Here is a 65,736-nt window from a genome sequence, read left to right as displayed (position 1 = left end):
CTTAAAATAGAGAAGTCGGATGTAAATGAAATAGCAAACCCCCAATTTGTGTGTGTCATGTATACAAGAGAGAATTTTCACATTTCATATGAGGTTATCACTGATATATTTCTTGTGACGTCATGTAGTTGTCAGTGGATGAACCAATCAATAATACAAACATTAGATCATCGTGATTTATAAGCTTTCTCGTAGGTGAAACAAGATTGTTTCATACCCATAGTTTTTATGGCGAGATTACGACTCTCTTGTGTTCTTATTGCTTCAGGTGCAGCTGAGATTATATTGGACACCTTTCTTTTTAAGGAATAGTTCCAACTAGTGTGTGTTTGGGTATATAGTGCAACTCGTCTTCTTAGTGTTGATACAGAATTCGTTATAAGTTGACTAAGGAATTCATCATTAGAGTCTGATTGGGTGAAGAAGGTTGTCAAAAATCAATAAACCTGCCCCCATATGTACATGTATACGAGGTTGCGCCCTCTGTCGGCAGCTACAAAAACAAAAGTAGAGCTCATAGGGGCGCAACTAACAGACTATTTTAAACCCCGGTCAATAATATGCGTAATGTATATGTATACACTGGTTTGAGATTACCCATGGATCTGGTGTACGGTATTTTTTTTTTTTATAAATGTAGATTCAAATTCAATGTGTGCCAATTCGTCCTTGATTTGGCCGCGTCTCATTCTTGCCTTGAACAAACCACATCCAAGGGTAACCTGAAATCATTGTAGTACTCAATGTATATATATGACAATAATCATTGATGTTGACAAGGCAAAATATAGTTACACAAGTATTTATTAATTTGGACACAAGTTATCACTGTTAACCAAGTATAAAATATTTTTGGGGAGAAAAACTCTGAAAATGTTAATGTTAAGGCACCATTACTGAAAAAAAAACAGAATTTCCTAATAATCCGTAACAACCACAAGTGCCCATAACTCTGACAACGTGTGATTTTGTCATCATATGTAACCAGAACGAAATTCCCGAGATATACCTTTGTACCATTGTAACCAGCGGTAAAGGTATTCGCGCGGTACTTTTTTTGTTGGTACCCACATTGCCTATTAAACATCTATCAAACTTCAATCTAATTAAAATCTAATGTATTGCACAGCGTGAATTTAATTTAATTTTATATATTTTATTTGTACTATGCATTTTGATTATTTTGTAATTGTTTATTATTAGTGCGTACATCTTATTATGCTTTCGTTGTTAGCAAAAATAAATAAAATATTCTTTTCTAATAATGAGAAACAAATTAAGCCCAAACCAGGATGTTATTTTAATCAAATTGAAGATAAAGGGTTAATTTGAAAATACTGTAATAATTATTCGCCCCGACGTGCAGTCTATATTTAGAATCCTAAGAACCAAGCTCGATATTTTCGACGTCTTCAAATGTTCTTAGGTATCGAATTGACTTTATATCCTCAAAATCAACGTCACCGAAAACGGGCGAGGACGCTCGTTTACTAAAATCTCTTCTGCCAGGCTTGTGAATGTTCTGTGCGTATATTGGGGGCAAAACTATTGGTGATCCAAACACCTGGACCTTGGCCGCTTCTTTAAATCCGACTCTGGAGCTATGTGGCATGGGAACGATGCTTTTTCTTCTTGACGACGCCGTATGGCGCATGTGCATGGGAACTTGACCGTTATATTGTTCAATCACTGTTCCAGATAGACTTGTGGCACCCATTGAGTTGGACCGTCGTCGAGAACATGTCGTATCTTCACAGTCAGTGCTAAATTCTTGCGACTGACCGCTGAAAGAACGTTGAAGACTTTGACCAAATATTGTTCTCTCCAATGCTATCATACTAATATCACCGAACGACGCACGTTGCGTTGTAGCAGTTGCTTGTTGTTGGTCAACGTGTTCTGTTGATAGACTACGATCGACATCTTTCTTCTTATCGGGGAAGCAAACTCCTTCCAAAGAACGCGACCGGAGTCTCTGGCGAAATAATTTTGGTGCGTTTTTTCTAACTTCTGCATCGTTAAAATAGTGTCCACGATCCTGCAAGGGACTTGTTCCACTCGATGCTGACGGTGATGGAACAAATGCCACAGGAGTGGCTGCTGGCACTGAATTCATTCTCGTTATTCCTGGAGATTTGGACCGACGACGACGGTGACCACACTCGGCTACGTCACTAACGGCACGTGGTCGACGTATTAGTGATGGCGATCTATGCGACAAGGCGTCGGCCGGAGGTTTGGCCACAATCGGTGTAGGAGAAGAAGGTGACCTCGATTGTGGATGTTGTCGCGTCTTTTCGCCTGGGACAGACAAATGATTTTCTGAAGTCGGATTTTCGGACAATCGGGTCTTCATATCTAAACTCGCATTTAAGGATATCATTTTACGAATATCTTTACGAGCGAGGCGTGGGGATGAAGGGGGCATGGTAATGTCGACTTCTTTGTCCAGGGATGCATCTTCGAATGACCTTCTAATCTGATCGATATAATCATTACATGGATCAAAACATGTTGCATCAGTCCCATCCTGCCCTTTTCCATCACTAGGCGTGTGCGGGCGACCATCTGATAGGCTAATCCCAGGTACAGTGCGATCTTTACCCCCCTCGGCTATTTCTCCGTTGCTTACCATCATTGAATCTTGACGATTTATCGTTTGATATCCCATCGTCGATGCCGCTCGACTATGAGTGTTTCTTGGTATTTGTATCGATGACGAAACAACTTTCAAGTTCTGGTTCACGTCTCCACCACCTTGTTTTTTCAAGTTTGGCGATCCAGTTATTTCTATCAATTTCTTAGCCGATCCATGTCGTATTGGCGAGTTTTCCATAATTATGATATTTCACACCAACGTCTCTTCCCCCTCACTACTACGCGAGCTGTTAAGTCGATTTCTATTCCACGCTAAAATGAAACCTACGTCGGTAGGCAGGAGACAATGTTCTAGTAATGTTCGCTTCAATGATGTTGATGGTCGGCGGTCTAAACTAAATTATGTTTGTTTGTCACGTCTACAAACTATATAACACGTCGTTTAGTCAACAAACATTATTTGCATATGTTCTACGATTTATTGCCTGTAATCGCCAATTGGAAAGTACAAGACCACCGATTATGTAAATATGGTTCAATGACACGGACATCTCAGGAGTGAACCATTACTTCGAGGGGGCAAAATAACCAATTGATGAAGCTAACACTTGTTATCATAATTAACGTAGCGTTACGCACCCATGCTTGTCCGAAGTGCGAGCCGGAATTTACTTTTCGATCGATCCGATTCGCAAGACCACGCGATATCATCCTAGAACGGCCCGGGGGAGGGGGTTACGGGTATTCTTCTTTCATTTATGGCTTATCATTTACTATACGCGTGTTTCCAGATAGGCTTGTAACCCCTATTCAGTTAGACCGTCCGGCGAGGTCGCTACGAATATTAAAGTTAACGACAACAACTATGTGCGTCCGAGTAAAAACACAATTACGTCATATCGGACGTGGCGTTGGATCATGTATTTTGACAAATGAAATAAAATTGTTTTCAACAACCACGTGTCATATAATTGTAATACTAGTATCAAGGAGCGTCCCATTGTCGAACGCATGAATATTCCCAAGGACACTGTGTGTCCAACCTACGGTATACTTGACGTTGTTTATGATGATGCAAATTAAACTGAATATAATTTTTTTTATCTAATCTAATTTAAATTGCATTAAAATCGTAATCGCCTGATCGAACATTGATTGACATCATATGTTATGGCTCTGGGGTAAATCGACGCAATCCGAAATGCGATGGATCGGTCGCTGGTGACATCGCCGCTAATCGTCGGAATTCTAAACGAACAAATTGCGTTTTATTCTGCTGTGCAGTTATGTAGAAACTCGATAAGTCAAACGTACGAACATGTACACGAGAAAAAACAGTGTGTTTACCACACTGGGATATACCATGTAACAGACTGAGTGTAGTGGTATTCTGAATCATTCTATCGGCGACTTGACTGTGTTATTGTGTCGTTTGTTTTGTTTTCAATCAGTGCAATAAATAGTTAACGTGGCCCTATAAACTACATATCCAAGTACACACCGGCAGACCCAATGACATTAGTATTCACATACTACTATCCTTGCTATTTAATATTACGATAAACATCACTGTTAAGTAAGGTTACCGGGAGTACAGGCCTATATTTCATCTCTAGTCAGGGTCACTGCATGGCTGGTCGTGATTTAATGTACCTACTATCAACGGTGTGATACATAGATCAATGTCAAATCGATAAATAATGAAGCTGTGTTCAAGCCATGGATCCGTGTTTTATTTTCTAGCTTAAAACTGTGTTTCATGTTCAATTCCCCGTATGTGTTTCCGTAAATACGTCTGAACGCTATGAACCCAATTGTTTTAAAAAGATTTACACCATTTAGAGATTTTACAAGAATCACTTTAAACACTTTATTTTTTTCAAAATGGAACTATTTTGTCCATGTTTATTTCATTTATGCACGAAATGTGTGATAATGTAGTATTGTTATGATAATACAGCAGGAAAACGTGTTATCATGGGATATGCCTTCTGAAGTCAAAAACAAGACGCCACCTACGGCGAAATTTGGAGAATGGCGTGAAAAGACAAGCGGAGGGCTTCACGAACAGTATTTTTTCACCGTTTTTTTATCAAACAATATTCATGGGAATGACTGGGTCAGAGAGAGATAACACTATTTGCCAGTGAGTCATCAGTGACTATCTGTCTGTTTTATAGTTATTAAAATTTTTACCATCAAAAATACGTATTGAAACGTACTTATTATCATAACACGTTTACACGTGCTTTTACTAGACATACTTTTTATAAAGCGTTTCATCCGAGCATGTTTTTAATGTAGTGTTTACTATCACTTACTAAAACTTTTAAAAGTGCTGTCACTGGTCAGTCACACCACAGTTTATAAAGTGTTTCAAACGAGGATGTTTTTAATGTAGTGTTTACTATCACAACACTTTTAAAAGTGCTGTCACTAGACACACCACAATTTAAAAAGTGTTCATGATCGCGACACGTGGAATGGTGTATCAACCAGCGGAACGTTTTAAGCGTTTTCTATCACAATACCTATTGAAAAGTGTTTCTGTCAGAAACAAATATTAAACAATGTCTATTGTCACAGCACTATTTAAATCTTGAAAGTATTTGTTTCAGAGACACATTTTAAAAAGTGTTAACATATTAATTACAAACATCATTATCAATACACGTAAATAACTGCATCCGAAATACATTTTGGAAAGTGTATGAGCAAATATAATCATATGACACGCTTTGCAATATGCACAGTAATCATCATAACATACGATAAACAGATCACATGGTCAAGTATTTATTACTAAATATAAACATTAATAAGCCAAGATTGTGCATAACGTATCAAAAAACAAGGCATATATTATACATATAGTGTTTATGGAAAATTATGACAATCGCATGAAGGATTGATTTTTGAAAAGAAATAAGTCCCCAACTTATTTATATCAGAATTAGTGTTTTTACTGAAATTCAAACTTCCGTGAAACTGTAACACCGTGCACTATTTAAATATTGAAAAGTGTTTGTTTCAGAGACACATTTCAAAAAGTGTTAACATGATTACAAACATCATTATCAATACACGTAAATAACTGCATCCGAAAAACATTTTGGAAAGTGTATGAGCAAATATTATCATATGATGCGTTTTGTGATCAAGCACTTTGCAATATGCACAGTAATCATAGCGTACAATGGACAAATCACACAATCTAGTCAATATTCTAAATATAAACATTAATAAGCCGAGTTTGTGCACGTATACAAAAGGCAAGACATAGTGTGTATAGTGTTCATGGAAAATGATGACAATCGCATGAAGGAGTGTTTTTTGAAAAGAATAAAGTCCCCAACTTATTTACATCTGATTGTGTGTTTTTACTGAAATTCAAACTTCCGTGAAACTGTAAAACCGTGAAATATAGACACATCAAAACAGATGATGAGTAAACTGAAACAAATAATAGCATTGACGTGTTTGATGTTTGCATTTGACCCGTGCTCTTGTACAATGGGATGACGTAGCAACCTTGGAATTGTTGACGTATCTAAGGTATTTATTATCCCATTGTGTAACGGTTAATTTGGCCGAGTAAAAGACATGACATGCCCACATGTTGGTAGATTAAAAAGAGAGATTTTGGCAGGTTTTGAACATTGAGAGCTGTTCTCTTGTCGACGTTGTGTGATATCTTCAATAATAAAGATGTAGAAGTAGACCCTAAACGATACCCCGACACCTTTGTAGGCGAGAATACTATCACGGGGTAAATTCTTCTCCTCTGGGGTTCTCCACACGTATCGGGGGGGGGGGTCTCGTCTCGTCTCTCTATCGCGTCCCCTTGAGGTACGGGATCGGGAAAGTCACTTAAACCTCAGACTAGTTGTATTACTAGTCTGAGCTTAAACTTTACAGTCAAATAAGACACACACAACGAAATACGTTTCAACTCTGTCTTAGTCGGTCAGTCGAGCACTCTGTAAGACACAGCGCCCTGGGGAAAAGTCCCCAAGACTATCGCAAGGCTGACCCAAATCTCGCCCAAGACTGCGTCAAGACTCGCCCCACGACTCTCCAGGACTGCGTCTGTTCTGGTGTACACGCCAAGACCAACTAAAACTCTCTTTATTCATTTTCAAAACCTTAACCAATTACAAAACAGTAAAAAGACTCTAGGGCGTAACCTTCAATCATACAGCCAATCACACTAAGTACTGAACACGTCATATCTTTTGATTAATCGTTCACTATATTAATAACTGCGAATACCAACTGTCAGAAATAGAGGTCCGGATGGCAACGGTATATCGTAATTAGTTCCAAATCACTATCATATTGTCAACGTCAGTTTATATTTATGGGTACTAATGGTCTTGCAATAACATTCCACAGTTGACATCAATATACATCATTCGTCCTGGACTACGACCAAAGCACCGCATAAGCTTGAAATCGCAAACTCATGAGAATGTGTTGTCTGGTCTCGACTAGTTCCGTCTTCTTGCCTCACCATTTAACCTTTATCAGTAGATGTCATGGTAACCACTATTAAGCCGACTGGCCTCATCATTTAACCTTTATCAGTAGATGCCATGGCAACCACTATTAAGCCGAAATATAAATCATGATAATACCCACAAGATTCCCCGGAAACCAAGGAATTTAAATTCTTTAATTTCATACCATTATCAAGGGGAAAATTCTTCTCTCGGGGTTCTCCACACTTGCCAGGGGGGAATCTCGTCTCGTCTCTCTATCGCGTCCCCTTGAGGTATGGGATCGGGGAAGTCACTTATACTTTTACAGTCAAATAAGACACACACAACGAAATACGTTTCAACTCTCGTCTTAGTCGATCAGTCGAGCACCCTATAAGACACAGCGCCCTGGGGAAAAATCCCCAAGACTATCGCAAGGCTGACCCAAGACTCTCTTAGACTGCGTCAACACTCGCCCCAAGGCTCTCCAGGACTGGACTCAGACTCTCCAGGACTGGTCTCTCGACTGCGTCTGTCTGCTGTACTCCCCAAGACCAACTAAAACAACTTTATTCATTTTCAAAACTCTAACCAATTACAAAACAGTAAAAAGACTCTAGGGCGTAACCTTCAATCATAAAGCCAATCACACTAAGTACTGAATACGTCATATCTTTTGATTAATCGTTCACTACATTAATAACTATGAATACCAACTGTCAGAATTAATAGTCAGAATAGCGACGGTTATCTCGTAATTAGTTCCAAATCACTGAGTCGAGTTCCGTCCAAAACTTCAAATAGGCCTAAACGATGACAGGCATAACACAGCAATTCGCTAATAATCAGCTAATTAAGTCGGTTAACAGATACGCAAAAACAAATTCATGACATCATCTTCAAACTCTTCATTCTGTGATATGAATGAACATGTCCAATTTGTTGTGATACTGGTTTCTGGAATACGGTGAAACAAATGAAAATTCATTAATTTCACAGAATCATTCTCAATAGAATTCAAACCCATGCTTACCAAATTCACGCTTCTGCATCTATGTATTAAATCAATTCCATTCCATTTCATTCATCTTTCAATCCCTAAAACGAAGCAGTGTGGTATTTTAAATGTATATTTACCTAACCATAGTATTTCTGGCACAGATGACGAGGACAACCTACAATACGAAAGGTATCTCAAAAAGCCTAGCAACCTAAATCATTATTCAATACTAGTTTTATATTGTAATGTATTTATGGAATTTCTAAGTAATAGTTGTGTGTTATCAGAGACTTAGAGGGGCTCATTTAGGTTATACGCAAATTCGCACAAGAGGATGGTTATCACTATTCCAACATTGTCACTCCACCCAACAGAATTATAGCTATCAAGAGAATGAATAAATGATTGGGTCACATGACGCCGGTCTAGCATTAAGAAGTTTATATGAAAATTCGCCACATATTTTTTTTTTGTATAACCGATCACTAGTTTACCAACAATATTCTTGGCGCGCATTTATCTATTTGTTTTATTTATCGTACAAGCTTTCGAATTACCAATGATTCAAGAATACGCGTACCACGAAGAAATTGAGACGCCGTTTGAGTGACTAATTTTATTGAATTTCTGAAAATGTAGGAATAAACATTTCAAATATAGCTACGCAAAAAAATTTAAACAAGGCATGGAAGGCTGGTATTGTGCTGGAAATGTCTTGTCAGGTGGGGCACTCACATGGAAGAAGTATACGTAATGTGCCTCGGTTCAAACTGGTTTCTCGAAAAATCCCTAGATACGAATCAAACTTTTTCATAAACATGCGCTTATTCAGGCAAAATTTGGACTAACATTTCCAAAATTTCGCCATTTTTACCCGAAACTGCCTTTTTCGCATTCGCTTTCGCAGTTTTTCGTCATTTTCAGACCAAGATTCACCGAGAACAAGGTTATTGTTTTGACATGTCAACAGAGGAGAAGGGTAAGCCAAACATATACTAATAATTTACACGTAATAACGCACATCCATCCATTTTTTTAATTTACCTAAATATATAGTTAAAATGTTTTTTATAGACTTGCTTAAAAGTTATATTGTTTTTTAAACTTTTTCTAAGTAAGTCTAAGTTTACTATGAAAATAACTGATCCCACGCACTTTTTCACGCTTGTCAATACTGGTATACGTTTCCTAAAGGTTGCGCCCTCTAGTGAACGAAGCGATTCTCTTGTGGCCCGGAAATTGTTGACAGGAAGGCCATTCACATCGTCGGCATTGCATTGATCTGTCGCCCATCTGTGAAAAAATCATTTTTTTGAGCGAGATTACTATGTTTAAAATATATATATGGGTAACAAAATCACATTTTAAAATGTAAAATTATGAGGGTACTGCATGTCGCGCGTAACACCAGGCGCGGGGAAAAAGTACTGCACCAGTTCCCGGCATTTATATAATTGGAAGAATAACGTTCAGCCGGAGAGGGTGCATGAACTATCGGATAGTGTTCTGTTCCTCGATGCACGTAAAACAAATCACTGCCGCGGATTATAAACAAATATATATGACCGGTATAAGTTTACGAAAATTGTTCAAGATGTAAGTTTAGTATTTCAATTACAATGTATTTAATAAAATTAATAACATGTCGCATGTTATGTTCAAAGTGTCCATAAACATTCTATCATGGCAAACAACGGAAATAAGGCCCCGGTTTCGAAATTTGGATTGAAACTTTCATACGTCATGAATTAACCAATCAGCGTTGAGTTCACTTTTAGATCAGGAGCACTGATCGTATCAGTGTACTTGCCGCTAGAGAAAAAAATCTTCGCCAATAAAATTGTACAGTGTCAATTTTGATTTTAATATTCATAAAACACAAAGTACATCTATTTGCTTTCCATTTCTGTGTCTTGAAGGATGTGTCTGACCGTACCGACATCTTGCAAAGTTACTCACCCCGCCCAAGATTCAAGCAGTTTAATTGGTAGAGTGAACAGGAAGGACAGGTTCGTTGATGACCTATGATAATCTGAAAGTGTACTTTACCTCACCCTTCTAGTGTTAATCTTCAAGTGCCAATAAAGGCAGTGTTTTAAGACTTTATATAATTAAATTTAATGTTTGTTCTTGAGTATATATATAATTGACCAGGATATCCTTGTAACTTTGCAATAAATAAATAAATAAATAAGTTGCCACAACCCAGCGCATCGTCCATTCGCACAGTTCGTAACATTATACCTTGAAAATTCAAGATTGTCCCAGTCTCTACATGCAAATCAGTGGCGGATCCAGCAAAATGTATTGGGGGGGGGGTCCAAGCTACGCTTAAGATATACGGACCGTAAATCGCAGAGAAGCTATGCGTAATCCAGATAATATAAATCGTCATGCGTTTGGGGGGCATGCCCCCCCCCCCTGACCCCCCCTCTGGATCCGCCACTGATGCAAATGCAATAACCATAAACACTAAAATACAGCACAATGCTCATCAATAGGTAGTTTTCAATTACCGATAGAGGGCGCCTATCACACTAATTGCTGCGCCTTCAAGTTGTCGGCTCGTGTGTACTTTCATCTGAAATGACAAACCAGTCACCGGTTACCTGCATGTACAAAGTCACTTATGATGCATTCCAAAAACGTGTTTTTTATGTTGAGAAACCAAGCCACTACAAAACAAAGAACAGTTAAAGCGGGAGAGTCGTCACCTGCGCATGCGTCAGAAGGTCATAGTGTGTTGTTGTTTACAAACAAGCGTCTACCCATGAGCCTTTGCGTTTTTAGCGTGTGTTGTTATCGTCGCTTGGGACTCAATTGCCGCGCGTGCGCAGGTGACGACCCTCCCGCTTAAAATCTGAGGTTTTATTGCATAAAATAACTCGTACACATGCTCGTGATGCCAAAATACTAGTATGTCACGATTATTTACTAAATTGACAGATGGGAAGTCTGTACGTCACAGAGATACGTATAATTCACTATATACAAAAGTAGCATTCACAAACAACTTAAATAAATAACAATTTCAGACAACATGTTGCCAACGTGATAATAATTGTAAATACATAACAACACACGAAACGAGTATACAACAAGACACCGTAATGTGTGCGTATTCATATTGTGGATCAGTCGTCCTTGAGGTTAACGCCTATAAATTACTGCGTTTCTCTTAAACTGTATACTAGTAGTTTTCTTCCCAAATGGGTGGCTCCACCTTCTGACATAAATCACAAATATAAGTATCCAATTAAAAAGTGTATTGTGATCCCATTAATTGTTATAAGAATGACCCATGGATTTCAAATGGCTTCGTATTCCCTTATGAATTACATCCATGAACTGAATATTGGGGAAATGTTCATTTCTACTGATATTTACTTTCACCGTGACTGTTTTGTTATTTGAGCATATTGAATGTTTTAAATCCACGGGCTAGATTTCATTGTAAATTCACATTGTTCCTGACACTGTTGAGTAGATTTCCATTAAAATGGTTGCGTCTTCAACTTCTTCTTTTTCATCAACTTTATGTATGAAATATTATACGCGATTGGAAATGTAAGAAAAAAATATGCCATTTAACGTCACTACGTAAAAATGAAAGATGAAAATGCAAAAGGCACAAACATTATTGAAATGTATCGATCTTCCATCAACTGTTGGCAGATAACTAACAGCAACAGCAACTTAGTTCTAACTAATATTCGCTCACCGGCCGTTATGGTAACAACCAGCTGGGTAAATTGATTGATTAATTGATTGATTGTCGAGAGTATAAAGGAAATCTGCGAATGACAGTGAGTGCAAAGGTTATTTCTCATAACCAACCACAATCAATTAAAATGCATGCTATAAACATATTAACCGTATTACGACTGTCCTGGGTGTAACACGGATCATATACTCTGAGATAATAGACCAGGTAATAAACACACACCTATATCGTACAGCTATTAGTACAGTCATAATGGTACTTCATTTAAATGTTGATTCGCGTCGAAGATATCGACTATCGATAACTTTAAATTGTTACTACTTTCTGTTATTTTTCAGGTGAAAGTCATATTGTCCAGCAATTGTTTTTTTCCGCAACACTCTGGTGAACGGCGTGGCACTCTCTTGATTATTTTTAGCGCGTCTGTTCACTCTCGTAGTCATTAAGGGTAGTCTGTTAGATTCATCTTCGTTCATCTGCATGGTGTGTGTACACGTTTTATTCCACCCCACCGTTCTCAACTTACGGCCTTGCGACGCTGTGGTGTTTCTCATGTAGCTTGGAATGTTCCATTCCTCTAAACCCTGTTTTCTACTTCTCTGACGCGTCATTGACGACGTCGGTCTAAACGGGTACAGAAAATGAAAACGATCTCGGTATGACCACATGTACGTTTCGCCCGTCGTTTGTAGCTTACCAGCAGCCGACTTCGGGCGATGATTTTCAGGGCATATTTCCGTTGAATATTTTCTGTATGTCCCAGGTGGCTCAGCAATGCTAACTCTGCGGACTGGTTTCGGTGGGAGAGATTGCTGTGGACGTGACGCCAACAATGCCGCGCCGTCAACGTCTTTACTTTGAACATCTGCCGGTTTAGGTGATAATAATTCAGGGGCTGAGCCTTCCTCGCTGCTATGTGAAGTACTCGACAGATCATCGCATTCTACCCCCTCGTCTTCGGCTACAGCCGGGCTTGGTGGTTGATCGTCTTTTTCAAGAGATGATGTCAGCGTATCTGACTCACACTCATCAGAAGACTGGTCGCTTGACGACAATGAAACATCGGAAACTGATTGTAATTTTTCCGACGTCGTGTCCCAAAATTTTGTTTCATTTTCGATCGACACTTTCTCGATTTCAGTGTTTTTACTGACAACAGTTCTTCCGTGGGAGCCCTTAGATGTAGGTATTCGCCTGACAGTACACTTTCTTTTCATCCGAGAATTGTACATGTCGCGCGACTCACCGTTTTCTGGTTCCATTTCTAGTCGTAAAATCAATTCATCTATGGGTTGCCCTGAGTTACGACCATGCTGTTTTGTCCGAGTCGACACAAACTGCCTTTCTGCTCGATGTATAGTGTTCTCGTGGTTTTCATTGCGCCCTTGTCTAAGTACAAGTCCGTGAATACTGATGGGAGGTGTTTTGTCATCACCTCGCTCTTCAACTTTCCTTTCAGTCGATGTCTTTGAGTTCAAAGTCACGACTTGTTCATATTCAACCACGGCGTTCTTTGCCTCTGAAAGCGATGCGAGTAACCATTTCGGTGTATGTGTTTTAGACTTTTGGCGTTTTTTAAGAAACGGACGAAATTCCATTGCAAGTCCGCTTATAGAATCTTACTCGTCGCTTTGCTTCCTCGTGCCACTCCACAGATTTGACCGGTGACGCTCGATACCGACTAACCTTTTAGACCGGCACCCTTGTCGCACTCTGACTCTCACACCATGTGACGTCACTTCGAGACACAGCGCATTTGTTTCTTTCTGGTTCCCATCAACAATGTTGCCCCGTACCATACTCCATTAAACAAACTAAATAACACAGGTTACAGAGATTAGCTTCGCCTGGGGACAAACCGTCAGGAAACACGAATGCTATTGAATCCGGCTGGAAGAGCAGAGTAACTTCTAATTATACAACAATATTTTCAAAATAACGACACTAACCTATCGGCGAAGGCGTGTTTTATATTAGGATAAGTAGATGTAAATAGTATTAATTCCTCTTTACAGCGAGCTTTATGTGCCGTACACGATAATCTTGTACTTAATCACTTCTGAAGTATGTATATACCAAACGCTGAAATAGTTGTTTGATGTAGTGTCAATACATGTTTAAAACTGTCTGACTCGTATCCTTTATTTCACGCCAAATAACCACCTCAACAAGTAGAAGTGGTGTTCACCGCGTAGTTTTTTAATGTTCCACAATGACCCCTTCAGCCCCCGGTAAATCATTGGATGGGGGATCTTCACAGAATGGAGTGGGTTGTGCTACCTTTCCTTAACAGTGGCAGTTTTATTAGACAATTCTCAGCGCTTCAATACAAGCAGGTCATAACATTAACAAAGGATCGATAGGTGTACGTCAGGAAATTACTAGTATGTGACAGAAGGGGGATTGGTTGACAAGGTTATTACGACACGATTTAAAAATGAAGTATATGATGAAAAAAAATAATTTGTGTATGACTACTACGTTTTTAATGACACGAAGACTAAAGTCGTCACATGCTGTCGTCTCGGGATCGCGTTCAATTCGTGGATTGACATCACCACCCGGCGTAGATAACACATGTGCTGTTAATAATCAACGACTTTCAACTGTTTACAACGAGAATGCCCAGAATGCGGTATTGTTTGTTATATGTAATTATCAAATATGAATGTATATTATTACCGGGTGATAATAATCATTGTCATTTCATTTAAGCTTAATGCCATACCTTATCTTTTAATTCCCCCCTCGAGGCTGTAATGGACATAGGTCAACCAAATTGAGTCGTGAATTCAGTGAATTTTATGACGGTCTGAACAATTCCTAGTCCCAGTCTGACATTCGGCGCTGATGTAATTCGGGCATGTATATGTCGACTGGGACCTACAGGTCAGATCAAATTCAAACGATACTTTTCCCTAAGCGGGTCACTGCACAAGTTCTGCATCATTCAGTAAGTTGTTTTATGACGTCTTGTACTTGTTGATTTATTGCATAAATCGGCAGCTTTAAACTACTTTAAATGTCATATCTTGAAAACAGCCGGCCAATAATTATGCATGTTCAGACTGTACGTTATTGTCTAGTCTCCTACATTATTCGTAGATTCCCTTCGTGTTCTCATACATGCTTGTATAGAATTAAAACAGGTTGTCCTCACATCATCACTTGAGGGCGCTTATGGTCAACCGAGTGTCGCCGCACATACCGTTCATTGTATTAATATAAGCAGAGATCATCCCACAGGGGTGGGCGCTTAACACTATATAATTCGCCCAGTGTCAAATTGATCCACCCGACTAAACTAAATTCGATAGAGCGCGAAGGGGCGGTTTTGCTACGATGGTTTGTTTTTAAACAGCATAACTTGACTGCCAGTAACGATATATGTCACACTTTCCCAAACATGAAATGTTTAAAAAATCACTCCGACACAGACATGCATTTTGCCGATTGCAGACAAGACTCACTGGATCCAATTTAGTCAAAATCTGATGTATTCTATGGCATGCACTTCATTTTACACTATTGCGTATTTTTGATTGTTTCCTATTACGTACATAATATTTGTGTATGAACTTTCGCGATAACCAGCAAATAATTCATTAATTAAAATATTTGAAAATATATAAATAATAAAATAAAATAAACCCAAACTGGGATCTTATTGTAATTAAATTGGTTTGTGAAATATTTTTAATACAAGCAATAAATCACATAGAGACGTCGAATTGTGATACTATTATTTGTATTTTATGATTGAATATCGCAGACCAAAACCAAATCAAACATGCGCATGCTCACTCGACACGATAATCAGATTATGTGCTAGATTAGAATTCTGCGTTTATTTACAAACAAAAAAAACATAATAATAATTGTTTTCAGTGATATTGAAGTAAAATTAGAATTCTAAATATACATCAAGTTAGGATAAATTGCTTCAATGTTTCCAATCTTGAAGAAATTGCTAAAAACAGACAAAAACTAGTGTTCATAGATGGGTAAATCACAAAAGTGGGTGTTCATTTGCATATAATAATGTGACAACAGTAAAATATTGAATGTCCGTATGACAACACATGTGTATTAAATTTTGTCTTATTTTAAGTCCGCTTGTCGTCACGTTTGATAATATAGCGACATGACTTTTCAATCTGTTCAAGTTCTTGGATGGACGCTTTTCTTTTTTCGGCAACATTCAATTCTTTGACGTCGTCTCTCGGAGCAGGTACCCGCAGTTTTTGTGTGTAGATCGGTGGTAGCGACTGTGGCGGTCCATATGTTCGTATCTCGAGTTCAGAACCTAAATCGGTCTGCTGCTGTTCTTGTCCTTTGTATCCGACGCCTACGATGGCTTTACGCCGAGAAGTCTGTGTTTGTGACAGATATGTCTTTTCGTCTGTAGTTTTACTGCGTTGTGGCCTTGGTCTCACCTCCATGACGTCTTCGGGCAAAGAGCCATCGTTGATGCGACTGTTCTTCAGCGCAAGTATTGTCACCTTTTTGGTGTTCATGTTAGGTCCGTCGTGGTGTTGTTAAATGGTAGCAGTGATGTGTTGACAACCTGTTGATGCACTGTTGCACCGTTTCTTAGGGAAAGACTTTTCAACGCCCGGTTTTTGGTCACGCTTGCTTCAGGGCTTCAGGACTAGAAATACCAAGTGTTGTAGCAACTTCCGGGCGACTTAACGTGAAAATAAAAACACAAGGTTACCGTAATAGATCAATACGCAACACACCGTTCTGAAAGTAATGTTGGAGATAACCTCCGTTTGTATGATAGTGATTCGTTCTTGGTTCTCTTTGCAGTATCGATCTATTTTTCTAACGACCGTATAATCGATACTTTAATGCACTCTCAATGTTAACTATTTGTGCGAGTTTCTAGCAGCATGATCGGTCATAATAGTTTGACAATATAATTTCAATTTTGTTAATCTCCGACTTCTTTGTGTGATTCAATGTGTAAAGCAAATCCATTGTTGTACTCAAAATAAAGCTGGCGGGCGCAATGACAGATTGAATTGACAAAATAAACGGATACCTTTGAATAAATGGTTCTGTCATATCCCAAGAGTGACGTAATGTCATAAATCATGGGCGGATTTAGAGGGGCGGGCCCCTATTTTTAACAACCAACTGGGCTTCGCGCCATCGGCGCTCCCGAACTTGGCATTCGGCCAACTTACCCCCCCCCCCTATTCCAGAATCCTAGATCCGCCCCTGTATATGTTGCACAAAATGGACGACTTCCTCATTCAAAGTCACATACAAACATTCTTTCAGAGTGGGTGGTGGATAATTATATTTTATAGCGAGTGGGAATAATGAAAAGCGATTTGATGAAATAAAAACGCGGTAATAAGAAATCATCAGGGAGTTTCGGGTTAGAATTCTCAGTTTCACTATTTTCAAGTACATGATGCAGAACCAAACTGAATATCATTGTCGTGAATGGAACCTTGCAAGTTTGTAGTTGTTATATTTTTCACTTGCACATTTGGCATTTTTACTGCCGAAGTTTGCTAAAAAGCCCTTAACACAATTCATTTTAATAACAATTTTAATGGCATGTAAATAGCAACATCAACCCTATCATTATAACAGATACGCGTTATTAGTGTGTAAATGTGTATTATTTACAAGAATTTCTTGTTAATAATAATGCTAATATCAAATTAAGTGATTTTCTCTACAAGTTATATATGACCTCACAAATTGGACTGGCCCAGCCGTGGCAATTTGGATAATATATTTTTCAAAATCTTGGTCGCGTGAGCCAACATAGGTCTGATGCCGATCGGCCGGCGAGGGCCCACTCACGCCTACATACCTGAAAAGGAAAAGGACGTCGTCGTTTACCGCGCCCTCTTGCGGTGGCTCTAAACTGCGCTGTCTTTTTTTCCGTTCTTTTCAAAAGGCCAGTCAGTTTTTGATGCCTTTCACGTGCATGAAGCCGACTTGATTCAAAATTAGAAAAGATATATGCAAAGTTGGCCAATTGTGAAAAGAAAATATTTTGAATTGTCGATGTTCGTGGTCAGACCAGTCTCGAAATCTGGTGGCCCGCCCGCCCCTTATCAAATGTTACCGTTTTGCAAACATTATTTACATAACAAACCCAAAGATTGTCAAACCGGAGATTATGACTGTAAAAAAAAAAAAAATCATTGGCTCTCAGCTGATCGCTCGGACGCCATAATGGTGACGTCATAAATATGAGCACCATAAATACAACGTCATCGAGGTCACTTCCGACAAACTTTGCAGTCAACATGGCGATCAGTTTCCTCAAACACAAGGCCTCGCTCGTCAAAGCATGGCAAGATGTGCTGGACGACAAGAACGACGTCAATTGGTATGTATCAGTACCGAGACTGTATATGGTCTAGATGGGGTTATTTTGAGGGACTTCGTTTAAATTGTTTTTTGTTTTGTTGGACGAAAGGGGTGTGACCCTGTTTCCTGATTTATGCTAAAAGTTTGGTTACTTCCGCCTTTATAAAACTTAATATTTTCTACTTCATCCTTGCTTGTATTGCCCGCAACCAGTTTATGAGATTTAAAATGTTGGTAGACATACTCAAATTTTGTCGATGTTGACGATGCACAGACTGGTGACGCTCGTCCCATGACTCACCTTGTCTCTCGCGGTAGTATCTACAGTCCGGATGAATGTGCTTTCAGATCCACGCTATATTTTGCAGTACTCCCGGAATATATATCAGACATATTCATGTTCACTGTAGCATGGACCTCCATGATTGCAGTGTCAAATGGGTTGATCACCACTCTAAAATATGCAACTTCTGAGATCAGCAGTTTTGTGATCTTGTATAATACGGGGAATTTGTGAAAATCAACGTTGATATCAGCTTGGTGCCTGTGCGTGGGGTGAAGGTAATGAGTCACCTGTTTTGGTTTATGAAATCATAATTTTATTTATGTATTTGCTTAACTGTAAAACCATTTATTTTCACTATTGTGATGTTTTGAGCATATTCACTGTGTTTTAATTTCACGAAATTGTCAACAAAACAATGAGATTTATTGTTATTTCACATGTTCACATAGATTTAATATAGCAGATTTTATTTATCAGTGCAAATAGTGATATCAAAACCCAGTGAATAATAATATTCAAAAAATAAATGTGGTCAAAATAAGTCATATTTTAATAATCCAGTATACATTAAATACAATTTTTGGTTTGTATCAATGACCAAGCAGAATTTACTTTTTCTTGTTACATCACTGGAAAGCCTTGTGTACCAGTGATACATCTAAATGACATAAAACATGTATTGAAGCGTGGTGGTCGTCTCACCGCGTCGCACCGCACCACACTTGTACAAGATATTGTTCCCATATAAACAAAGATGGTGATTGATTATTACACAATTACAAAAAAATTATTCCAAAAAAAAAGACTAGTAAGGTGTAACTAATCACTTAATTTTAACGGGTTGAAGAAGTCAAAGTTGGTATTTGCAGTCAGATGAATTAACACTGGGAGAGTGCATTGGAAAATCACTGTTTAGCACAGTTTAAAATTATCGCCCACCAGTACTTTCATCAAAGATGAGTAACTTTTCATTCCGATTGGTAACAATTAAAACTAATTTAAATGTTGATTTTCATGGTCTGCTTCAAGTAAGATTTTAAGAATGCAATTTTAATTCTGTTGAACACCTGTTCCTCTATTCCGATGGCTGATTCAATGATTATAAAACAAAATATGTAATTATCTTATCAGCAGAATATTGATTTTATTCGCATAAATCTAGTTCTTTAGTTCTAGTTACACATATTTTATGCAAATTAATTTATTATTTTCAACTAGGGCCGTGTTTGGATATGATGGCAAGACGTATGAACTCAAAGTGGTTGAAACGGGAGGTAAGTTTTTCGTTACTAATGGATTCAGTATGCGTTGTTTTATGTCAATGAATGTATGCTGACGTCTTAATTCAATCACAGAAGGAAGTATTCAGTGAGATGTGGTTGACATCAGTACTTCCCTCTTTAGGCCTTTCAAATCACCAAATGAAATGAAATGCTTGCATAGTTGTGTGAAATCAATAATGAATGACAAAATGTCTCTAAAAGACGCTTAAGCTGCATTTTTAATAATAATATATTGAATGTTTATGCAACTTATATGGAAACAGCATATAATCAAAAAAAAATTTATTTACCAGTTTTTTATGCACTACTATTAAGGTATATTTACATGCCTTATTGTTTTCATTCAAGGGATGAAACATTTATGAAAAAATCCTGCACCCTATTTTGAATGTTTTTCTTTTTTCATGAACCATTTTGAAATTGCTCGAATGATAATTCAGTAAAGATCAAGCATTGAGTCTGAACCAGTCTAGAAGGACAAATTCATAGTACATTGACTGCCACCTGTGTTTGATTTCATTGACTATCAATACCAATTAATATACATTTTGAATACATCACACCTATAGATGACCTTGACGAGATGGTTGATGAATTAAATGGCAGTAAAGTTATGTACGCTTTCTGTAGAGTATTGGATCCGAATACCAACCTGCCTAAATATGTACTCGTGAATTGGGTAAGTATAGTAGTATGCTCATGCTGATTAACATATTGACTTGTTGTTGGATTTGATCAGTCACATTCTGACATGAGACAACTTGAAAATCACTTATTCAATATTCCAACAAACATTGCAAAACACACCTTTATTATCGTTTCAACGTTATAACTAAATTTTCTATATAAAAATCATTAATATTTTGATTTTCTAGAGTGGTGAAGGTGCTCCTATTGATAGAAAAGGTACCTGCGCCCGGCATTACAGGGACGTAGCTGGCCTGTTTAGGGTAAGAGAATTTTTTCTTTTCAAAGATGTAGTTAAAAAATTATAAGTGCTATAGTTGTTGTGCATAATGTTCAATATGGATCAGCATGATGATGTGATTATTTTAATTGCTACAAAATATGTTTCACATGTGATTTCTTTTTTTTCAAAATTAAGGGTGCCCATGTTACCATCAACGCCAGGACAGAAGACGATGTTGACGAAAATGAACTAAAGAAAAAAGTAGAAAAAGCTTCTGGAGCAAATTACAGTTTTCATAAAGAGAAACCACGACCTGTTCCTGAACCAAAACCAGTTGGATCAGTTTATATAAAAACACGTGCTGATTTAGAGATCAAAACATCCAGCCGAGATACATTCTGGAATAAAACACATGTAAGTTAATTGTAATTATTATATACTTCCCAACAAGAACTTTCAAAATTAACTAAAATTAAAATGACCAAGGTTGGATACACCAAGAATATTCTTGGACCCTTACTCTGAATATGTTGTATACATGTGTTAAAATATGTGGCGCAAACTCGTAATATCATTAATATTTTCATTTTTCAATTAAAAATTCCCACACACTGAATATTGACTCATTTGATATAGTGGCCCCCTACTCTGAATACCTTGCATATTTTATAACAAAAATCTAAATTTGAATGTTGTGCAAAATTTGCTGTGAATATCTTCTGTACTCATCTCTCATATTTTATGTACATTTTTAGAAGGAAGATAAAGAAAGATTGGAGGCAGAGAGTCAGCAGAAAAAACAACAACTTGCTAAGATGGATCAAGAAAGGAGAGCCAGGGAGTCTAAGGAGGCAGCAGACAGAGATCGTCAAATGTCAGAACGAATGAAACAAGTGCAATCCATGAAGTAAGAAGCTGTTTGTTGAATTTTGCTGAATTACCCTATTCATGTTTCATTAGTTTGTGTGTGTATGAGTGTGAGGGTGAAGTGGGGTGCAATATGTAACATAATACATCTATCTAGTCCACTGAATATGAGAAATATTATGGAAAAATCAGATGGTGATGTTGCATTCACATGTTAATAGGCTGCTAAATCTCATTATTATTATAGGGCAAAAGAACAACAAGAAAATGAACATAAAAAGGAAGAAGAGAAACAAAAATGGGTTTGTATTTATCACTTTGTTTTTTTAATTTACAGTGAAATTTATGAAGACACCTTTTACCTTGGAAGATTCTCACTCAAATCCAAAGAATATACTTTCATTCCCCATAGAAACTTTGCAGGTTTTATTCACTCGTATGCCAATTTATTACCGTGCATAGTGACTGGTCAAGTTATTTTCAACCCTCGTTTGAAATTTATAAAACATTTATGAATATTTTATCTTATCGTCAAGAAATTCATTTCTAATGTTGATGATCTAGCGTTCATGATTCAAGGCGAGGACATCGCCCTGTCTTGTTTTTAAGTCATGTCAAGACACCATGATTGCTTGTTTTGGTGAACTGTAAAACATACAGAGCTTCACAGAACTTGTTGTTACATACACTAAAAACTGATACTACCCAATACAGTAGTTGTGAAATGCTGCAAATCTGTTTTTGTTATGGCCAGTCCCTTAACGAATGAAAAGGTTGCTCTCTATGTTGTTGTTCATTTTACTAACTGATTACTTATTGCTTGTAGGAAGCACAAATGGCAGAAGATCAGAGAGAAGCAGCAGCTAGACACAAAAGGGGATCTGAACACACATCTGTAAGTAAATACATTTTTCAAATTTGAGAAAAAATTCATTTTATAAGTGACTTTGGCCTAACACAATTACATGAAACTTTCATGGTAACTAAAATGTGCTATACAATTTAGTATTAAACTTGTTATTACAGGAAGCAGCTCAAATGATTCAAGCAAGAAAAAATGACCCAAAAGCATTCTTTGAACAAAAATCAGTGGCAGCACCATTAAGACCAGCTGCTAGACCACCACCCAAAGTAATTAGAGATGCTCCACCTGGAGCACCACCACCAGTTGCTTCTGAGCCAGCCAGGCCACCTGCAAGGCCAGCAGCTCAACCACCACCGCCTCCTGCTGCTGCAATGTCAACTCCATCGCCCAAGCCTGAACCTGAGCCTGAACCTGAGCCTGAACCAGAATATGAACTGGAACCACAACCAGAAGCTCAGTATGAGTTAGAACCACAACCGGTGTATGAGTTAGAACCACAACCGGAATATGAGATCGAACCACAGGAGGAAGTTGAATATGAGCTAGAACCACAACCAGACGCTCCATATGAACCGGAGCCAGCTCCACCAGTTCCATCTCAGCCTATTCCTAAAATGGTACCACCTCCTACTTATAGGCAAGATTCTGAAGAACCTGAAGAAGATGATGAAGATTGGGGAGGTGAGTTACCATGGAAATAATTATGTGATAACATTTTTGCACATTAGTTGGCATTTACAATACAAGCAAAATGAACGTGTATTGGAGAACATGGAAGAGGCTGGTTCTTTAAATGGACGATTTTTCTTTGGCGTTGGGAAAATTCTGTTTATTGTCTCCTACTAAGACTATCGGGGTATATTTAACTAGAATTGTTGAATTTTTAGCTCAAAAATGTGTCCGTTGAAATATTTGAGAAATAATACACATGTTTTCCATGGCAACGTTTTGGTTGTGTAGAGTCTGGTAATCGCCTCTGAAATTGAATAGAATTGTGTATTGAGCCTTATATGTAGGGCTATATGGTATTCAATCTCATGATATGCCGATGACCAAAAGTTTGTGTGTGACATTTTATTCCCTGTTTTGACCTCCATGTGTGTGCATGTCTGCATCTCCACTCGTATCACAGACATGCCTGGTCTGATCACATTCTTACCTCAGATTTTTTCCTTAATTTTTTTCTATTTTACAAATTAAAAAAAAAATGCATGATGACATGTAATGGATGTCAATGTAATTGCATTTTTGAAAATAATATATCATGAAAGTTGCTGTGATAGTGGTAATAATCCAGCATAAAAACACCCCAATAGAGCAAACATTCAGGGAATCAGCTCACATAAATCATACCGATATGTACATTTTTGATTTGCACTTTTGTAGAGCAAGAGGCTGCATATGACATTCCTAAAGCCCCGGCGGCGGCGGCCCAATCACCACAAGAAGAGGATCCTTATGAGGCAGCACCAGATTATGAAGAACCACCAGAATCACAGGCAGAAGAATATGCTTCAATCTCTGACAAAGGAGTATGTGCCACTGCTCTCTATGATTATCAAGCAGGTAAATAGATCAATATGTTTTTGGGGATGACTGTAAGAGATGAACTGCAATGTGAAACACAATTTTTTTTTGGTTACTCTGTATGTGTGTATGCATGTATGTCTGTTCCACAGATATCTTATGAATGACTTGCAAAATTTCAATGGAACTTGTTACATAGGTGCTCTGGAACAACATCTGTACAGACCTAAATTAATAAACGCTGCTCGGACCGATAAATATGATATATAGAAGATAATATTTGGTAATCGTAGACCTAAATAACTATTAAAAATAGCTAGACGTTTCGAGCAATGGCTCTTTATCGATAGCATAGAAGAAAATGTCAGATCAAACAAACATGTGAGACCTGATTAGTTTTTGGTTGAAATGCATATTAATTACCTAATTTGTATAATAATTAGTAAAAATTTTTTTATTGAATTCTATGAAACCTGGTACATAGGTGCTCAAGAATAAACTGACTTGGTTATAGTTCTTGGTTGAAATTCATGAATAATTAATAATCTAATATGCATAATAATTAGCAATGTTTAGCAATTTAAAAACTATCTCATGAACCACTTTCTATGAAACTTCTATGCTTTGGGGTAAGCCACATGCATGTTAGGTTATGGTGGAATTTGGTGCATACTAATTAATTTGCATAAATTAACTGATTCCCGGTACCACTAATCAAAATAAATTAAACTTGGTGCTTTGGAATGATCCACAGATCTGATAAATTTATGGTTGAAATACGTGCATATTAATTATCTAATTTGCATGAAATTAAGTAATTTTCTGATGTCTCCATTAACTCAGATCAAATTTATTCATTTTGTTCTCAGTTAATATAGTATTATAAACTTCTGTACATTACTGTGAGGCAAGTTGCTTTCAAATTGTGCATCTCAAGAAACAAAACTATATTAGGCAACAGGCATCTGGTTTATATAAATATATGCATTTCTTATTTGTACTCAATATCTCTAATAACCTTCAAGCCCACAGGAGTACTTTCTAAGGTTTCTTTGATCTAAGTTGAGTAGTCCAAATGCATTACTAAATTAATCAAATACAATTACACTATGTTTTTGCATTCATCAGTTTGTCTTTGTGGGTATGTGCCACACATAAATTGAGCAATATAGGTGTCTGCTAAGGCTGAATGGACTACAGGCTCTTAAAACAGGCATCACAGCCGACTTCCACAACATTTTTTTTAATTTCAAGTCCAGCAGATCTGTTCAGATTTTATATACCGGTATGATGGAAATCAAAACACTTGGTTTTTTGATCAGTTTCAATCCTAGGTACTCAAATCAATACCATCTCCAAATGAGTGAGACTGCTGACATTCATATTAGCTGAACTTGACTGCATTCGTTGATACTACATGTAGGCCTGTATTGTAGAGGTCTCAGATACTGTACAAATCATCCCCTCTCGGAGTGCTTCTGTGACATGAAAGATTGAATTAAAGCGTCAATATAGTTTTGATCTGAAGTACGAGAATAACAATTAGATATTAATTCTAGCAAATGAGTACACAATCAAAGTTTTTGATATAAACCACTTTCCCAGAGGCAGCAAGACTGGGGTGCAGAAATATGTCTGCTTTGTCATGGCGGGAGATACAAACATGTCAGTTTGCTGATAGTCGATAGAGAGGAATTTTATTTTTGTCACCTTGATTGGTACACCCAATATCATGCATGCAAGTTTATGTTACAGTCCAAAACTGTATGTTTGTGCATGCAAAATGCCGCTTCTTCGACTATCAAGAAAATGGTCTATTTCTTTCACCCATTAACAGAAGCATTTGTCACTAGAGGGCGCTGTTTATAGAAATATTGTATTCAGGGGTAAGAAGAGAGGATTTTCAAGCCCTGGTGTATGGTTGTAATATATCAATGTTTGTTTTTTTCCAACAGCGGATGAAACAGAGATAACCTTTGATCCTGGTGACATCATCACGAATATAGAAAAAATTGATTCTGGTTGGTGGCAAGGTGTCGGTCCAGACGGTTCTTTTGGCATGTTTCCATCAAATTATGTAGAAGAAATATGAATTTTATCAGTTACATTTTTTTCAGTCAGTGAGTGTAGAACTGTAGAATATTACTTGACTCACTGTCTTAGAACATCACTGGTGTCAGAACTGCATGTTACGTGTACGCATTTTACTGTTGTATTATTTGCACACATATGTATTATAATCAGTTCATTCAAGAAACATAAACATTGCTCAAGATCGTAAATAATACTTTATAGTCAAATAAATTTATTGCCCTTTAAAATGACAAGCCCAACACATAATTTTGACAATATTTTGTTCTTTAAAAACTGGTCGCTATCAATACATGAACAATTTGGGCTGCACAAGTGTCGTTCTGATTGCAGTGTCATTTTCAAAATCAAATCAAATGTTCACTGTCTCGTAACAATTTGTGAAAATAAGAAATTTTAATTGAGTACTTATTCTCACACAGAATTCACTTTTATGTAACGATCATTTATCAACAATAAAAAAAACAGAAGAAAAACAAGATTTGAAATTGAATAATCCAGTTAGAGTACAGTCCTCTTTAGGGGAAGTTTTAATTATTCAGCGCTTCCAACGATTCTGTCTGTTCCACAATTTCAACAAAGTTACACAGCATATGTTAATAAACAAGACTGTATATTTCACTTTGTTTCAGTTTCAGTAACTTTGTTTCACTTTTGTAAGTACCAAGAATTAGGGAAATCATGGATGATGTTATATAAATGGGACCCCCACAGATTCTTATTCATAGACATATGAGGAATTACCCATAATGCCTATTATATATACACGTCAGATTTTGATTTAATCCTCGTTCCTCTGAATACCAAAGTCAACTTTTGTCACAAAATAAACTTTTTCCATAATTTTTCAAGACTTTCGACTATTGAAGTGCGGTGGTCATCGCTCTGCGCGTGTTTGAATTTCATGTAAATATACAATGTATTTTACACGCGTTGTATACGTCGCTATGAGTCCCATTTCGAACAGTACGCGGCACGACGACTGCAGCCCTTTATGTTCAAAATTAACAAGAAAGTATGCGAAATGTTCAACCAAAATTTTGGCACAAAAATTATGTGATTTAAGGGCAGAAGACACCGTACCACTAGTGTTTATTATACATGTACATTTTAACACTTATGCATGTCGCCCAAAATTCAGTGCAAATATTTTCCCATTTTGTAAAAATGTTCACTAAATTTCATCATCCTTTGGACCACCTGAACAGTTTCTGATATTGCTTTTAGGTTTTAATCAAAAGGTTTGTCAATTTATCGGTATATCAACATTGCATGTGGGGAAGAACAGACTACAAAATAATTTTGTACACTGTGACAAAAGTTGACAATGATTGCACTGATTAATCATTTAATTAAACTTAACAATTTCTTTAAAATTATCAGTCAACTTGAACTGACTACTGTAGAATACTTTATTTTCGCTTGGAATTAATTTTCGCTGAAAAAATGATTAAGTGAAAATAAAATCCAGCGAATATACATTTTCCCTGTATTTTACATTCAACTCATCAAAAATCTGTGAATAAATACTATACAAAACAAAAAAAGTCAGTCTTCTCAGCGAAAATTAATTTCAGCTAAAATAAAGTATTTTACAGCTTTTCTGTGGTGAATGCTTGCACAATTTGTGATATCATTTTTTTTATGAGACAGTGTACCTTTAATGCTAGAAATTTTGTAAGGTTTTATGAAGTATATATGGAACTGTCTAATCTTGAAGAAATTAATATTTTTTACTGTAAGGCAGTGCATACAACTTTAATTCTATAAATTTATAAAGTTACCTGCTTCTTCTCTGGAATTGATGTCAGTTTTTTCAGGCGACTGTGAGACAATTCCTGGTTGATGAATCACGTCAACTTGTATTGTTTTCCTGACAATACACTTTAGTACTAGAAATTTACCTCTTGAAAGACAACATTTTTTTTCGTTTTCTTTTAGTATTTGTATCACACTTCATATTTTACATTCTGTACATTTCTCAGTCATTGTACATCAAGACAATAATTTCATATTATTTCGAAGAAATATGATCTACTCTTATGAAGATTTATGTGAACAGAACTTGAATCAGTCGTGCATAACATACTTATTGATAAGTAGCATGAAATATGGAGAAAACAAGAGAACTGATATTCTTGTATTAAATGTATTGTAAATTATGGAATTTTTGAATGTGAACACGAAGATAGTTGAAGTTGCAAATGAGCCAAATAAAATGTGGGTGATGACAATTTTACAAATATCTTTTTTTTTATATGTAACCGATTCTAAAAATTATTAAATTACAAAATAATAAATGACTGCAAATATTAAATGATTATTATTGAGAAATAAATTTTATGTGATTACAAAACTCACAAGTATATAGAAGTGGTAATCTTAACACCCACATCACTGTATGCTACCAGTAAGGTCACCTGTTATCACCTGTTTGTAGAGGGGGTTTATGCAAGGGTTACCCACAAATCTGTTCATGACCTCACTTGTTTCAAACAGCTCTACAAACAAGTGATATTCTCATTGTCACCACCTGGTGGCGCTACAACTCATATTTGCCCAATTCTTGATTCCCAAACTGAAAGCACATTTATTGTTTTTGCGATTCTAACAAAAGTACCATCATCTTTCAGCTAAATTTGCAGACCATTCAAACATGCAATTATCTTGAGAAATGTTTTTATATTTATGGAGTTGAAAAACTGTTTTCAGTTTATTTTTTTTGCAAGAAAACATTTTTTCAACTGGTAATACATGTTTCTCAGCTGTCTTGTATTGTATACCTACCTGACCTTTTTTTGTTTAATACCATCCACACTCACTCCACAATCTTTTACATTTTTTTCCCATGTATGCCCTGTGTCTTTCAGAGTTGCCTGCCATTGTTGACTTCATCATTGCAGTACACTATAGGTGTTCTAGTACAGCTCAACTCTTCATAGACAAAAATGCAAAAACCTAAAGAACCAGGGCTATTTGAGCCAATGATTCTAACTACCCAAAATACAAAAAATTTAGTTTTTTAAATCAAATAGTAAAAGACATTATTTTCAACCACCTGGTATTAACAATATTGGGAATGTTGACCCAGCTGAATATTCACACTAAGCGTACCAGTCCTCCATTTTAAAATCAGTTGGTTTATGCCTAAATTCCACTCGGGCTCTTGTATGAAATAAATTCAAGCATTGGATCCCTTGCAAAAAAAAAGCACTCACAGCAAAGCAGCTATATACATATCTGGTACTCATTCTGGTACATTTCTCATTGTACTACTGGTTTTAGGAGGTTTTTCACCACCATCCAATATATTATCTGTATTCCAATGGTCTTGTAGAATTGTATATTCTGAACATGGTTTTTAATCATTCGTTTTTCACGAATCACAAACGTCTGGTGGCCAAGTGGAAGCCACACTTGATTGTGTAACTTGATGATTTGTTGCTATGGTCGGCAATGCAACTAGCACATGTTGTACATGGACTTTCTATCCTTGATTTTCCGATTAGAAAAATAAGATATTGGAGAGGTCTACAATTACCAATTTTAATTCACTTGAATCACCCTGTAAAATCATTTTCAACCACACTCTGCATGTAATCTCACTCATTGAATAAATAAATTGATTCCACTGCAAAAAATATTTATTTCATCTCAAAATATCACAATTTAATGAGAAGCTCAAAGATTGATCCTGCATTTCATGACAAAAATAACAAACAAACAAAAACAGTATATTGTCTCACTTGTTTGAAATACTTGCATATATTTTGATTCATTATCAAGTATGTCACATCACAGAAAGCAGAGTTCAGTTCTTTTGTTTGATGTAAGCAAAAACTATTTATCATTTGGCGTTCCATACATCATCTCATACATGTTAGAACACATTGCTACCTCTTCCGGCGTTTTCAAATACTGATCCATTTCGGAATCAGGAATATCTAGTTCTGTTAATTCTGGAGAACTGGAGACTGAGATACAGTCAGGTTCAACATGTATAGGTTCAGCCTCTCGTTTTCGTTTCTTATAACATGGTGGCTCAAAAATCATCTTCGGTTCATCAAGGACATCATCAGCACTCTCACTTGCATGTGCTTCTAATGCTCTTGATTTTAATGACTTCTCGTAATTTAAAATTTCATTCAAGTAACTAGAAATGTTTTTTTGTGTGACCATTTTATTATCAACCCATGGTATTTGATGTGCTAATATCAAAAGCGTTTGCTGGATTTCCTTGACTTTCTTTAAGATGTTACAATAACTACCAATGCCATGTACAGCACAGAAGTTTTTGAAACCAACATTTTTGACACTAACATTAATCTGAGATTTCCAAACAATGTACACAGCAGCTGTGGCGACTGGTTCAGCCGCACGCCCAGAGCTAATCCAAGCATCTTTTGCCAGCTGAAGCACCTTCATAGTTTTATTAACAAATTCAGGTTCTTCAAATCCAAACTTGTTGAGCAAATGTTTAACAACATCTTCAACACACACACTTGTAATCTGAATATCCAATTGTGATAGTAGTGATTTGTAAACAGAGTTGAAATCTTGACGCGAGCATTGAATTAAATCACAAATAAATGCAATCGTAACAGGCCAGTTTTCCTGACGGCATGATATATACACGCAACAGCCATTCAAGACGTGTTTCTTCTTGGTCATATAGTTTTTAAAGCAATCTATATTATACGCCTTTTCGAACAACTCAGTAGATCTTTTTTGAAGTTCAGAAGACATCTTCATCAGTTTGCATAGCTCACTTATTTCTTTCAAACCAGCTTTGTGACCACACGATTTACGTTTTCTGTTCTGCCAATGGTATGCAGTAGCAACGGTGGAAGCTGAGTAAGAACCATCGCTAAATACAAAGCAGGCTGACGACTCTTTCTCTGCTTGGAAAGAGAGTTCTTCTACCACATTCCCACAGTTGGTACACACCTTGTGATCCTGACTAAAATGATGGTCTTCTTCGACCGCATTTTCACCACACTCAGAGCACAGTGAAGGCATGTTGTCAGCTTCTAATATATATAAAATGGGATTATTTATATTAAGCAATTATTCTGTACACAAACGATGAGGTTCAGATATAATCCATGGATGCTATTGCTTAGATGCCCTACCGTTTTGCCTTGGTGCCCTTAGAAAAATACGAATATTAATGAACAAAAAATACAAATAAACTAGGGCAATTTTATGAAATTTGATCTTGAAGTTAGGTGCCCAGTAGCTCTCAGCTACAATATTAAAGCCTTGACAACCTGATATCATTACTATTCCAATTAATGAAGAAAATTAGCATGGATGGCCCTATATTTTTCATTATTATATAAAAATTAATAAATTAAAAAAAAATTAATAATAATAAAATGAATAAAAGAATTAATATAATAACTGTGTTACACTACTATAATAGGAAACAATATGGTAATTTAAACAACAGCATATATCATCCTTTCTGCAGCGATACTATTAATTTAATACTTAATTTAATTTATGCAGTATAAAAGAATGTACAGTCTAAGACGAAATGAACTTCATCCTCAACCATAGAATCATATAATAAACTGTCAATGATGTAATTAGGCAATTGCGATTAAGCTCATTTGCGGCTCCGTCGATTACTACCTGTTAATATTCACTTATTTAACTTGCCCTTGATCGCATTGCGTTGCAAGTTGCATTATTCCATCTCGGGCCAAATGTACACAAACTCAGCGACTGGGAGAGAGCTACATTTACCTGATCCTGACCCAAATCTTGTTCTCTGGTACAACTATCAGTATCCCGTCATTCTTGAAGTGACGCCACACATAAGAAATCAGTGAAGATTGTAGTCTAGCCGCGCAAATAAGCAACGACCTACTGGGCTATATTGCTGACCACAGTCCCTCAACACCGTGTGTGTGCTGACGAAGCTACTACGATTTTCCTGAATCCTTGTGACAAAAATAGCGATGACCTTTCACCTAACTTGTATGTTTGTTTGTGTATGTATTGGTTTGTTCCACACTCCAATCACTGGCGGCGCTCTAACTTCTGTTACCTGCACACTTAAAAACTTATAACCCACCCAATGTATAGCACATGTCACTTATTACTTGCCAATTTATTAATTAATTTATTTATTTATTTATTTATCTATTTATGTTCAAGTTTGTCTGTAAACAAATCATTCACGGTGTAATGAAATTATTAAAAATGCTTGAAATGATGCAACCATTGATATACACGAAAAATACTAAAATCAATGCGATTTTAATGACATAACGTGACCGTGACACGGTAGAGGATCTGACAGAGTGGTATTGTCGTGTCAGTCTGAAAAAGAGCTCTAAAAAACGTGTGAAGGATATCACGAACGATTGACGTATAGTTGCAATTTAATGTGCTATCCTGGTGTCAACCAGGTTCGGTCGAACACAAACACTTGCAGGGGCGGATACATGATTTTTTAGGGGGGGTCCAAACTTTAAAATCGCCAGACTAAGTTAATGATTTTTTTATATTATACAAAAACAAATTGAATGCATTTTTCAACGGGGGGGGGGGGTCCGGACCCCAAGAACCCACCCCATAGATCCGCCACTGACCCAAAGTCCATTCGTTTGTGAATGAATCTTGGCCAGTGGGTTGGCCTTCCCATTGAGTCTGTGGGACACTCACTCAGGGTAGGGGTCGACCCTTTTGATGTTCAGCCGATCATGAGTCTGATGCGACAACCACTATGCTACCAGTGACCGTACAGTTCCTACTATATCAATAATTCACCGTGATTCAACTTTGATCTATAGCAATTTAAGCAAATGCAACAATATTTTTTTTATAGATATACAATATATAAAGACCCAAAAAGCTACCCTATTACATGAACTGGGAGGTGGTAGTGTTTTCATTCATTTATGTTCTGATATTACCGAACACGCATGGGATGCTTACGACTCGCGCAGCTGGCGTTTAATAAAACAATTTATTATATTTTGTAGAAATGATGGTGCTTATATAATTGTGATTTGCAGGACGATCTACTACTAACCACTGTACGATGACGTAGGATTGGACAATTTATGGGAATATTTGCTTTTGAATCAAATTAGGACATATGCATTCCTTATGTCTTTTAGTATTAGGCTAATCTTCATCAGTTGAGTGTTACACAAAATAATCGAATTATTGATTTAACTATCCGCATAGTTCGGGATTATGCCGAACATATTTTGCAGCAAAAATAAGTGCAGATCAACAATTGAATAGTGACATATTTTTAATTTTTATTAAATGGCTAAAATAAAGGAGTGTCTAGACTAGACTGACTTAAAGGAGGTCGGAACATTGTAGCCAATGATTATTATAAACATGATTAACAGAGATTACTCTAGTGCAAAAGTCACACTAGTAACTGCCCGGTGTTGATAAAAACGCACCATACGTTTGACGACAGATTCTAATTTCACGCAGGCAACTGATTGTTGACATTCTGACATAACTGACTGTAGTATACTGGACATATTAAATAGATCAAACGTGACATGTATCTTTGTACCAATTAATGGATTAGATTTCGCAAGCACAGTGATGCTCAACATAATTACTATTTTTAACATCGTACCAAATTAGGACACAGGAAACCCCAGACGTGTTCTATTCTAAGTATCCAATATTTATCAGTTGTTCCTTGTTTGCATATATGTATAAGATTAGCCTTATCAGTCACCTTATTCTGTCGAGTTATACTATATGTCATTGTGCAATTCGCGGTATTAAAAATTGTTAAAAATCGATATTTCTAATAGTCGCAATAGTCAAAAATGTTCAGAAAACGTTTGAGAATCAGAGAACAATTGTTAACACGTTTTTACTTTAAGTAGACGTTAAGGCCCATCCCAGATGTATATGGTGACGTAGAATCGGACATCACTTATTAATAACATATAAATACTAATTATGACACGGGAAACCCCGTTGGTGTCACCCAGATAAGAAGACCAATCTTTATAATTAGATCTATTCGCTTTCATCTATTTGCCGTATGAAATCCAAACTATATTTGACAGCAACTTTTCTTTATTAGTTTGACCATAGACCTTAGGTCTATGGTTTGACCAATTTTGGGGAGAATAGTCATTGCACATGACGTAGGTAGTTTTGATGTTTTTTTTTATATAATTGACTCTTGTTATCACGAATCTATACTCATTAGTAGAGGGAGGCACGGAGTTCGTTCGTTATCTCCGAAAGTTCATTATAAGTGAGTTCGTTACAGAGAGTACTGCATCGTTGTAGCATGACGGTTCAGGAAGAACAACTTGCAAAATATTCATAGAACAACAAATATTTAATCATACTGAATAAAATAAATAAAGTAAAATAAACAAAGAAAAGAATCGAGAAATTGAAAAATCCATTGAATAAAATAGTTGATTACTTGATAATTATAGAATTTTTTTTTTCATGTTTCAATATAGGGGTAAGCTGGGCACACATAATTATTACTATCTAACAATTATTGTAATGCGAGATTAACGTTTTTATAAATTTAAATCAGGAAAGTGTTTTTCAAGATTATTTACAATAAACATCTACATGATGTACACCTAAAGTTCAGAGTTATTTTGATGTAATTGATTGACAAATCTGGATGGAACAGTCACATGCAGTATATGTTGATTGTTTATGGACATTCTGTTGATGTTGTTCGGTATTCACGAATCTCGAACTGGCATCAGTGTGTGGTCATTCCTGTCATGCTTCCAGTCGTTCCTGCCCTAGACCGAGTATCGCCTTTCTTTGAACCATTGCTTCTGTTCTTCTGACGCACCTGATGTGTGCAGAGAGTACTGCATTGTTGTAAGTGTCTTTGTCAGCTGACACTTGTGTTCAATATATTTCACAGTATATGTTGGTTGTTGACAAGTCTCTCCACTGTTGTTCTGTTGACATCCGCAGACTGCTCACTGCCAAATTGTCCACCAGAAAGCATCTTTCAAACTACAGTGTCTGTCAGAGTATCAGGTTGCCAGTTGTCGGTTAAAACAAGTTGCCTGGTGAACTGTTGTTAATTCGTACATCCCGCTGAACATTTTGTTGTTAGGCTCCTCTATCCAGTTTTGCTTAAATCATTCGGTAATCGTGAATGACTAGGTATAAGTTAGTGACCATTTCCTGTTGTGCTTCCAGTCGTTCCTGCCCTGGGTCGACTATCGCCTTTCTTTGAACCATTGCTTCCTTTCTTCTGAGGTACCTTGGTGTGCAGAGGGTAGGAGAGGTAAGCGAATTCTAAACCAGACTGCATCGTTGTAAGTGTCTTCCTTCTCAGCTGACAGTTGTATTTTCTCTAGGAGTATAGCGCCAATGTTCAGCAGTGAAATGATTAGGAGTGTGTCCGTCTCTTCTTTTATACATGTCAGTGCTATCCCAGAGTTCATTTCTCCTGAAGTTTGCGCAACATCACTGATATGAAAAAACTGGTCTGGTCTAGTTAATCTAGCATGCACGAGTCAGGTGATATGTGATGAACTTTGAACTATTCACATTCGTACTAAATATTCAACGGTGTCTATTACCTATTACAATGAAATAATATCAACCCTCAATGTAAGAAGGTAACTTTAGACTCGGGTTTGAATTGCCAGTAAATATTATTTTGAGATTTACTAATAATTACATATACACTTAAGGGAGTTAGGTACACGTGGACGATGTGAGCAGACAATACGATTTGTTTATTTGGTGGAGAACTGTTTGCTTGGTGTAATCAAAGTGTTTTATTTGTGCAGTAAATATTTAGATATGTTGAGGTTACTGCTAATGTGGTCGACGAATTTCAGTGAATGCGTATATAAGTATGCACGTAGTCGTATTCATTTCCCTTAAATGACGTCATCCATTTCAAAGTTGCAGCCCCTTCCCATCTTCACTCTACTGATTTTTGGTTAATTAAAAGGAAAACTTGTAAATCTCTGTAAGGTCATAAACCTATTAATCATTATTGAATAGTATATTGTGTCATCTTTCAGTGATGTGTAAAATGTTAAAAACAATTAAAATAACAGTTTTTCTACGTTAATTATGTATGGAGTAGTAAATATCCATAGGTCGTTTTTATATAAAAAAAAAAACACTTAAATGTTGAAATTGTTTTTCTTTCTAGTTTTAAATTGCGAAATCTACATGACGTGGCGGCAGCGACAGCCACCTGACACAGCTCAGGGGTGCGGAAAACGTGTCATGATTTTTATCAGTTGGTTGTTGCGAAATGTGGCCCATGCTGGAATCGTTAAGTTAATGAATGCCTTAACTGGAAAGCCGTTTTAAATTCCAATTAATTTATTCTTGTTTTAACAAAATGTTATTGCATGCGTAGTACTCAGTAGGATCTGTAGATCTAGGGATGTAGACGCTATCGCTGATGGGTCCTTAACCACTCCTTATTACTTGTATTGAAATTCGTTTTAATCCACACATACTTATTTCACATGAACACGTGTCATTACTGTTTTTATAAAGCAAGAATGTTCAATTTAATCAGTCATAAATGCGTCAATAAATGTAAATGTAATTTTATAAAATCACCATTTTTTAAAATTCACAATATTCAGCATTGATATTGGTTGTTAATTTATTACTATGAAACATTCAACAATATAGTCTGAATGTTGTTAATAGTTATAAGTTACGAATATATTTTATAGCTACTAACAGCAGCAGAAATTAAAACCTACTCCGAATTTGTATAACGACATGGGGCCGGATGTAATGTCGTTTTTAACTTAATTAAAACACTTTTAATTCAGTTCGTATTATACACATACGAAAGGTCATTTTTATCACTTGTTGGATTAGCTTTTATATAACAACTGAGGCAAATCAACCCATCGAGTCAAGTTATTCGTATATATTTTATTTTCTAATTTATCATTATTCCCTGTCATTATTTTTATTTAGATTGTGAGTCTTAACAAAACACTCAATTCGGAAAATCGAAAATTATGATGTGTCGCAAAAATGAAAAGAAAAGCTGCTGGAAATCTTAATAGTAAACACATAATTCATCAATGTCGAATAATAATGCAACAACATAATACATGAAGTCAAGTCAAGTAAATACAAAATGCAAAAAATAAAAAAAAATAAAAAAAAATCGTTGCTCACTAATAATTGTTGGATACTGTGTTCCACGTTTTACGTCGAATCATTATGTTTACATTGCGAATCGCCAAATGGCATTACTCGGTTGCCGTTTCTGTCGTGCTTCCACACTGAAGTACCTTACTGTGTACTTGGTAAGAGCAATATGTGAATTCTAATAAGGCTACATGATGGTGATAGTATCTTTTCCTGAAATATACCGTTTAATGTTCGGCAGTGCCCTTCCTTTCTTTTATGTCCACTGGTGATTTCAATTATATCGAAGTTTACGCAAGAAGTCTCAAATGGCAACTAGTTTTGCCAAGTTAAACTCTAAATTAATTGGACATTCGATTGATACCAAAGTTGAACCCTGAACTTTTGTTGAACCAACCTCTTAAATTGACAATGCCATGTTTTTGGTTAATACATGTATTGAGTTGATGTAATTCATTTCTCATAGAAGTAGTAATATATATTCATGATACAAATATGCATATATTTAGGATACAGACGACAGTGAATTCTTTATGTGACTATACTGTATCAGGGGATGGGTTGTTTATTTGATCAAGAACTGTCTGCCTAGTGCAAATATGTGTTGTTTTTCCCGAATGTACAAGGAGATTGTGGGTGTTTCTTTACAAAAAACGTCTATGGTTTAAAAGTCTTAACAGTGAATATACATAGGTGGCATCTATAATAAAAATACAATTAAATTTAGATTTTTTTTTTCAGTTTTAAATTTCGAAATCCACATGGCGTGACTTCCATTAAAAGATGACAGTCACATTATACATAGTTCAAGGGCGCAAAAATCATGACGTGTCATGATCATTATCAGTTGCTTGTTGCAAAATTTGTTTTCCTGCTGGCGTCGACGTGTTAATGAATAACCTAGCCGGCCAGCTGCTTTGGATACCAACTGATGTATTTCAGTCCCAGCAAGATTTAGTGTGACTTTGCGCACATTAGAAACTGTGGATTCGTAGATGTAGATACAATGCTAACACTGCCAAGAAGCTTCTGGCTTGCGGTAATTATTTTCTTCACACATGCTCATTATACTGTATAACATGTAAAACATTGGACGTCTTACGATAACGCAGATTATAAGCACTGGTGTACATGTTCAATATATTAATATATTTAAGGTGTGTTACATGTGGTTGTAAGTGTTTTAATATTCGCTGTACTAGTTGTAAGATACATATTTACTTTATATTGTAATAGTTGTGGATTGTCTTTAGTAACCATTTAGACCAACCCTAGATGCGTATAGTAACGTAGGGTCGGACGTAATGCTATTTTCAAACCTATACCAAATTAGGACACTGGAAACCCCGTTCGTGTTATACAAATAACTAAGGTCATCTTTTACCAGTTGTTTGTTTAAGACTTCGTCACTCATATAACACTTAAAGTTTCAAGTGATGCATTCAAATATGTCACTATTTGTGTCATTGTATTTGTTGAATCCGCTGTGTTATGATGAGAATAACATTTGGAACTGTGTAAATGTTTGTGAAGATTAGATGGTGTACCCTGTTCCAGTGGTTCAAAGTCACGTGTAGGTCTCATGCCACTAATTAACCAATGGTTGCTCGTAGCAAATGCCCAGCCCAGCAAGAACCAATGAAATTTTTTAAATATTATTTTTCTCAGGTGCTTCCTGTTTGAGGGCATAATCACCTGGGTCAGAGGTGAGACCAACATGTGGTCTTTTGTTTACTACTTAGCGGCTGTGTACCTGTGGGTTTATTCTGTGTGTTAATGGATGTTCTAATCTTGGTGTTTTTCCAGTGATTTCTCTTGGTGCAATCCAAATACAGTAGGTGTGTCTTGTTTACCTGAGATTTGCAAGAGTTTGAGCTGGCCAACATGTTAGTTTTTTTCATATGGTTGATTACTGGCATGTTGATTTCCCATTTTTGAGCCATATTTTCAACTTTCTTCGTCATTTTCATATAGCAATCTCGTCATATGTTAACATTGTCGTCTATGGAAATTCAATTAGTGGTATGAGCCCTGTACACTATTTATTGTCATAAATATAACATATAATCACAGCTGTGATATTCATTGTCACATACATACACTTTGGAACGACATAATCGATAGCGGAGCTTGTTTACTACATCGAGACTTGCAAGGAAATAACCCCCCATTGTTTAGAAACGTATTTTAGTATTTAGTATACCCAGGCCTTTAATTTGTCGATGCCATGTATTTAATTAATAGACTAATTGAATCGATCAAGTAGCAAATTATCGTTTTGAAAAATATTTAATATTTTAGAATTTTTTTGAAAAAGTAAAGAAACACATGGCAGTGTATTATTTATGTGACTATACTTTATATGTTTCAGGAGTGCTTTGTATGGCCTAAATGTACGAAGAAAATAAGGCTATTTCTTGACGTGAATTTTTCTATTTAGAGAGTCAATATTTCTAGATGCCATGTACATATTCGTACTCAAATCGTTATATCTATACAGTAACACCATCCTCACCATTAGCGAGTATTTAAATTTATTGAATTTTCTAGTTGCCAAGTAAAAAACATCTATGTCTGTAGATCAGTTATTAAATGCAACTTCTTAAAGATAAGCTCAGCACACAGGATGTCAAACACGTCAAAAATTATGAGTGTCTATGATATATAAAGCTATAAATAAAAGTTTGAAGTAGACGCTACGTACAACCATCGACTTAAATGTTTTCATTCTGCTATACTAGTATTCTGATATTGCCGAATACACGTTGGCAACCCATAAGTCAAAACATATTGATGCTGGTCTTTATTAGTTGTATGTTGCGATATATAGATCGTATCAGTGGTTTATCTAGCCATGATTTATGTCAAATGTGTTTACTTGTGTCAACCAAACGAGATAACAGTTTAAATATTGAGGCAATTATTGATACCCAAAGCAGCGAGAGCATCAAACAATTAAGCAAGTACTAAAGAAAATTAGAAGATATAATTTTGAAAGAAAAGTATTAAAACAAACAGTCATGACTAATATATGGACCTCATCATTATAATTGCGAAAATGGTTATTAATTAATAGCGAAATATGCCATATAAAAGATGTTCAATATCCAGCGTGGGTTTAAGGCAACTGAGTGTTGACCTTTTAACGTAAGCAAGAAGCTAGGCCAACACTTGATGACGTGGCATCGGACTCCGCAAGTGCAATGATGCTCTAACATAATTTATATTTTTAACATTGTACTAAATGTACTAAAACGAGGAAACCCCAGACGTGTTCTACTCTAAGTAACCAATATTTATCAGTTGGTTGTTGTTTGCATACATGTACAAGATTAACTTTATCAGTCACCTTATTCTGCCAATTTCTACTGCATGCGTAATCCACCAGTCATTCGCGGTATTAACAAATTGATACAAATTGATGTTTTCAAGAGTCAAAAATGTTTAGAAAAAGTCTGAATCACACAGCAATTGGTTTACAGGTTTCTACCTTAAGCAGACGTCAATGCCAATCTCAGATGTATATGGTGACGTAGAATCAGACATCATACTACATTTGTATTTTTGTTTATGACATATAAATGTTAATTATTACATGTGAAACCCCGTTGGTATCATACAGATAAGACGGGCAATCATTATAATTTGTTCTATTTGATTTCATGTTTTTATATACAGATAGTTCGTCACTTAATTGCTGCATGAAATTCAAACTATATTTGACAGCTTTTTTTATTAGTTTGACCAATTTTGGGAAGAATAGTAGTCATTGGACATTGACGCAGGTAGTTGTGTTTGATCTAATTGACTCTTGTTATCACAGATCTATACTCATTAGTATACAGAATCACGGAGTTTATTTGTTAAAAAACACTTAACATTCAAAGGTGAATATGAAGAAAAACTTAAAAAATATTCATGGAGCAACAATAAAATAAAGTAAAATAAACCAAGAAAAGAATGTGAATAATGTAACAACAAAATAAATGAAGAAAAGAATAGAGAAATTGTGAAATCCATTGAATAAATTAGCTGAGTACTAATAATTATAGAAAATATTGTTTTTCATGTTTCACATTGAATTAAATCAATCGATAATATAGGAGTAAACATAGTTATTACTATAACACAATTATTGAAACGTGAGATTGACGTTCCTTATAAATTAAAAACAAGTAAGTGTTTTGTTTTCAGAATTGTTAAACATCTACATGATATACACTTAAAGAGTTATTTTGATGTTTTATGTTGATGTCGGTTGTTTACGTTGCTTGTCCACAATCTGACATCCTTCAAACATATTTTTCTCTCTTGCTGGGTCTTAAGCTTGTTCCTTCATGTTCATCATAACTTGTTCGGTATTCAAGAATCTTGAAGTCACATCAGTTAGCGGCCATTTACTGTCGTTCCTGCCCTGGGTCGAGTATCGCTTTCTTTGAACCATGGCTTCCGTTCTTTTGACGCTTCTGTGTGCCTGAAGTACTGCATCGTTGTATAAGTGTCTTAGCTGACAGCTGTATTTTTCCGTTCAATATTTCACAGTACATGCTGGTTGTTGATGAGCCTCTCCACTGTTGTTGACATCAGCAGACTGCTCACCGTGCCAAATTGTCTACCAGAAAGCATCATACAAACTGCAGGGTCTGTCAGAGTATCAGGTTGCCAGTTGTCGGTTAAACAGTTATCTGATTGTCTGTTCCCAGGTTGCAAGTGGTCTGGTGAATTGTTGTTAATTTGTTCACCCCGCTGAACATTTTGCTCCTCTGTCCTGTTTTGCTTTAGTCATTCGGTAATCGTGAATGACTACGTATAAGTTAGTGACCATTTCCTGTTGTGCTTCCAGTCGTTCCTGCTCTGGGTCGACTGTCGCCTTTCTTTGAACCATTGCTTTCCTTCTTCTGAGGTGCCTTGGTGTGCAGAGGGTAGGAGAGATAAGCGAATTCTAAACCAGACTGCATCGTTGTAAGTGTCTTCGTTTTCAGCCTACAGTTGTATTTTCTCTAGGAGTATACTGTCCAATGTTCAGCAGTGAAATGATTTCGAGTGTGTTCGTCTCCTCTTTTATACATGTCAGTGATATCCCAGAGTTCATTTCTCCTGAAGTTTGTGCAACATGTTATGAAAACTGGTCTGGTCTAGTTAATATAACATGCACGAGTCAGGTGGTATGTGATGAACTTTGAACTATTCACATTCGTACTACATATTTAATGGTGTCTATTACCTTCAATGAAATAATATCAACCATCAATGTAAGAAGGTAACTTTAGTGGATTTGAATTGCCAGTAAATGTTTTTTTGAGATTTATACTAATATCACATATACACCTAAGGGTGTTAGATACACGTAGACGTGACGTGTGAGCAGGCAATACGAGTTGTTTATTTGCTAAAGAACTGTTTGCTTGGTGTAATCATAGTGTTTTATTTGTGCAGTAAATATTGAGATATGTTGAGGTTACTGTTAATGTGGTCGACCAGTGAAAACAAATAAGTATACACGCAGTCGTATTCATTTTCTTAAATGACAACGCCATTCATTTAAAAGTTACAGCTCCTCCCAATTTCCGCTCTACTCATGTGTGATTAATTAACACGAAAACTATGAAAAGTGTGTAAAGCAAATATTTTGAACATGCAGACTCGAAGATTGAAGTGCGTACGAATTATTTACTATTGTCTCAAACAGTATAACTCATACACTTCATATAAGCAAAGATAGTTTTGCATAAAGACGGAAACCTCTGACTAAATGTTGTAATTAAAATTGCGCAAACCACGTGGCGTGACTTCTATTACGAGATGCCAACAACCCAATTTCGTATCAAAGTCAAACACCTTTTCTATATCAAGTAAACTGAAAATTAGTTGCATAACACAAAGCTCGTACAATAAAAAGAGTGGTCACTTAAATTCGTCGAGTCAATGATTTGAATGCCACAGCCGTGATGAAATCAGCAAGTCTGAATATATCATAGCTAATTATGGATACTGCATGCAATTGGGACATGCATAGTTACAATTTCTCAAACCAAATAACCCTTACACTTCCTATAAACCAAAATGTCTGTGCAGCAATACGGAAGCCCGTTATTGCACCAACAAATTAACATACACACGTGTCGCATTTATTAAATGGTATATTTTGTCATATTTCATAGTGATGTAAATTTCAATAAACATTGAAGAAATCTAGGCTAATAAAGTAACATATCAGTAGGGTAAAACTAACCTGTCTCACGACGGTCTAAACCCAGCTCACGTTCCCTGTTGGTGGGTGAACAATCCAACGCTTGGCGAATTCTGCACAAAAACATTTAAATGTATAAATTGGTTGTTTTTTTCTAATTTTAAATTGCGAAATCTACGTGGCGTGACTGATTATTTGACGACAGCGGGCAGTCACCCGAAACAGATCAAGGGTGCGGAAAACTCTGACGTGTCATGATCTTTATCTGTTGATTGTTGCGAAATGTGGTCCATGCTGGGGTCATTAACTTAATAGATGTCTTAACTAATAAGCTGTTTCAAATACCAATTAATGTATTATTGTCTTATTTATTGTACACGTTGCGTTGTACACTGTGGCTTCTTGCTTGGATTAATCTTCATAATGTCTCTTATTCTCTGTATCATGCAACACATTAAACGTTTTACGATAACACATATGGACTGGTGTACATGTTCAATTTACTATACTCAAAGAATGTTACGTGTGGTTGTTACATGTGATCATTACTGCTGTTCCATCGAATATTTGTTTTATCTTGTATGCATCAACTGAGAACGCATCTTAGCACTGAATTGTCAGTAGAGTGTACGCTATCGCTATTTTTTCGATACATATTTCTTATGAACACGTGTCATTACTGTTTTATGAAGCAATACTTGTGAATTTGATCATCACCGGACAGTTATAAATGCGTCAATAAATGTAACTGTAATATGAAATCAATTTTTTTTCAAATTTACAATATTCAGCATTGATATTGATTTGAAGACACTGGTTGTTAATTTATTACAGTGGTACATTAAACAATATAGTCTGCAGTATAATCACGTACCAAATTAAAACACTTTTAATCCAGTTCGTAATATACATAAGGAAGGTAGTTTTTATCAGTTGTTTGATTAGCTCTTAAGTCTTGTTTTATGGCAACTTCGGCACTTATATAACAATTGTCGCAAATAGACTTACCAAATCAAGTTATTCGTATATATTATATTTTCTAATGTTTCTATTTGTGTCATTATTTATATTTGGCTGGTGAGTCTTATTATTCGTTAGTTATTGAATAGTGTGTTCCATATTTTGCGTCGAATCATTATGTTTACATTGTGTAATGATATTAAGGCATAAGACTCCCAGAGTGAAGTAGTTTCCGTGTACTGTCTATGAGCAATATGAGATTTGCAGATGGGTGTTTTCCATATGAAGTGATAATGTCTTTCCCCTTTCTTTTTTTATCTACTGTTGAAATTATTTATATCAATGTTTACACAATAACGCTCAAATGGCAACTAGTTTTATGTAGTTAAACCTCATCTAATCGGACACTCGGATGATACCACAGTTGAACTTTGAACTCTTGTTGAACCAACCACTGAAATTGACAATCCCATGTATTTGGTTAATACACGCATTGAATTGATGTAATTCATTTCTGTATATGTTTATTTCATCAGAAAAAAATGAAAATACAAGTAATTAAATAGATAAAATAAAAAATATGATGAGGACTGTGAAAATAGTTCTACTGTACTAGTCTAGTCCACAGCCCTGCCATGCTAGTAAACTTATGTGCATAGGTCATTGACGGACAGAAATTATTTATAATTTTAAATCTATATTAGGAAACAAAATAGATGAAAAATGCAATTAATCAATAACTATTTATCACAAAAAAAATAATAAATAACCAAGCAACCAGTTGATATAATAATTAATTAACCTGTTATGAAACAATTAAATGAATCAAACTGCTAATTAAACAAAAATACGAAATATAAATAATGAATTGGTAGGGAAAAAAACAATAAACAAAATCTTCCAAGGAAGTAACAAATATGCCCTGGTTAGCAAATATAACACAAAGAAAATAAAGTAACTAAAATAGTCAAGAAAGATGGATATGCCAGTTAACTACTTGGGTCTTTAAATCTGATTTAAATTGATTTCTATTATTTGAACTTTTTAATAAAATTGTGAGGGAGTTCCAATGTGTAACAGCTGCATATTTAAAATTATGCTGGAAAATGGACAAATGTAAATTTCTCATAAATGAATAATATTTTGTAATTCATAATGAAACCAGCAAACATGCATATGTTGAGAATATATACATGGTAGTGAATTATTTATGTGAGTATACTGTATCAGGGGATGGGTTGTTTATTTGACCAAGAACTGTCTGCTTAGTACAAATATGATTTGTTTGTCCCGAATGCACAAGGAGATTCTAGATATTTCTTTACATGGATATCTCCATTTAGAGGATACATAGTTCTTTCAATTCACAAACAAAAACGTATATGCCATAAAATCAATTATTAAATAAGATAAGCCCAGTACACAGGATGTCAAACACGTCAAAAATGATGAGTGTCTATCATATATAACGCTATAAATAAAAGTTTAGAGTAGATCCTACGTACAATCATCGATTTAAATGTTTTCTGTCCGTTATACTAGTATTCTGATATTGCCGAATACGCATGGAATGATTACGACTTGCATTGATGACGTAAACATGTATAGAAATGTATTAGTACGCGCACATTGGTGGGGTTGAAGCTGGCGTTTAAATACAATACAATACAATTTAATATATTCGGTAGAAATTGTAGGTTAATTGTCTACTACTATTGACGATAAAATCCCGTTTGATAAATGTACGATGTCGTATGATTGGACAACGCGTGGGAATATTTGGTGCTGAATCCGTACCAAATTAGGACATAGGCAACCCCATGTGTCAAAGCATACTCAAGCTTATCTTTATCAGTTGTGTGTTGCTTTACATACATCGTATCAGTGGTTTAACTGGCCACATTATTTAGGAATCAGTCAAATATGTTTTACATCTGTTTAGCAGACGAGAGAACAGTTTATGTATTGAGGCAATTAAGCAAGAATGGCAAATTAGAAAATACAACTATCAAAGAAATTTATGAAAACAAGTAATTTATGACTATTATAGAAGTTCGACACACAAAATATTAACATTGTGATAGTTATAAAAACAACACGGCAATATATCAGTGGCGATCGACTCGGAGCATACGTAACTGACGGTAGTATACTGAACATAACTTTTTTAAATCAAATATATAAAATATCAAATATATAACTTGCCGGGCTACTGTGACTTTTGTTGGTTGATCACATGCCGTAAGTTGAGTAGGAAGAGGCTAGGCCCACATCTGATGACGTGGCATCGGACTCCGGAAGCGCATTGATGCTCTAACATAATTTATATTTTTAACATCGTACCAAATTAGGACACGGGGAATCCTCAGACGTGTTCTACTCTAAGTAGCCAATATTTATCAGTTGTTTGCATACATGTACAATATTGGTACAATAGGTGTAATCTTTCAAATTTTCATTAAAATACACTAAAAACAAATCAGTGGCAAATCAGATTGTCAGTGTAATATGCAAATGCTAGCTAGAAAATCAATTATTGCCCGTGTGATAAAAAGGTCATTCGACTGATTAAAAATGTTTAAAAAACTGAGTTTTAATAGTAAGAATATTAAAAATAATAATAACGAAATCAGCAGTTACGTAATCTCTTAACATTGATATGGTGTATGCATTACCCTATTCATCTGTGCCTAAGTTTCAGATGTGGTATAGGTTATACTAGTATGCTTAGTAACATTTAGATAATGTCGGAATCAATTTATCATTTTTTAGCTCATTTTACCCATGTATTTGGCGATTTAGGGTCGGACATATATAATATGAACTAATCAGGTTCTAGCCAATTTGACATGTATGAGTCAGGTGATATTTGACGTACTGTCATTCTTAACTTTAGACTTGGGAATGATTTGACGGTTAATATTATTTTGAGTTTTATATATATTAGAAATACATTTAAAGGTGATATATAAATGTGGACGTACCATGTACACAGGCAATTTGACAATATGAGTTGTTCGTGTTAGCTGTTCATGCTTGGTTGGTATTTTATTTGAGCAGTAATTATTATAATATGTTTTTTTTATGTTTTTGCTAGTTGATGGTGCTCGGCCGATATAAGAAGTTGCAGACGATGTGTGTACATAGCTAACAAAGACTTGTTCGTTTAGAATGACTGGCAATGAAATTAAATAGATATTGTTAAATCAATTCCCCTTCAAAGCCTCTACTCTATATCAACTCAACTGATAAAATACTACAAAAAACGAGTACCAGTTATGATAGGTTTCGTCACTCGAATGTGAGAAACAAATATTTCTAACATGCAGACGATGGGAAATTTTAAATTGCCAAGAGAATTAAATTCCAAATAAAGTGTGTAATAATGAGGTGAAATATTCAAATTATTGGCTTAAATACAATATTTCAATATGTCTGCATATAGACAGCGGCATCTGGATGTACCAATAAATCATTGTACACACGTGTTGGAAATATATCATGATTTATTGAATGATATATTTCGTTATATTTCATAGTGATGTATACTTTGTTACTCAGGAAAGAAAACTATGTTTTCATTAAAGTATATATAGTGAATATACATAGGTGGCATTTATAATAAAAATACAATTAAATTTTGAAATAGTTTTTTTTTTCAGTTTTAAATTGCGAAATCCACATGACGTAACTTCCATTAAGAGATAACAGTCACATTATACATAGTTCAAGGGCAAAAAAATCATGACGTGTCATGATCATTATCAGTTGTTTGTTGCAAAATTTGTTTTCATGCTGGCGTCCACGTGTTAATGAATAACTCAAATGGACAGCTGATTTGGATAACAACTGATGTATTTCTGTCACAGCAAGATTTAGTGTGACTGAGTGCACAGTATAAACTGTGGATTCGTAGATGTAGATACAATGCTAACGCTACGAAGAGGCTTCTAGCTTGAGGTAATTAATTTCTTTACACGTGCTCATTATACAGCGTAATATGTAAAACATTGGACGTCTTACGATAACGCAGATTATATGCACTGGTGGACATGTTTAATATATTAATATATTTAAGGTGTGTTACATGTGGTTATTACTATTGCTACAACGAGTATTAGTTGTAACTTGTATTCATCAGCTGGGGATGCATCACAGCATTGGGTTGCCAGTAGATTACGTGCTATCGCTTTTGCACTCATAGCAACTCGCCTATTGATTTTCGTTTTTCTCAAATATGTATTTCACATAAAATCAAAACACGTGTCACTACTGTTTTAGAGAGCAAGTCTTGCTAAGTTGATTATCAAAAGAAAGTTACAAATGTTCCAATGAATAGAAGACTAAATATACTAGGTAATATAAAATCATCAATTATTTTTTAAATGTACAACATCCAACATTGACATTGATTTCCAAACACTGATTGACTGTGACTGAATTTCTGACTGTGGAACTCTCAAAAGACGAATACAGTCTGTAAGTGTTTTAATAGTCGCTGGTTACTTGTCACTATTTCTGTCTTGTATTTCAAATTAGACGGAGAGTCTTAACAAAAGACTCAAATTGAGGGAAATCGGCGATTACCACGTTGGTTGTTGGTTGGTCGGAACGAATTGCCACTTGAAGAATTCAAGAACAATTTAGGGTTAGGTCACCGCGTACACACACGAAACATAATAGTAAACAATACTGAACACCTTAATTTCATTAAAACAACTCTGGGTATTTCTGGCTTGTACTCCCTCTGACGACTGTCATTGTATTCGTTGAATCCGCTATATGACTTGGGAAACGCATTAGAAACTGTGTAAATGTTTGTGAAGATTAGATGGCGCACCCTGTCTCAGTGGTCCAACGTCACGTGACAATGATTGACAGCAGTTAATTATTCAAGCCCAGCGTCGCGTTTAACTGGTTTGTGTTTTTGACTTTCATTCATCAAAATCTCAACGCGTACACTATTTATTGTCATAAATATAGCATATAATCACTGCCGTGATATGATATACATCCACTTTGGTACGACATAAACTTTACCGGAGCTTGGTTGAAGCTATTTACTACATCGAGACTTGTAAGGAAATAATCCCTATTGTTTAGAAATGTATTATAGTATTTAGTATACCCAGATCTTTAATTTGACGATGCCATGTATTTAGTTAACATACTAATTAATTTGATCAAATAGCGAATAATTGTTTAGAAAAATATCTAATATTTTAGAATTTGTTTTGAAAAATACATTTAGTAAAGATACACATGGCATCGGATTATTTATGTGACTATACTTTATATGTTTCAGGAGTGTTTTGTATGACCCGAATGTGAATTGACGTGAATTTCTCTATTTAGAGAATTAATAATCCTAGATAGCATGTACATGATCGTACTCTCATCGTCATCAAATCATTATATCCATACAGTAACACCATCCTCACCATTAACGAGTATTGAATTCATTGCATTTTCTAGTTGCCAGGTTACTATGTCCTTAGATCAGTTATTAAATTGAACTTTTCAAAGATAAGCTCAGTACACAGGATGTCAAACACGTCAAAAATGAGGAGTGACATATAAAGCTATAAATAAAAGTCTGGAGTAGATCCTACGTACAACCATTGATTGAAATATGTTCATTCAGTTATACTAATATTCTGATATTGCTAAATACGTATGGGTGATTACGACTTGCATTGATGACGTAAACTGTATAGAAATGTATTAGTACGTGCACATTGGCGGTATTGAAGCTGGCGTATAAATACAATAACATTTATTATAATTTGTAGAAATGAGGGTGGGCTAATTGTCTACTACTATCGGCGATCTTCTACCTTGATAAAACAGTTCGAACCAGCCATTTGTTTCATGTATGTATAATTGGACAACTCATTGCTCCCGAATCCATGCCAAATTAAAACGTGGGCAACCCATGAGTCAAAGCATATTTAAGCTGGTCTTTATTACTTGTATGTTGCAATATATACACCGTATCTGTGGTTTAACTAGGCATGATTTATGTCAAATGTGTTTACTTGTGTTAACCAAACGAGATAACAGTTTAAATATTGAGGCAATTATTGATATCCAAATCAGCGAGAGCATAAAACAATTCAACAAGAACTAATGGTAAATTAGAAAATTTTGAAAGACAATTATTAAAACTAACAGTCATGACTATTGTATATAGAAAATCGACAATGTATTAACACTGTTTTTGTTAATACAAACTCTAAACAACACGACAAAATTTCAACAAATAATGTGTTATCAGTGGTGAATCAGAACATTGCCTCGATGCAACGTTCACGTAAATATGTCAGTTCACTTCATGAATTTAGTACGAAGACACGGACCTCATCATTATAATTGCAAACTATGCCATATGAAAGATGTTCAATATCCAGCGTGGGATTACTATCGTTTCGGTCATTCGTTGAACGTTATTGTTTATGTAAATGTTGCTGCACTGCTGTTAGTAAATGTACAGCAATTGCTTTGAAAGTTATTGAACTTGTTTGCCACAATAAAGATTGTAATTTAAGGCAACTGATTGTTGACTCTTTAACGTAACTCACTGTAGCATACTAAACATATTTTTTGTTAAATCAAGTGTGTGATGGACAGATTCCATTGTATCATTTAATATATATAACTTGCCAGGCTACTGCGACTTTTGTAGGTTGATCACATGCCTTAAGTTGAGTATGAAGAGGCTAGGTCAACATTTGATGACGTGGCATCGGACTTAGCAAGCACATTAATACTCTAACATAATTTATATTAACATCGTACCAAATTAGGGCACGGGGAATCCCCAGACGTGTTCTACTCTAAGTGGCCAATATTTATCAATTGCTTCTTGTTTGCGTACACTATCAGATTAGCCTAATCAGTCACCTCTTTCAGGTACCAGATGTGTTCTACTTCATTCCAATGTTCATTAAAAAAATACGCCATATTATATTATATGCCAAACTAAATTTGAATGCAGCTTTTCTTTTTTAATACTTTGTGACCCATTTGCGAGAATAGTCTTTGCACTTAACATCGGTGAAGCTGTAATGTATTTAATCCGTGTGACTCTTCTTTACACGTATTCGTTATATCCAGGGAATAGGGGAATAGAAATAAAAAATGGCAAAGTATTCATAGAATAAAAAATAATTTATTCATACTGGTAATGCAACAATTAAATATAAAGTAAAATAAATAAAGAACAATATGTGAATAATGCAACAACAAAATAAAGTAACATTTTTTAAATCTACTGAATAAAATAGTCTATCACTAGTATTGTTATAAATAATTGTTCCACGATGATTTAAAGTGAAGTAATATATGAGTAAACGTGACAACATAATTATAACTATAAAAAAATCATTAAAACGTGAGATTAACATTCAAGAATTGCGTTGTACATATATAACATGAAATCGGGAAAGTTTTATTTCAAGATTGTTTATAATAAACATGTGCATGGTGTACACGTTAATAATGTCATTGATTGGTTCACCTAGATTTGTCGTGGAAGAAATCACATGGCGTAGATGGTGTATGTTGATGGGTTAATGGTTATTCTTTTGACATCGGTCTTTGGCGGTTTTTGGTGATATTGCCAGTTTGTCCATTGGCTGTTTCCTTCAGTCCTCCAGTCGTTTCTGCCCTGGGTCGACTATCACCTTCTTTGAACCGTGGCTTTTTTTCTTATTAGATGTTGATGAGCCGCTCCACTGCATTTTTCAAATGTCTGTCAGGGTATCAGTTGCCTGTTCTCAGGTTGCCAGTTGTCTGGTATAAAGTTGGTAGTTCATACTTCTAAACATTTTGTTGTTAGTCTCATCTGTCCTATTTGGCATAAATCATTCGGTAAATGTGAATGACTATAGGTTAGTGACCATTCCCCGCTGTGCTTCCAGTCGTTCCTGCCCTGGGTCGACTGTCGCCTTTCTTTGAAGCATGGCTCCCTTTCTTCTGAGGTACCTTGGTGTGCAGTGGGTAGGAGAGGTAAGCGAATTCTAAACCAGACTGCATCGTTCTCGTGTCTTCGTTCTCAGCTAACAGTTGTATTTTCTTTTGGAGTATACCGTCCAGTGTTCGGCAGTGGAATGATCTCTAGTATGCCCGTCTCCTCTTTTATACATGTCTGTGATATCCCAGAGTTCACTGACGTTTGCGCAACATCACTGATATGGCAACTGGTCTGGTCTAGTTAATCTAACATGTACGAGTCAGGTGATATGTGATGAACTTTGAACTATTTGCATTCAATGGTGTCTGTCATTTTCAACTTAACTTTAGATTTGGATATGAATTGACGGTTAATATTATTTTGAGTTTTATTCTCATAGTAGAAATACATTTATGGGCGATAAAGAAAAACGTGTTCGTTTAGAATGACTGGCAACGCCATTTAATATTGTTAATATGCAGTTGGTATAATCAATTTTCACTAAAGGTTGAAGCCCCTGTATTTGTGGCTAAATACTTCAAAAGACGGATACAATCGCTAAGAAACATGGTAAAATGTGTGAAATTGCTTCGAGAATTGAATGTAAATAAAGTGTATATGAGACAAGATATTAAAATTATTGGCTCAAACACAATATATCGACAAAGATATTCCTGCATAAAGACGGACGCCTCTAAATGTACTCGTACATCACCGTGCGCATGCGTCAGAAATATATTTATGATTTATTGAATGGTATATTTTGTCATATTTCACAGTGATGTATACTCTGTTACTCAGGAAAAAGTTTTCATCAAGTGTTGAATAGTGAAAATACATAGGTGGCGTTTATAATACAAAAAAAAAACAATTATTTTTTTATTTTCCAGTTTTAAATTGCGAAATTCACGTGGCGTGACTTCCATTACGAGACAACAATCAAATTAAACATAGTTCAAGGGCGCACAAATCATGACGTGTCATGATCATTATCAGTTGTTTGATGCAAAATGTGTTTCCATGCTAGCGTCCTAAAGTTAATGAACAACCAGCTAGCCAGCTGCTTTGGATACCAACTGATGTATTTCTGTCACATGATTTGTGCACAGTATATTAATATTAATTTCTACACACATGCTCATTATACTGTATAATATGTAAAACATTGGACGTCATACGATTATGTGGACTGGTGTACATGTTCAATATATTACTATATTTAAAGGGTTTTACATGGGGTAAAATGCTACAACGAGTATTAGTTGTATATTGTATTCATCATTTGGGGACGCATCATATCACTCGGTTGCAAGTAGTAAAATCACCAATTAAATGTGCAATATTCATCATTGACATTCTATACACTGATTGTTAATATTTGACCGTGGAACGTTCAATAATGCAGTCTGCAATTGTTTTAATATTCGCTGATTAGTTTTTATACAGATCTTCTATATATAATAACAGTTGTGAGCTGCCTAGAAACCTTTAGTAGAAGTTTCGTGACGTAGGGTCGTACGTAATACTATTGTTAACTATATACCAAATTAAGACACTTGACACCCCATTTGTGTTAACAACTACGAAAGATCATCTTAATCGATTGTTTTGCTTAGCTTTACGTCTTTCTCTATGGTGAAGTTGGCACTCATATAACAATTGTCGCCTGGGGTATTAAGTAAAGAAATGGGTAAACAAGTATATATACTTGGATGCTACATGACAAAACACGCATATTTCGAGAAAGATAAAAGCTGCAGGAAACTGTTGTAGTATAATATATAAGGATACATAAAATAATTAACAGAATCTTTGCTTACTAGTAATTATTGGATACTGTGTTCCATATTGTCCACGTCTTTCTTCTGTGGTAAGAGCAATATGTTAATTATAAACCAGACAGCATGGTAGATGTCTTTTATCAGCTGTGTCTTCTCCTTAACTCTACCGTTTAATGATCGGCAGTGGATGCAATGTGATTCCCTTTCTTTGAATTCGGTGGTGGTTACTGCAATTATATCAGCATTATGATGAAAACAACAATAACATGAAACAACAATTGCGCGTTCTTGACACATTCAGAGTAAAATACAATGGATGCTGGAACTAACATTTTACCATTTGAGATGCTTCGAGCAGCATCCGTATTTTAAGTTCGTTTTCAAATCGTATATCTTTGCGGAGATTTTGATATATATGACGTCATCTAAATAAACGTATTTTTCAATGTGAAGAAATCAGTGAGTCACTAAATGGAAAGACGGTCACCTGGGACGTCAACTAAAATGGAAAGTCAAACAATAAAAACAAAAGAAATGTGAGTGACTGTGATATGTAAAGCTACTTATATATACAATGAAACGAACGTTATCATAATGATTTCAAAAATACTTACTGGCAAAATATGCTTCTTTATGTTAAATATTCAAAGTTGTTTTTAAGGCAACTTATTGTTGAACATATAACGCAACTTCCGATAGTATACTGGCCATACTTTCTAAAACGTCAAACGTGCGATAGACGTGTGTGTTTGTATCAGTTAATAGTTATAATTCTTTAGGCTTCCGCGTCTTGTGTAGGTTTATCAAACCCCGTAAGCAGGAAAAGTGTTTTCCTGCTCGACTTCCTTTTCTTTTTTGAACCATAACTCTCTTTGTTCTGAGGTACCTTGGTGTCCAGTACGTAGGAACATTATGCGAATTCTAAACCAGACTGTAATATATTTGGCAGTACATGTTGGTTGTTGATGAGCCTCTCCATTGTTGTTTCTATTGACATCATTTGTCACTGCCAGTCATGCCAGGTTGCCGACTGTACAAGATCCTTCAATGTCTGTCAAACTTCAGTACCTGTCAGGTTATCAGTTGAAGGCTAAACAAATATTCGATTACTTCTTCATATGTTGCATGCTGTTTCATGAACAGTTGTTAATTCATACATCTTTTCCCCGTTAGTCTAACCTGTCTTCCTGTTAATTTCTGGTCTCGTCTATTTAATTTAACATCAGGTTATTCGGGTGATAGATAAACTTTTAATTATTTGCTTTCATATTAGAAAATTAATGGTGTCATCTATTAGCTTCAATGAAATAATACCAACCATCAATGTAAGAACTTAACTTTAGACTTGGGTTTAAATTGCCAGTAATATTACATATACACTTGAAGGTGATAGGTAAATGTGGATGTGTTATGCGGACAATAAGTGTTGTTTATTTGATGATCACTTCCATTTCCACATTGATTTTGGGTTAATTAACACAAACAACAGTAAATCCATGAGAGGTGTGGTCACTCAAATGTGTGAAACAAATATTTTGAGCAGAATTGGAAATTAGATATGCATGAATTTAAATATTAAAAAATGTTTAATATTATCTCAAACACTTATAAATAAAGATATGTTTGCACGGGGACCTGTGAGTGTGCTAACAAATCAGTGAATGCACATGAACTGAATGTTAATATTAAAATTATAAAAAAACACCTGGTGTGATTTCCATTACGAGATAACAGTCACCAAAAACAGCTGTTCAGATGTGTATTATCCTGCAGCTCAACGAGTCACAGTTATTTATACTAAATTAATTCAAGAGTATGGAAATCCCTGACGTGTCATGATCGTTATCAGTTGATTGTTGCAAAATGCCTTTTTATACTAGAGTCGTTAAGTTAATGTATGTCTAAACTGGCCAGCTGTTTCGGCAACCAACTGATGTATTTCTGTCTTAGAAAGATATAATGTAATTACACACCCATATGCACAATAGGAACTGATGATTTGAGGATGTAGATCCAAAGCTCATAACACATGGACTGGTGCAGATATTCAATTTTTTATATTTACAGGATGTGGTTGTTGGCATGTGGTACTGAACATTTCAAACCCCTTGCCAATTCAAATACATTGAGAAAAACTTCTTTTAACAAAATAATTGCCTTATCTTGTGAGCAGAGTTAGACAGAATGAGGGAGAATATACTGATATCAAAACAGGATAAATAAAGCTAGGAATGAATTCGTCGCCGGGATTTTATACACAGTAGGCTGAACGTATCTGTGATATAAAATCACCAATTATGTTTTAATGTATAACATTTAGCATTGATTTCTAGATACTGATTGTTGATTTCTGACTATGACAGATTCAACAGTACAGTCTGCATGTTTGTTGAAATAGTATCTTGTCAGTTAGTAGTTAAAAGTTATGAATCCATGTTACATTCTAACAGTTGCCGGCCAACCTTAGATGTGTATGGTGACGCATGGTCGTACGTAATTATATTTTTAACCTTATACCAAATTTAGACACTGGAAACCCCATTCATGTTATACAAATACGAAAGGTCATATTTATCAGTTGTTTGTTTAGCTTTTACGTCCTGTTTCATAGCGACTATGTTACACTTGTTCCCAATCAACTGAGATAGTACATATTAGTCACTGTACATAGCCTTTATTTTTTAAACAATAGTTTCAAGTGATGAAATCATGTATTTATTTAGATTTCGGGTCTTAATAAAATACTGAAATTTCAGAATTTGATAATCATGTGCCAGGGAAATAAAAAGAAAGGCTTTAGTTAAGGTTAAAATAGTAAAAACATACAAAGTAATTCAACAATTTATTAAATAATGTGAAGTAACAAACATTTTACCATTTGAGATGCACTGAGCAGCAGCATGAATTTCAACATGCCGTATTTTAAGTTCGTTTTCAAATCATATATCTTTGCGGAGATTTGCAGAGTAAATGTTGAAAATAATGCAGAAACTCCAATAAACAAAATCGTTGCTTACTAATAATTACTTTTCCATATTTTTAATTTCAACCATTAAATCACCGAGTTTTAAACTATGGGCATATAGTATTTATAAATATCAACTAATCACTGTCATTTGTGAATAAAGGGCATGGAATATGTGTTGATTTTTACAGTAAAAATCTACAGGTTGTGCATATCAGTTCATGTTTAGAGTTCGTTTAATGTCACTGATTGTTTTTGACCAACTCCATCAAGCTGTCTGTTTTCTGCTGACAGCTATTATAACAATGCTCACTATGTCTGATGTCTGCAATCCAACATCCTACAAACTTGAATGTCTGTCAGGTCATCATATTGTCAGTTGTCGAGTAAACAATTGTCTGGTTACCTATTGTCAGGCGGCCATCTGTCTGGCAAACAGTTGTTAGTTCACAAGTCTAAACATTTTGCTGATAGTCTAGTACAACACAAATCATGTGTTAGTCGTACTTCTATGAGGATGAGTTAGTGACCATTTTCTGTGTGGGGGTTGTATATCACAACCTGCAAATAACAGAAGCTCTCTGGGTTGAAGGTAATTCATTGTTTTGCAAATGTTTATCATATCATGGAACACAGTGAACGTGAATAAGGTTATATTAAGCGGTGAGTTAAAGAGTTTCAAATAAGGCCGTCACATGGTTACCGGTGCAGTTGTGTCCTGTCCGTACATTCATGTACACAACATTCGTCAGGCCACACTTCATCCCTTAGCTGTCAGTAGACCAATTTTTGTATGAACTTTTGAGTCAAAAGCATTCACCAGCTGTGATTCCCGTGTGTCATATTGATTTGATTTTCGTGTGTCACAATTACAAAACAGGCATGAGGTCTAGATACGTGTTTTTGTACTTTTTCAATTTGCTGAGTTGCTACATCTTGAATCCCAAATAATTCATAAATGTGTCAAACCAAGAAAGTCTAGAATGTTCGCGTGATATAAATTACCAATATTTTTCTTTCTAACTTGCTAATACATGGCATTGACATTGTATTTGATGATTGTTGACTTTCTAACTATAACATATTTAATAGTAGAGTATGCATGCATTTTGTGATAATTCAAAGAGTTACTTATCATATCTAAACAGAAACATCACATTATTTTAAACTTAATAATTTCTTTGATTAGCGTTCATGTTTTTATATAGGCCAAAGTTTCTAATGGTCAACCCCCCTAAATAAATACAGAAATACATGGAGAACTTTGAACAGTTGAACAAAATATTTGATTGTTGACAAATGTTTTTTCTATGTTTTACATGAAACAAATCAATCGAGTGAAGTTATCAGTGATTGACTTTGAACATATAGAATTTTTTTATTATCAAAGAATAATGGAAACGTGAGATTAACACTCATGAAATGTATTGTACACAATAAGTAGAAAAGGTAAAAGGTTTTCTGATGTCAATGATTTTATCCAGATTTGTCAAGGAATATATAACATGCAGTGCATGTTGATGGATCACTGGTCATTCAGTTGGTGTCAGTTGTTGACATTGCTCCACCATCCAGCATCAATCAAATATATTGGGTAATACACCTCAACATTTGCTTGTTTGTTTGTTTTCTCCCTTCCCCCGTTTTTCAGCATAAGTTGTTGTTTACTGTCATGCTTCCTGTTGCTTCTGCCCTGGGTCGAGTGTCATCTTTTTTGAACCATGGCTCCCTTTTTTCATGGGTACCTTGATGTGCAGTAGACCAGACTGCGTCTTGGTGAGTGTTCTCGTTCTCAGCTGACAGTTGAATCGTGGACTATAACGTTCAGCAGCACATATTGGTTGTGGACGAGCCTCTCTGCTTTTGTTTATAGTGACATCAGCTGTTTACACTGCTTATCGTATCAGGCTGTCAACCATGCAGCGTCCGTCAGACATCAATGTCTGACAGGTTAGCAGTTGTCAGTTGTCGGCTAAACAGTTATCCAGTTACCCGGTCTCAGATTGTCAGTTGTTAATTCATACATCTGAACATGTTTATGTTAGAATTAGTCGGTAATCATGAACGCGTAGGTATACATTAGTGACCATTTCCTGCCGTACTTCCAGTCGTTCCTGCCCTGTGTCGGCTGTCGCCTTTTTTGAACCATGTCCCCCTTTCTTCTGAGGTGCCTTGGTGTGCAGTGGGTAAGAGAGGTAAGCAAATTCTAAACCAGACTGCATCGTTGTAAGTGTCTTCGTTCTCAGCTGACAGTTGTATTCTCTTTTGTAGTATGTCGTCTACTGACAGTGGAATGATTACTGGTGTGCAAGTTACCTCTTTTATACGTGTCTCCCGGAGTTCCATTGTACTGACGTGTGCGCAACATTGCTGATGGCAACCGGTCTGATTTAGTAAATTTAAATTGGACGAGTCAGGTGATATATGATGAACTTTGAATTATTTGCATTTGTACTACATATTCAATAGTATTATTTATTAGCTTCAACACGGTTATTGAATTTAGACCTTGTAATACATTAAGGGTTATATTTGAGTTATACTAGAGTATACGAATATAACATGTACAATTAAAGGGAATACTTGTGGACGTACCATATGCACAGAAAATTAGGCAGACTTGTTTGTTTGAAAAGACACTGTTTGCTTGGTTCAATCAATATGTTTTATTTGAGCAGTAAATATTAGGATACTTTGGTGATGATGTGTGCACGTAGCCAAAAAAGTCGTGAACAACGTCATTCCACATGTTACAGCGCAGTCAGTAAAAATCAACTTCACATCAAAGACAAAGCCCCCCCCCCCGCCTTATGCACTGATCGTTGTTTAATTAACACAAAGCTCGTGCAACGAAAGGTCTGGTCAATCAAATTCATTGAATTATTACCTCTGGTGATATCATTACAGATGCTGCATCCCGTGGTGACATGCACGTGTAGTGAATATGCCACTGAACCACTCTCACGCGTATAGCTTAAATTTCAATGTGAAGTATATAATAAATATGACTATTACCCTATTTTCCGGTTTTGAATCATAAAATCCACAAGGTGTGACTTACATTACATTTTTTTGGCGACAACCACCTGACTGAAACAGCTGATGGTGTAACACCCTGAATCGCAGAGTTCACAGCTAAATTACCTGAGATGATGTAGAAACCCCCAGATGTCATAATCCTTATCAGTTGTGTTGGAAATGCGTGTGAATACGCCCTTAAGGAAAATAATAACTTAAATAGTAAGCTGACTTGGATACAAACTTATTTGTTAACTGTTTTAGTAAATCTGTGATTATATCCGTGGTGTGAAGTAGATTACATGTTAGCATTGCCAAGGAGCTTCTCGCTTGAGTTCATTAATCTCCATAAATACTCATCATATTTCGTAATGCTGTGTACATGTTGCAATAACACAGGTTATATAAACTGATCTACACATATGGTTGTTACATGACTATCAACACTACTACCATTGATTATTCATTTTACCCTACATCAGAGAACGCATTACATTACTGAGTTGTCAGCTAACTGGGTGTAATCGTTGTTGAACTCATAACCATTAATTATAACAAAATACACTGTGCGCATGAAGTCTAATGTGTTTACTCCATTCTGTGATTAATTATATAAATATATAATATTAAACATGACAGGTGAATAGGGCAGAGCTGTTTATTTGATGGGGTACTGTCTGCTCGGTACAATCAAGGACTGTTATTTGATTGGGGTAGATAAGAAAACAGTTGGGCATAATTGTTTTTCAAGTATACACGGGTGCCCTGCTTCGGGGGTTGCAATTGTGACAATGTAATGCACATGATGTCAAAAAAGTTGCCGGGGTCTTTCATGTACTTGTTTCTATACATTTATATTCAGCAAACGAATAGTTTCATTACGATGGACGCTACGAAATTATTACCTGTAGTTATATAATCGATATATAATGGGAAGGGGTGATGCACTTATTGTCAACAACTTGTAATACTACCAGTCGCCAGAATTAAAATTCGCTACACAAATCATGATAACCATACATAAAACGGAGGCTTTTAAATACAATCCAGCGATTACATTCAATTTTGCAATTGTTTCATTTTCTTTTTGAGTTTTAAATTGCGAAATCCACAGGGCCTGACTATATTTAATTAAAGAGTCATATCAATTCATATCTAATTGCTTAAAAGGACATGGAACAGCCCACATATGTCATGATCTTATCAGTTATTTGTTACAAATTGTGCTTTGCATGCGTGGTTCTTGAGTTAATAAATCAACTGGTCTTTTGATTTGAATACCAGCTGATGTGTTTCAGTCTAAGGAATATAGAATGCAAGCGTTTCTACAATACAAACAGCCACACAAATATTCGCGGGGGTCTTGGTTCTATGCAGAAATAGAAAATTGGGAGGAATTAATTATACATTATGTTGTGTGAGTTACAATACTGTGGACGTTTTAAATATTTATTGAGCTGTGTTGAAGAAGTTTTAAATTTCTTGCCACTTAGTGTTTATTACTGTAAATATATTATGCCTTCCATCATCCGCGGCGGTCGCATTACATCACTACACTGTTAGTGAACTGGGGTTTTTATAGCCTGACACTGACAACTACAATAATATTGATGTTAGTTCGTGCATCACAAAAACAGACTGCTTCTGAAGTCTAAAAACGTTTCATTTCCACCTAAATAAAGGTATCATGACCAGGATTATTATGGCCAGGTATTCGAAAAGATGGCATGCAATGGAAAAGTGTATATTCTTAATGTAAAATAACTATTTCATTCAAAATATGCATAGTATTCAGCGTTGTCATGTATTTGTATTATCCGCGTCAGAATTCATGTCACTGTGGGTGTTACAGTGGCTAAACAACAAAAAGTGCTTTGCCTATTGCTACGCTTCAAATAATGAAATTACATAATTTAACGCTTTATCTATCTAAACATTTTGGTCAATGTTGGGTTTGTGTGAAGACATAAGGTAGTACAGCGCATGCACACTGATGATCAAACATCTGTTTTAACCTTATATCAAATTGGGAAACGTAAATCCACACTTTCATTAGCCAGTATTTTTTCCTGACAACTGTTTATCATTGTGACCAATTATTGGAGGACATATCCTTACAAAAACGCGTGTAACGTTTTAGGAGATGGTCGTTCGGACAACTGTTCATTATTGTGACCAGTTATCGGAGGACACATCCTTACAAAAACCCATGTAACGTTTTAGATGGTCGTTCGGACAAATGTTTATCATTGTGACCAGTTATCGGAGGACATATCCTTAAAAAAACATGTAACGTTTCAGGAGATGAACATTAGGTGCACAGTCGAGGCCAAGTATACATTGTGAAATAAAAATAAAGTTGCAAAACATTCATAATGCAACAATAACACAATTGCTCAATACTAACTGTGATTCATTCATTGTATTGAGTGTCAAACTCTGGACACACACCAATTAGGACAATCAACTACTCATTGAAATGTGGTATAGAATGTAAATGAATGTTTTGAATTCAAGTGTTCCTTCTAGATTTGTTTTAACTAATAAACGTTTGTACATGATGCCCATCTTTAACGTCAACTAGATTTCTTGTAAAATAGATCGACCATGATGGATGGTGATGGGTCTCCTGTTGTTGATACCGCTCACCTTGTCATTGTTGTCATCTTGCATTGTTCACACACGGCTGTCTTTCAGGTTATAAATTATCAGGTTGCTTCGTAAGTTAATTTAATCTTAGTGTTTGTCATAAAGCATTCATTAGTCGTGCATTTTAGGTCTGGGTTAGTGGGATATGTGGAAGGTAATGTTAATCATATTTCATAACCTGAATTACAGTTGACGTGTAATAACACAGGTTATATTAAGCAGTGGAAATATTTAAAAAGGCTCAAACAAGGCTGTCACGTCGATATCTACCAGTGCAGTTGTCCCTGTCCCAGTCTATGCATTCATTGTACTCTGCATTCGTCAGGCCGCACCACGTCACTAAACTGTCAGTCGACCAAGTTTCTTTTCTACATTTAAAATGCTGTTGAGTTGCCAAGTTTTGAATCCCAAATAATTCATAAATGCGTCAAAAGAAGTCTGAACATATGCATAATACCAATCACCAATCGTACCAAGACAGGGTATTGACCATTGTTTTGTATATAATGAGTATTGACTTTCTGACTGGTACATTCAACGATAAAGTATGAATGTCTGTCATTACAAGTCTACTCTTACTGTGACACTTGAAAGTTGCTTAGCAATCTTAAGTAAACGTTTCGGACTAGATGTATATGGTAGCCAATGATCGGACATCACACTATTTTAAACTTTCGTTGATTAGCGTCCATGTTTTTTTCTACAGATAATTAGTCATCCATTTTTCATATAGACCAACCTATTTTTGACAGCAAACTTATTTTTTTAGTTTGAGAAAAGATTATTATTACATATAACGCAGGCGAAGTTGTAATATATCACATTTAATTGACTTATTTTCTCATATATGTGTACTGATTAGTATGCAGTGACACTGAGTTTGTCTGTTCTACTCGGAAGTTTGTTATAAAGAGTTTGTTGTGGTTACAGTGATTTCAGGTGGCAGTTGTTTAGTAGGTATAAATACTCAACGTTCTAGAAGGGGAATAATAAAAAAGCTGCAAAATAACCATGAAGCGAAACAATAGTTTATTCATACTAAATAATTCAACAACAAAAAAAATGTGATAAAGGGTGGACCATTATTGAAATAAATATCACAAAACTAGGTGAAAGAAAAAAATTGTATAGTTTTTCTGCCACCACAAGGTTTCAAATGGTAAACCCTTATATAGATACATAAATAAATAGAGAACTTGAAAACTCAATTGAACAAAATAGTTGATTATTAATAATTACAGACACTTTTTTTTTATTTTTTTACATGGAACAAATCAATCGGGTGAAGTAATCAAGAATGAATTTTGAAAACATACCAATATTAATTATCAAAGAATAATTGAAAAATGGGATTAACATTCATGAAATGTATTGTACCCATAAAAACATCTGCAGGGATACACCAAGAGTTTTTTTAATGTCAATGTTTGTTTCAACCAGAATTGTCAAGAAATATATCACAGGCAGTATATCGGGCATGTTGATGGGTCCCTGCTTATTCAGTTGGTGTCAGTTGTTGACATTGCTCCACCATCCAGCATCAATCAATATGTTGAGTTGCTTATCTCTTCGTGTTAGCATAAGCTATTCACTCACTGCCTTGGATCGAGTATGACTTTACTTTGAACCATGGGGTGCCCTGGTGTGCAGTAGATAGAGGCAATGTGTGAGCAAGATTGTACACCAGACAGCATCCTTTTCTTCGTTATCAGTTGACAGTTGAATCATATAACATCCAATGTTGAGCAGTACATGTTAGTTGCCGACGATTCTCAATGCTGTTGTTTCTGTTGGTATCAGCTGTTTACATTACTTATCATATCAGAATTTCAACCATGCAGCATCCTTCAAACGTCAATGTCTCTCAGGTTAGCAGTTGACAGTTTTCGGCTAAACGGTTATCTGGTTTCCTGGTTTCAGGTTGCCAGTTGTCTGGTTAACAGTTGAAAATTCATACATCTAAAAATCATTCGGTAATCATGAATGAATGAGAAGTTATACGTTAGTGCCCATTTCCTGTTGTGCTACCAGTCGTTCCTGCCCTGGGTCGACTGTCGCCTTTCTTTGAACCATGGCTCCCTTTCTTCTGAGGCACCTTGGTGTGCAGTGGGTAAGATAGGTAAGCGAATTCTAAACCAGACTGCATCGTTCTAAGTGTCTTCGTTCTCAGCCGGGATTTGTATTTTTATTTGTAGTATATCGTCTACTGTTCAGCAGTGGAATGATTACTAGTGTGTCTGTCTCCTCTTTTATATGTATCTCTGATATCCCAGAGTTCCATTGTACTGACGTTTGCGCAACATCACCAATATGGCAACCGGTCTGATCTGGTAATTTAACATGTATGAGTCAGGTGATATGTCATGAACTTTGAACTATATGTATTCGTACTACATCCCTACTACAATGGTGTCATCTTTTAACTTCAATACAATTCTTAACTTAATTTTCAGGTAATATATTAAGGGGTAATACTATTTTTGAGTTGTGTACTAATATTACATGTACAATTAAAGGTAATACTTGTGAACGTGTCATATGCTCAGACAATGAGGCAGACTTGTTTGTTTGGAGAAAAACTGTTTATTTGGTACAATCAAGGTGCTTTATTTGAGCAGTAAATATTAGGATATCTTTTTGTTATTGTTAATCATAATTTAGGGCTTATATGACGATGTATGCACGTAGTCAACAGAGTTGAGATTTAGAATGTCTGGCAGTGTCATTCTAAATCTTACTGCACAGTCAATAAAGCCCTTTCTCCGTATCTTTTTTTATTTAACAAAAATGAGTGCAATAAATGGTGTGGTCACTTAAATTCGTTGGACAAATTATTTTAATACCACAGACATTGCGAAATTATAACCTCTGATGATATCATAGTTAATTACAGATGCTGCATAAAGAAGAGACATGCACATATAATGATTATACCAACCAATCAGTCCCACGTGTATAGTTTTTAACATTGTTCACTGTTATATGGACTGATCAAAGGCGGCGGCACGATATTTTGCATGAGGGCAAGATCTGAAATCTAGACACTCTCAAAACGCTGTGTCCTGCATTTTGAGGGGGATTTTGCCGACACAACGGGTTTTAGCTTGATTTG

General features: G+C 35.7%; 2 protein-coding genes across 2 annotated transcripts; one reads left to right on the top strand and one right to left on the bottom strand.

The window, feature by feature from the left end:
• Nucleotides 1-18,037: 18,037 nt before the first annotated feature.
• Nucleotides 18,038-26,170, top strand: LOC100374625 (drebrin-like protein). Its single transcript, XM_002734895.3, has 11 exons — nucleotides 18,038-18,164; nucleotides 19,650-19,705; nucleotides 20,284-20,393; nucleotides 20,590-20,664; nucleotides 20,820-21,038; nucleotides 21,380-21,531; nucleotides 21,739-21,793; nucleotides 22,318-22,386; nucleotides 22,518-23,037; nucleotides 23,743-23,922; nucleotides 25,839-26,170. Exons 1-11 carry the CDS (start codon nucleotides 18,082-18,084, stop codon nucleotides 25,973-25,975), a joined length of 1,656 nt encoding a protein of 551 aa, XP_002734941.1. The 5' UTR covers nucleotides 18,038-18,081; the 3' UTR covers nucleotides 25,976-26,170.
• Nucleotides 26,171-29,600: 3,430 nt separating this feature from the next.
• Nucleotides 29,601-31,920, bottom strand: LOC100374773 (transcription factor IIIB 50 kDa subunit-like). Its single transcript, XM_002734896.4, has 2 exons — nucleotides 31,726-31,920; nucleotides 29,601-31,004 (listed from the first exon to the last, which is right to left on the bottom strand). The coding sequence occupies exon 2, from the start codon at nucleotides 30,991-30,993 to the stop codon at nucleotides 29,815-29,817; it is 1,179 nt and encodes a 392-aa protein (XP_002734942.1). The 5' UTR covers nucleotides 30,994-31,004; nucleotides 31,726-31,920; the 3' UTR covers nucleotides 29,601-29,814.
• Between the last annotated feature and the right edge of the window lie 33,816 nt (nucleotides 31,921-65,736).

This window comes from Saccoglossus kowalevskii, chromosome 10 (assembly GCF_978046115.1).
Source record: "Saccoglossus kowalevskii chromosome 10, keSacKowa6.1, whole genome shotgun sequence".
NCBI lineage: Eukaryota > Metazoa > Hemichordata > Enteropneusta > Harrimaniidae > Saccoglossus > Saccoglossus kowalevskii.
The sequence above is the reverse complement of the archived record's forward strand: the minus strand, read 5'-3'. Positions and strand labels throughout refer to the sequence as shown.

What these genes read in the sequence shown, in the direction of transcription:
- LOC100374625 (XM_002734895.3), top strand. Translation starts at nt 18,082, where the DNA reads ATGGCGATCAGTTTCCTCAAACACAAGGCCTCGCTCGTCAAAGCATGG. An exon ending in GACAAGAACGACGTCAATTG is followed by an intron (nt 18,165 to 19,649) that starts GTATGTATCAGT and finishes ATTTTCAACTAG; the next exon opens with GGCCGTGTTTGGATATGATG. An exon ending in ACGTAGCTGGCCTGTTTAGG is followed by an intron (nt 20,665 to 20,819) that starts GTAAGAGAATTT and finishes TTCAAAATTAAG; the next exon opens with GGTGCCCATGTTACCATCAA.
- LOC100374773 (XM_002734896.4), bottom strand. Translation starts at nt 30,993, where the DNA reads ATGCCTTCACTGTGCTCTGAGTGTGGTGAAAATGCGGTCGAAGAAGAC.